Source organism: Poecilia reticulata, chromosome 14, assembly GCF_904066995.2.
Source record: "Poecilia reticulata chromosome 14, P_reticulata-male-v2, whole genome shotgun sequence".
Taxonomy (NCBI): domain Eukaryota; kingdom Metazoa; phylum Chordata; class Actinopteri; order Cyprinodontiformes; family Poeciliidae; genus Poecilia; species Poecilia reticulata.
Window position 1 is genome coordinate 19,302,733 of NC_088843.1, and position 66,017 is coordinate 19,368,749.

Below are 66,017 nucleotides of genomic sequence, written 5' to 3' on the forward strand. Positions count from 1 at the left end.
CAATGGTAAATAATGATTTCACAACAGTTAACACCAATCCAGACAAGTAGGAAGCGTGTAGTTTTTGATTTTTGCATGCTTGAAGCTCCTACATAAGTTGGTAGATATCAGATAATTTTCACGTTGTCCTGCCACATGCAGCCCTACAACAGAAAGAGGGCGTACTTTCTTTTTTTTCCCCTTGACTGTACATGTATGAGGTAGCTATAAAAAGCATCCAGAGAGCTGTGTGTGTGTATGTGTGTTGCAGAAATGTACCACACTGCACTTTGTTAATGTGTTTCTGATCTGTTGTTTACAGCCTTTCTTCGACAAACTGATGAAGAGGAAATGGCTGAACAACACCGAAGCCTTTGAAGCCATTGAAGCCAGCATTAAACAGCACTTCAAAAAGTTCAAAAGGATGGACCCTCCTCCGTATCAGGTAAAAAAAACCTTCACCGACCTTGTTGTAAGGTGGGAACAAATATTTTAAAGGTTTTTTTTTTTTTTTTTAAAGAATTAGTTGAATGGTGTACGCAGCAGATCATTGCTTACCTTTTCTAAACCGGCAGACACTGGTGGGTGAGGTGCACAGACGGGTCCTGGTTGAGTATGTCCGGGCCATTATGCGAGGACGGATCATTTGCACCTCCTCCAAGATGAGAAAGAGGATGGCTTTTCGACTGCAAGACGAGGCCAAGCAGCTGAAAGGCCTCTTTAGAGATCTGGTAAGTTTGATGTGCACGCGCAAAATGACACGTGTTAGATGTGGAAGAAACACTTTAGGCACGGGAAAGCATCCACGACCGGCGTAAAGTTTACATCTTTAGAGACGAGAAATGTTGAGGTATTCCGGGTGGGGGGGATTCTTAAAAACTAAACAACAAGCTGGCGAGGGAGAAGGGTGACGGTGAGTGGAGACTGACCTCTGAACTGAGTGGAGACTGACCTCTGAACTCTGAACCAGGTCGGGAAAAAGTCAGACAGTGTTTACACAAGAAAAGAACATGTCTCGGTGATGGCAGCCCTGAAAAATGGCTGCCTTCACAAAGATGGAGATGGATGAGTCGGGCTTACGTTAGCACTTGTCAAAGGAGGGAAGAGAGAGTACAACGACTGGGCTTGACGCAGTGGCATTTGCCCCCGTTTTGGGTGCGGGTTCAAACAAGTGTCCATCACCTCGGCTGACAACAGGAAGTTGCTGTGTTTGGAAGGAACTTCCTGTTCCTGTCAGCTGGCCGGCTTTGATGTGCCTCTGGCTTGGCCTTGATGGCCTTGCTGGGCAAGGAGTGGGATGGAGTCTCTGTGGAGACTGGGAACATTTGGGCAGGGACAGGGGAAGAGGATGACTTTTTAATGGTTGTCTAAAAGGGATGCTGTTATTTTTTACTGAATGCCGAAGTAAGGAATTAATCTCTCTTTTCCTGAGCGTTTGAGGGGAAAACAAAAACTCGGAAGACGGAGGTGGAGATCTGTTATTCACCAGTGAATTAAGTGTTTGACCTCTGGCCTTAGGAGGCGTTAATCTGTTTTTCCTCTGAAGTTGCTCTCTTTGGACTGCTTTCCATGCTTCCTCTGAAAAGGAAATGTTTAAGCCGAAGAAGCATTGCGAAAACATGATTCAAATTTAGTCAAAAAACAAAAACAAAAAATGAGCTGATCGCTTTAATGAGTTTGTAAAGATGCACTTTTCTGTGCTCCAGGAGTCAAATGCGTCCTGGTTGGACAGCACCATCTCCCACCTCGCTGACATCATCCTCCTGGAAGACACTCCCTCCATCCAGATGGAGGTGGCTGTCCTGGTGAAGGAGTTCCCCGATATAAGGTGAGGTCACAACCCGGATTTGAACTCCCTTTATTATTTCGTGCTTAAAAAACACACTCTCACCGTGGCTTTGCTGACACTAAAACTACAAAAGCAAAACATGTATGATTTCTTTTTGTTCTCCTTTGGATCAAAACAATGGATCAAAACAAGGAAAAGCGCTGTGGAAACTTTTCTATATTAACACAAACTATTTTCGGCGATCAGCAAGGGTCTGGTTTAAAAATGGATGAGACAAGAGAGCCCCCCCCCCAGGGGCTCGGGAGAAGTCCCCGCTTGTTTGCACAGATTATGACTCAGGTGACCGTTGGCAACCTCTATCAGCATGTGACATACAAGTCTCCGAGGAATAGACAGGAAGCTGCTGCCGAGTACTTCCTGTTCCTGCCACCCAGCAGGAGACAGACTGGTGCCACAATTAGAATTAAAAAAAGAAGGAGGTGTGGAAGAGGATAAGACATGGCACTTCAGACATAAACTCCTCATTCAGCCGTCACTTCCTTCTGTGTTTATTATAAACTACCACATAGCAGAACTCTGATACATCAAAGAGGCCAGACGTTCCTTTGGTATTGTGTGCTTCATCCTACTTGGACCACTGTCCAATCAGCTGGCATAACCCTGGTTGGATATTTTTGCAGTTCATTCAGACTGGTTGCTTCCCTGGCAGTGACCCAGCTGTTAACCATAGTCTGCATGGGTTTTTTTTATTAGAGTAGTGTTCAAAGCCATTGCAAAAGCTTAATGTTTAGATTGATTTTAGAATAAGTTTGGATGTGGGTTTGGGATTGTTGTCCTGTTGTAACACCAAGCTGTTGCTACATTTCAACCAGCTGTTGATTTGAAGTGAAGATGACCTTAGAGGTAGTCATCCTTTTTCATCCACTCTAGGAGTCTATTATCTAGCTATGGTGGGTCTACAAATATTGTTCTTGACCTTGTGGACAAAAAAACTCAATCACTGCCTTGTTTGATCGCCAAACTTTTCACTAAAAACTATACAATTTGTATTTTTGTGGAAGCAAGACATTTCCATCAAACTTGATGGTGTTGATTTTGGAGCAGCAGCTTCTTACTTGGTCCATGGCATTGTAAAACCTGGGTCTCCTGGGTAAGTTCACTCCAGTTGACTTGATCTATGGTGGTTCCTGGATTGCTCTAGGACATCCTGCTCAATTGCATAACACCTGAGCGTGATAGGTAGGGCCAGATGGTTGAAATTAGGAGTTGCACCAACTAGTCACCTTGTCAATTCTTTACTCAACAGGGTAAAGAATTTACGTAGCAAATTGCGTAGCAAGTCGTCTAGTTGCAATCATGTGACAAGACTGATTCTTCCAAGAAGATGAAAGATGAGGGACTAGGTGAATTTGTCAGGCAGTTTGAATTGTAAAAAAAAAAAAAGTAATTTACCAAAGGTACTGCAAACTCTGGCAAAAGCTACCGGAATAGGGGTATAGAAGCTGTAGACTGCGGCAGTCCTGATTTTGACTCCCATTTTTGATCCCCTTGTCGCATGTCTTCTTTCTGCACTTTTCCTGTCAGATTACTGTCAAATAAATAGGACTAGTGCCAAAAAAATTCTTAAAAAAAAAAAAAAAGACTAACTAAATAATGTGCGGTGCGATATCAGGCTCTTTTTCATCCAACTGATCAGCATCACCTTCTTGACAGTGTTGACAACACTGGTGTTCCAACAGCAAAAAGTTCCTAAGCTTGCTTCCGAGCAGGAAAAGCATAATGACAAGCTTCTGAAATGACTCTAAGCTCAATTTTGGAAAAAACTGACAGGCGACAATGCTAAAAAGCACAGGAGACAATCATTGTTGGTTTACTGGAATCCACCATCCTTTTCCCATCCAAATACATTATCAAAGTCCAAAATAAACATGACATTAATGGTAATAATGAAAGTTCCTGACCGTAACTGAATGAGTCCAAATTAAATGTGGCATGTTTTCCTGGTGCTTCTTCCCAGAAACAGATGCCTTGAGTCAGGGAGCTTTGACTGTTACTCACACTTATGATAGTCATTGACGACACCAGACAATGATGGTTTCACACTAACGTCAGCCTGCTGGCTAACTTCCTCAATGCCTCTTTCCGCCTGACAGGAAGAAGCACGTCTCCACCCTGCTGAATGTGCGAGGGATGACACGGCAGGCGGAGCGGCAGGAGATCCTTAACGTTGTCAAAGACTTTGAATGCAGCAGCGCCCTCATCTCGCGGGAACGTGCTCTCTTTGCCGACATCCCCATCACGTCGGAGGTGCACTGCATCAGCCTGGGTCTCCTGCGTCTTGCCATGACTGTGTCCAACTGGTTCTCGGAGCACCGGCCACGGCGCAGGACAAGCGCCCGGCACGCCACGCCTCAAGCAGCTGAGGTGGAGGAAAACGCAAGCAAGCTTCACAGAGAAGAGTAGGAGCTTGATGACATGTACATGCACCTTTGATACCAAACAGTGTTACCAGTCTCCTAAAGAAAACTTGACCTCAGGTACTGCTGGTATTGTACATGCTCGCTGACACATCTCCACATCTCCATCTTCACCTTAGAAAATCTGAAAGAGATTTTAGTGTTTGTGAAATCACCGTGTTTTATGTTCTTGGTGTTGATCTTTACATATAGAGAAGAAGACAAAGAAAAACAATCTGTGTTGTACTTTTTTTGTTGCTTTTTATTCCTCTGTAACTCTGGAAAATTCATTAGAATATATCGTACAGTATAACGTACATATTGCAGTGTATTAACCTAGTCATATTCAGATATCTACAAGTCACCATCATCTGCTATATAATGGGACCTAAATTCACTCTGCATAATGCAGCTAAACTGTAGAGTTCTCTTCTGTGACGTAAAGTATTAAGATTCCTGGACGGATGGGCTGGCCCCCACAGAGCCCTGATCTCTGCATCACAGAGACACTCTGAGCTTTCTCGAGATGAAGCTTGCAAGTGTAGTGGTAGGTGTGTGTAAGTGGACCAAGAAGACTGTGCCGTTTCAAAGGTTTTTTTTCCCTCCCCCCTTTATGGCACTTTTCTGGAACGTAATAGAACTAAAAACGGTTATTTGCTTTAATTTGGAGAGAATGCTCTCTTTAACTTGGAGGATTGATTTTGTTGTTGTAAAGCAAGATGGTGTGAAAATGTGTTGAACTCTGACTGTGAATGAAATGGATTAATTTCTGGAAACATAATAAAGGCCCATTGACTGGGCAGAATAAACACGTCTGGGTTGTTTTTGGTTCAAATACACCTGTCGCAGTTACCGTCGGAAAGTATTCACACCCCTCCTCTTTTTCCACAATTTGCCAGACTTATTCAGATCTCGACTTTTAAGGATAGTTTTAAACAATTTACACAAAACAGCTCACAATGACATGAATAAAACAAGTTTTCTAAATGTTAGAAAATGCAAATATTTACAAATAAAGGGGACAGTGGGCTAAAATCCATGAATACTTGAGATCCCCTCTAAAAATGCCAATTTTTATAATTCAAACACTGAAATACCTTAATAATGCTGTGGTAAACACAGTGGAAACTGTCTCAGCACTTCCACAGAAACTAACATCTAGTCTCTGTTATCTCTGCTCTTGCAGATGCAGCCAATCGGAACCAAGGGGGGGGGAGGGTGTGTGGGGGGGAATGGCGGTCCTGGATTGATTGCTTTGAAAATGCCAAGAGCAAGTCACTTTCTTTTGAATATTTCAGACATGGTCAATGAAATAATCTGTGATTAGGTAGATGTTCTATGGATAATTATAGAGATATGATCCACATAAATTTAGAACAATATGCGAACGCTGAATCACAAAAAAGGCAGGGGTCCACTGTAAAAACATAAATATATCAATTGTTTAAGGTTTTATTGAGATAGTTTTGACCCTGTTTAGAGTCAAAACCCAGGTCTCTCTATAGGCTTTTGTATATCTGCATCTTGGTTCTTTCTTGAAGAGTCCCTCTCTCCCCTTCATGCAGTCGTTTCAATTGGTTCCAACTGCAAAGAAGCATCTCCTGAACACTAGGCTGCCATTACAATGCTTGACAATATGGACAGTGTCAACCAGGTAAAAAGTCTTGGCTGATTTTCTCAAGATATGCCACTCAGATTTTAAGCCATCACATAAGAAAATTTTGTTTCTATTGGTTTGACCAGCAAAACTTCAAACCCATCACATTTTCCCATTGACATTAGGCTACTCTATCATAAAGGCTGGATTGTGGGAGTGCTTTAACTATGGTTGGCATTTTGAAAGGTTCTCCTGTTTCCAGAAGATAACAGTACAGCTGTCCTTCAATCACTGCTGGGTTCTTGTTCGCCAAGGATCTTGAACTGGGATTGATTGCTTTGGTTGAACAAGATGATTTGGGCAGGGTCATCATTCCTCCATCTCTTTCAGTACATCTCGTAATGTTTGTTGGATGCTGGCAAATGTATTTATATTTGGTAACTTTCCATCGCATTACTTGCCATAATCCGGTGATGGAAGTGGGGGTCCATGACCTCAGTTTTATTCCGACTTCCTCACACAGTGCATGTTAGGTTAATTAGTCACACAAAATTGTCACTAGGATTCATATATAGCTACTTTTGTTTGTCTCCACGCTGCACTTTGATGACTGGTGATCTGTCCAGGATGTAACCGCTAATTCTGAGTTTCAAAAAATATGTTTGCATTTTTCTTAAGTTTAAGAGATGTTTAAAAATTAGTTTTCAGTTTGTGATTATGGGTTGTTTTTTGCCCATAATCTTTGTTTGTTTTTGTTTTCAAGAAAACCAATGAAATGGATTTTGGAATAAGAATATAAAACAGCAAAAGAAAGAAAGGAGTGTGAATACTTTCTAATGGAATTGTATGTATTGTGTTTTCCTGAACAATAAATAGATATGTTATCCTTCAATTACAGCTTCAATCTTTAATTGGAGAGTTTGCAGTCTGAGACCCCTCGTATGTGAAACAATACATATCAAGAGGCACTTTGACAGAAAGATAAATGCCGGACGGACTGACGCACAATCTGTGCAATGCCTATATATACACGCATACTTTATCTCTTTGTTGTTTATCTTAAGGGCCTGACTTTTTTTCAGTAAACAGATCCTAAATTAAGGGGCTCTGCCACAACAAAAGGGGTCATAGACCCCGAGGCCAACAACGGGATAGTTTTTGATAAACAAAGATTTCCTGTTGTCCACTGAGGTGCCAGCGGATGCTTTTATTGGAGCCAAGTTTACATTTGGCACCAGGAGGAAACTTCCCCTCTGGTTCAGCCGGGGAGCTTTTTCATGTCTGAGCTGCTCGTGGCCTGTTCAGAACAAAGCTGGCCTGCCTCACCAGGGTTCATTCTGCACACTGACCTCTCCAAGTCAGCACTTCGAATCTGAATTCAAATGACAAACTGAAAGGTAAAGGGGCCAAACACAAGGACTCATCCTCTTTGAAATGCTTCAACAGTTTTCACATCCTGACCACGAAGTTGATAATTTTTTTATTGGGTTTCTATGTGATAAACCAACTTTTAGTGGAAGACAAAAAGGTCAAAATCTGAAGAGTTTCATGCATACAGTATGTATTGACCACCATTTACTTTAATACCCCTTAAAAAATCTAAGAGTCTACCTGTATGTAACTTAATCTTGGTAATGTGAAGGCCTAAGAGGTCTGTCAGAGAATGTTAGTGAACAGACAACATAATAAAGGCTTTGCATTGCACATATCAATGAAAGATGTTAGTGGCAGCATCGCACATGATGTAGCCAACCCTACTTTGCTTTGGTCAGCCTTTTCATTGATCTTCCAGACTGAGGCCAGTTACTGAAACGCATTTTAGGGTGACATAGGATGGTTGTAAAGAGTTTAAAACTTGTGTGGCAGGACCAGAAAGGTTAGGGTTATGCAATGTTTGGAACACAATAGCCCAGTCATCGTCTGTCTTAGGCAGAATACTCATGATCTAACACAGCCGCTGGCTCTGACATCAGACCACAATGATATTCGTGCAGGACATCAGACAATTGCATGATAAAATCAATTCCCATCAACTGGTGGCAATGCTGTCTTTAGTGTTTACAAGGCATCCTCTGTGTCTCGTCCCCTAGACTATGTTTCTGTTTCTTCAAAACATAGAAATGACAAAATCTATTTATGTTTAAGCAGTGAAAATATGGCTTAAAAATAGGTAGATGAAAAGACATCTTGACAAAGTTGTTTATAGTTGTCTGGATACGGTTAAAAACTGGCTGGGTTTGATCAAACGGATCGGCCAAGTCTGTCTTTCAATGCTTTTGTATAACTGCCTTGGGGCTTAAAGAGTCGAACCCACTTTTGTAGGCCAAACTGAAACAAGTACTAGCCCACCTGCCACACCCTTCAGAATAACTTCATGAACCCTTACAGTAGATGGATGTCAACAGCTTAGAAGTGTAAGTTACACCCAGTATTTAACAGGTTGCTCTGAAAACTGTCTACAATGGTGTCGCACCACTTGTGACGTTACTTCTTATGTCCTTTGTTGGTTGCTGTAGAAGTAACAGTTCCTAGCAAACTGAACCATTTTCATATAGATCTCAATTCTACATGAGTGATACATTACACGAGAAGTAATCCATTCTTGCTCACTCTGCTTGTTTACAGCATTGTCGTCATACAGCAGGAATGTGTCTGGTGACTACAAGCTCTGTACGCTCTATTCATGTGGAATTATAATGTTCTCTATATTTATGTTGCTGTTCTGCTGCAGTTGCCTCTCAGTTTCAATCTGTGCCCAATAAAGCCTGGTTCAGCAGATAAACTTTCTCCCTACTGTCACCTCATCCTTGGAATAAATTGAATAGAATTCGATGAATTTCTATTGATTTGTTTGTACTGCAAAGTACCTGGGAGATTGCTTTTGATATGAATTTTGCATGATGTAAATAAAACTGAACTGGTTCTATCAGGATCCATAGCAGCCAGGTAGAGGAAGGTGCACCACCGTTTAGATAACAATGGGTTTCATTTGACACATCAAGTCTTGTCCCTTAAGCTTTTTCCTGTAATCACCAGCAGATCTTACATCTCTCTGACCTCTGACTGCTCTCTGCACTTGTTTTTATTTTGATGTGTTCCAAGAATTTGTGGAATAGAACAGGAAGCACATTCAGTAAAGTTGGCATAGGTTAAATGTTAAGTTTGGCAGGCTGGCTTTTCAGTCAGAACTATATGTAAAGGCATTATCAAACATCCTTTCTTATAGCAGGCAGTTAGCGGATGCTGGATGGCAGTTTTCCAAATGTCCCAAGCGGGGATTTACCATCCCTGACTGAGAAGGACAGATTGGCCAAACTCTTGGAGGTTTCCCTCGATCAAGCTGCTGAAGGTGAAACAGTGCACGATATCACAATGCAATCCCTGGGAAGCACTCCCCTGCTTCCTCTCATTAACACTGCTCTGCAATGGAAAATCCATCAGGCTGTATTCACTGTTTGTTTTCGGAAGCAAGCCGTGCCCTGCTTTGTTCACACTGTCATGCACTTTTCATGCTTCCACTCTTTTCTGTTTGTTTTTCATACAGCTTTCAGTGTGTTATTAAGTACTCAAAAGGTTGCGCAGTTCTAAGCAAGAGGGCTTGTTTAGTCTAGACTGGTGATCCCGACTACTTTGACTTATGTAGCTTCTGTAGATCACTTGCTTATCCAGTTTGTAGAAAATGTACAGTACTGAAGTGCTATACAGTGTGATGGACGACCATTAGTTGCCCATTACTGTTCTGACAGCTTGTATGTGGAAGTCCCACAGGATCTTAGTTTGGTTGTTTTCCACCGCGTTAGGAAGTGATTTCCACTTTGACCTAGGGTTCTCCACTTCGTACTTCCACTTAATTTCTGTGCACTACTGTATACCAGCTACTTGGTATACGTATACCAGCTACTTGGTATACAGTAGTACATTTCTTTCCTTCTAGTCTGGATCCTCTTTTCCTGCACCTGGGATCTTGCCTGGTGTGCTCGATCTGGACCTGCTGTCCTGTCATGATCAGTGCTTAGGGACAGTCTTTTAGGTATGCTCTTTCAATTATTTGGTAGGATTTGGTCATAGGATATGGTACATCCCCTTCAATGTACCAAACAAAGGGGATGTACCAAGCCCCTTTGTTTGGTACATCAAACGAAGGTTTTTTTATTCCCAGGTCTCTTCCAGTTTCCATCATCTGAGAGATTCTCTGAGTGGTTCGTCCTTGTGGCCATCTTCCTGATGTGTTCTTGGACCTGTCCTTGAATGTCTCATCTTGGATACTGATCCTGATGCTCACTAGTTCTCTTCCTCCTTCTGTGCACTTGGATTTTGAATGGAATCCACCCCATATATATATATATATATATATATATATATATATATATATATATATATATATATATATATTTTTTTTTTCCCAGTGTTTTTTATGTTTTAACACCAGTCCTCTGAATTTCCTCCTTTGGGCATCTCGTAAGGCCGTTGATTACCCAGATCTCGTCCTTGCCATTAAACTGACTTCTCAAAACTGGCCTTACTTATTGCAGGTGTTTGGAGGTTGCTATTTTCCTTGAGGCCTGCTCCTGGTTGTCATCTGCTGCAAATCAACGACTCAAAGCAATCTGCTGGGTTTGTTTCGATAGAAACCCTTTTTAACCAGTTTGAATACTAACTGAGCGAGTGAGCATCGCTCCTTCAACCTGACGTTCCTTCCCGGGGGGCGAGGGCGCCGATTTATCTTTTCGCATCCACCTAAATAATGTGTAGTTGCGCCACTGGTTCTGACAGTGGGATGGCTGTACCAATATAATATGAATATTTATATGAATAGGAGTTTTGCAAAGTGCTATTCTGGTGAGTAAATGAGCAGATGAGAATCGACTGTGGGAGAACAGATAGCATAAAGCACTGAGGTGACGTACTAGAAAAACTGTAACAATGTAACTGTAACAAATATGACAAAAGCAAACTAAAGTCCAACAGACATTAACACTACCAGCTTCTAACATCTACTGACTGAAATTGATTACTTTTTTTTCCCCGCAAGATCAAGTTATCTCTCTCTGAATTGGGAGAACCTGTAGACAGCAAACAGCAGAACACAAATTTTAAAAAGTAGATTTTTGGCAGATTTGTAATGTATTTTTTTATATATTAAGGAAATATTGACTTAAAACAAGTTCCTATATCTTGTTGAAAAAACATGTGTAAGTCAGTTTTGTCTTATTTCAAGTGTGCACGGATATCTACACTAGAAACTCATCAAAAACACTTGGTAAGATTTTGTGTTTTTGCAGTGTTGTTGTATCCTTAGAATGAATAAGTGCAATTAAGAAAATAGATTCAGCTTGAATCTCTGCCTCTTGAAAATGTCTAAATATTGAACGTACAAGTGGAACTGCAAAAAACAAACAAACAATTAAACAAAACTTGCAAACAAAAATATCACAATCTGGCAGCGAATCAATCCCGATGTCGGAAGAAGAGAATCACTTCGCATGTGAAACTTCCTCGTGGAAACGCCAAAGTGCCGTCTTGTTAGCTAACAACAATTGCATAACAATCCGAAAACAACCAGCTCTGACATGACCCATCGGGGAAAGCTTCCACAAGGAGAACCTCCTGTCCTCTCCCTGCGCTCAGAATGTGCTGTCTGTCAGGATGGCTGCCCACTTGAACCAAAACAATAGTGCACTTCGTCACTCCTGATGGGATATCCTGATTTATGTTATCCGAGTGTATCCATCAAGTGGATCTTTATTTAGCAGCGTGGAGCAGCAGGGCCCTGCCTCCCGTGTGCCCGCGCCGCTCCGGACACGTCAACATGTTTGCTTCGTTATCAGCAGTCACATTAAATGATCGTTTCTCAGGACCCTGGCCTCAGGCGGGCAGACTGGAGGAAGCTCACCTTTGTTAAAAGCCAACACTTTATCTTAAGTAAACTTTCTCCAAATCAGAAGGCCTTTGTACTAAAACACGAGTGAAACTCTGGCATGCATCAGATTTTTTTTTTTTACCTTATATGTCCCGCCATAAGAGTTGATTTATTTGATTTATATTTGGGTGGAGGGATCCAAATATTTTTCTCAAGTTTGATCTGGCCTAACGCCATGTATGCTATAAACATCCCAACCTGTGGAGTTATTTGTTTTCCTTTGTTTAAACTATTTTGACGTCTCTATAATAGTGAGAAAAAAACAGGAGGAGGCTTTTTTGGTACTGATTGTCTGTATTTATGTGAGCACATCCCTTGGCCTCGCAGTCCTGGCCTCGTGGCAGCGAGACGCAGACCGTCTCCGCCCACGAGCTGCGATACGGCAGGACATCGGAGGACAGGAGACCTCTGACCTTCAAGTGCGATCGGCAAAACAGAAGCAATGCAATACCCCTATGAACAATCTGAACCCATGTTGGCAAAACCTTGGTCGATCAGGTTTGTCCATCCAGCTCATTCAAATCGATTCAGTTCAGAAATACTTTATTTATCTCAAAGGGAAACTGAATGACATAACTCTTATCGTCCACGAATCTTCAAGGACACTAGAACGTCAAGGACTTCAAGGACACTAGCCGGTTAGTTACAGTGGTGGAGAAAGTACTCAAAAAAATTTACTTAAGTAAAAGTACACATACACAGACAAAAATGTACTCAAGTAAAAGTAAAACTACCACATTAACATTTGTACTTAAGTAAAAGTAAAAAAGTACTGGCTTTTAAAAATACTTAAGTATTAAAAGTAAAAGTACTTGCTGAATGGATTACCTAATCACTAATATCATTAAGTGTACCAATCGTATTTAATTTTAATACATCAGAAATGTGCCATTTTAATGAACAATACCACAGATAAAGCATGTTTTTATTGTGTTTACTCTGTAACATAGTTTAGACTTAGATATGTGATTCTATGCATCATAATTTCAGGAATGGAAACATCTTGTCTCCTGTCCTAACATAGCATGAACTTCACTTTTTTTGCCACTAGTGGCATTTATTTTTAAAGAAATCCAACAGAAAGGGGATGGAAAGAAGGTGGGGGAGGGCATGCAACCGAGGAGCCATGTAGCAGAGTTGTAAAGACCACCTACCCAAGACCAAGTCAAGACCAGCACCCTGCACTACGTGACACAAAAAAATTAAGTTTTACCTATCAAAATTGCTTCTCAAATTGATCTTAAAGACCCACATTCCCATAAACACCTAGATATTAAATACTTAGAGCTGAAATAAATTGAATCAGTAAAGAGCCGTCCAGAAGAATCGGATCATTCCTGAATGTCATATCAATGCAGACTTTGGTCACAACGTTGTCCCATATTTGCAACACCTCAGTCAACACCTCCACACAATAATTCTGCGCATGAGTGACAACTTTTTTTCATCGCAGATGCAAAATATGTGTCTCAGTCAGTACAGATAGCTTTGCTAGCAACACGTCCACGGATCTTACCTTTTTTTAAAGCTTTCCTTCGAAGTGACGCTAAAAGTTGGACGAAGTCCCCACCGTCTGTGAAAGCGAAGCGCTGCTGATTTTACATGTCGCCATATCTTATGATTTATGCAGCGCTATTATATTACTGATGATTATACAGACATCTTCTCCCGCTCAGAGGAAACCACTGCGCATGTCTGGAGCTCTGCGTGCGAGAAAAGGTGGAGGCGATGGGTGACAACAGACATGTAAGTCACGTTATTGCTCAGATTTTATGGCGCCACCTTAAATCCCTGAACTTCACATTTTAACGGACGAAAAGCGCAACGTGACTTGGATGTAGCGAGTAACGCGACAGTTTTGTAGAAATAGTGAAGTACAAAGTACAGATACTGTAAAATGTAGTGGAGTAAAAGTAGAAAGTATCCATTATTAAATCTACTTAAGTAAAGTACAGATACACGAACATTGTACTTAAGTACAGTAACGAAGTACTTGTACTTGTTCGTTACTTCCCATCACTGGTTAGTTATTAGTCAGACTTGTGAAGACGCTGTTGGCAGTAATCAATGCGGCTAAAGATAAATGCATGGATGAGTTTCTCTAGATCGTGCTGAGACATCAATCCTCTAATCCCGGAGATGTTCTTCAGGTGATAGAAGGCCGACTTTGTGACTGTCTTAATGTGGCTCTGAAGTTTCAGGTCATAGTCCATCACTACTCCCAGGTTTCGGGCCTGATCGCTGGTGGTTCCACCAGGTGTTTGCTAATTGCTGCCAGCTAGTCTGAAGGAGCTCTGCGAATCAGAAGCTCAAAAGCTTGGAAACTGTAGGTCAGAGGAGGAGCTGTGCCTTGAAGGCAGCGCTAGGTCCACCCAGGCGCTTTGCACAGCTGAGTGGTTGCCACGGGAGATTAAAGGATTTCTCAAACATGTATGGAAGAATCAAAGCAATGCTCCAGATATGTTTTTCATGAGGGGAGGTAAACCTCATAAAAGTTGATTTTACACAATACTGCCCATTTAAAATCTCATTTTGCCTGTAAAGTTAGCAAGCTAGGCAGAGGGATGCCGCCGTCAGGAATATGATCCTTGCTCTTTAGGATTGAGGGAAAAGATGGTTTGAACGTCTACCTTCTTGCTCTGCTTTTTGGACCTGCTCTGCATCCAAGGAACTTCCTTTTCAACTCCTTTGGGATTTAGGACCATAGCTCAGGTGTGACCTTGAAACTAAAGAAGTTTGGTCTGATTTAAAATTCATGCAGTGAGTGAAAAAAGGCGTGTCTTTTTAAATTTGGCGTATGTAGACATCTGGTTTCACCTGTGCATCCATATTTTCAACAACAAAAAGCAGTTGATTAAGGGTTCTCCTAACAGGACACATGTAGTAACACTCAACACACTATATGTGTGGGGTCTGTGTGTGGGTTCACACTGGAAACATCCTCACAATCTGATAGATTTTAGAAAACGTTTGCTAGACAGAGTTTGTAACCAAGTCAAAATGTGGGATGCTGATTGTCATCTAAAAAAAATCCTGAATACTCAAATTCAATCAAAATGTGCTTCAACAAATGTTATGCATAATTACGCGACCAGAGTACTGCAGTTTTGTTTCATTGAATTATACAGGGTACAAGTTACATTAAAGGAAGAAAACTTTTTTTTAAAACTTTTTTTCTGTAAAGTTTTTTTTTTTTTTACACCTGGTATTTTAAGAGAGTTGTGTGGACCATATTACTTTTTCATCAGGATGAAGGTGATGAGTAAAAACTCATCATGCAACCGTTTCATATCAAGAGCACAATTTCAAGTGTACCAAAAAAAAAAAACCCACATCCCTGACATTATCTACTTTAGCAAGTGAAAGAGTGCTTTGTGTCTTGTTGGGGCAGCAGCTCCTTCTAAAACTTGCACAAACATGAGTTTAAAAATAGATAAGAGGCAGGAGAAAGAGGAGAGAGTGGGGATGACAGTCAGAGACCAGACAGTCAGATCTTTTATTACAGAAAAAGAAGTCTGCTCAAACGGACATCCTTAAAGGCTGTATATTTGTGAGGGAAGTCCATGACCTGTCTGAGAGGCCTCACCTTCATTCTCTGGGAGGATCGGCTGTTGTTGTAAGACCCCAAAAACAAACATGCTTGTTCAAGCTTCTTTTAAAAAGTACAACGGCATATTAGGACCATTGTAGATAGAAAAAAAGGAGAGTAAATTTCTGCCATAAAACTCATAAAATTTTTAAATTGATCGCCGAAATTTTCTGGAAAAAAAAACTTAGTAAAGTTGAAAATGTGCTAGAAGAAGCTCAGTAATTTTGATGTAATTCTCAGAAATTCTCTAGAAGAAACAAGGAAATATCTGAGTTTGAAAAGATGAACATTTCAGAGGATTTTGGTGGAAATTCACTCTTTTTTTCTGTCTACAATAGTAAAAAATAATAATAATCTGATGTCTGAAATCCTCGGTTGGTCAGATTAAGCAATGAAACGAGAATCTGTGCAACATTCTATTTTTTCTTTTCTCTACAATTTAGGAATCATTTGAATTTCAAAATGTCCAAAAATGCTTCAGGGAAGTTCACACATTTCTGTCCGTCACAGTTTTTCTGCGTGAACAATAGCGAAACACACAAGTCTAACCGTTTTCTGAAGAAGCCTCCCCCGGCTTTGTTTCATTGCAATCCCTCTGTACCTGCCAGCAAGTTGTCTGTTCCTGCCGCTAACAACAAATTTATTGTCTCGGGCCATTTGCAAGAACGGAAACTGCTTTGCATTGCGAGAAATAAGTCTGGAACAAAACAATGGTTCTTCTTGTGAAATATGGCAGCAAGGTCTCACCTTTGGCTCGCTGTGCCTGCTCCCCCTGCTTATTTACGTAAGCACGACGCGTCCTGTACCCCATCAGGAAGAGGTGTTTCAGGAAAACCAATTCTGAGGTGAGATACAGAGTAAACTCTCAGCACCGACTGGACCCCAAAAGGCACCTTGCGTGATTTCAAAAAGGAGATGAAGGAAAGCGTAAACACGAGTGTGACCCTGCGCACCGGACTCCACAGGGAGCCTGGAATCTGCTTCGTGGAATTTGATTGCAGGCTGGCTTGTTTCCACATTGCTGGCAGGTTATGCTGACCAGCTACATAATCTGTTCATTGTATTTCTTTCCAGCATTACCGAATACCATCCAGCTGCCTTTGGTCCATATTCAATTCTAACCTGCAGAAGGTAAACAGAACAACAGGGTGCACTTACACTCTAAAAATAGTGGGAGACAGAACAATTCTAGTTATCTTGCAAGCCCAGTTTTGGAACAATGCAACACAACACTGCTGGGATAGAGAATTGGGTTGGATTCTCACCCAAACACTGGGTTTAACAAGTGACTACAGTGATTTATTGCCTATTTGTTGTTAGCTATTCTCTGATTCTCTCATTCGCTAACGTTTTTTTGTGGGACGAGACTCCAAATTATTCAGTGTTGAAATCTGTGCAAGGCCCGATATCGGGTACTGAGAGTTCCACATTGCTTCTCAGAACCTATTAGTGGTGTCATTTTGACCTTTTCGTTGGTCTAAATTGTAACGTTGGGCTCAAAAAGCATTCCATTCTAAGTAAATACTTACACATCACAATGAAACAGATTGAGCCGTTTTCTGGACTATTACAGTCGTGTGCATGTATGAGCTGCTGGTTTGGGATGGAGAATAAAATTCTTTAATGTGTGAGTGTTTCCTGGTTGAATCGAGATGGAATATCATCGACAACCATAAAGTGACAGCTGGCAAAGCTCTTGAAAGTTTTCAGTAATTGAAATAATTTTTTTGTAAAGTGCCTTGAGATGACTTTAGTTGTGAATTGGCATTATATAAATAAACTGAATTGAATTGATTATCCACTTTACTTAATGATCACTAAGTTAACTGTAAGTGAACTAGCTTTCTGACGACGTTCGTGTTAGGTTCTGATAATAAGTGGTAAAACCTCCATCCATTCAGCAGTCATTGGGCGAGAGGCTCTCGCCACGACAGGACAACACAGACATACAATCATTCACACTCACACCTAAGGACAGGAGAGAGAACCATAGTTAATCTAACAATCATGTTTTTCGGCTGTAAAAGAAAGATAGCAAGAAAGCAACCTCATATTGTAAATAAACTCCACCATAAAATAAATATCCATACACAATAAAAGTAACTTTTAAAAAGTAATGTTTAAGTTCAGTTCATACAAAAACTCTAAACATCACAAAGTTGCTCCTGTTGCCTTTCTGACCTACTCCTGGCCCCTAATCTGTCCACCCCCAGCATCGTCCTTCATCAGCAGAGAGATAACTGTTTGAGGCTAATGGCTCCACTTCCGCTCCAGCCACTTCTGCAAATTTGCCCTTTCATGTTTCATGGTTGGTCCATGTAGCCTCTGACACACGAACCGACTGATATCTGTATGTTTATCCAAGACGCTGAGGGAATGTTTTGCTTTCTTCTCCCTGGGTATGACTGCGGTCAGAAATACTGACTTTGTGCATGATGATAAACCATAGCTGAATCAAAGTTTAAAAAATTTTTTTAAAAAGAGATCAGTTTATCTTTTGAATAAGAGTGATTGTGTGAAGGGTAGTAAGCCCCGACAGCATTAGCACTAAGGTTTAGTAGAAGATGCAGTAATAAACTTTGGTGATGTTCGGTTGAAATTCTTACTTTAAATGAGTGAATGTGTGTTTCAACACTGCGTAGTTGCTCTTTACGCCGATCCAAATTGTCTGACGAGGCGCAGCATTATCTAGGATCTGTCTCCCTCTGGTGGCTTCCTGGAAGAATTACATAAAGCAGCCAACCTTCTTGTCGAAAGAAATTTATAATGCGATTCATAATTTATTTATCCTAGAACACATGATAAAGTATATTTAAAAGAAGACACCGAGTCTATTCTAAATATGAGAAATGCTTCACACCATCGTCATGCCAGCACTGACTGTGTCACATACGTAACTTAATCTGAAACTTCATCAATTATTGAACCTTTGAGACTCCATCACTGCTATGTTCTGTTTCACACCATTATCAATTAATTAGTAATGGCTGGCAGAATTTAACATGCTTAAAGGGTGGCAAAGAATCACAATGTGATCGTTGTTGTTATATTATTGCACGAATGAAGCTTTGACCACCAGTACACTCCAGACATTCCACAGAAATTCAAGACAAGACTATCTTGATGTCAAAATAGTTAAATCAATGACGTACAATGTCTAAAATTATTCACTGACATTAAAAAAGAAGAAACATTGTTCTTTTTGCAGATAAACCATCCATCTGTTGTCTTTGCAGCAGGTCAGGAATGGAGTGACGCTCCAATTCTTCTTGGGGTTTTACAAGAAGTTTCACTAAAGAAGGAATAAGAAGTCGCTAGTCTGGCAAATTCTGCTTTTGTCTTGGGGTCTCCTCTGAGGAAGATCTGAATGGATAACCTCCAAAAAAAAAAGACATAGAGGAGGCATCCTGACCAGATGCCAGTTCAGCTGAAAACATTCAAAAGACATTGTCTGACCTCCAACCAAATGATGGAGCTATTTGACATGTCATGAAGGCTGTCGCCAGACGTTCTACTGAAGAAGTAGGGCGTCCATCCAGAATTTGTTCTTTCAGTCATTATCCACATCTCAAGACTGTAGATAATGCCTAGAGTATAAATAGCTGTAAAATGAGGTCTTTGCCTTTTGGCTCGGCGCCTTCTCGACCAGAACAAACAAGGGCAACACCACCACTAACGCAGCTAAATATCTAATCTGGGTAACTCTGAGACCTCTAACTAATTTCATCACATTTTTGTGCAAAGAATACACGCTTCTGGCTTTATTGATACCAAACACTGTAAAAACAGTTCCAGCACTCCATGTTCAATACTCCCACAACAGGAACGGACACAGTCTTCAGCCTTCTTATGGTCCTCAAAACACATGTGGACCAGACAAATAAACTCCAGTATGTTAAGAACTCTGCAGTATCAACTCTCTGGTTTGTTGTTCCATGACCCATAAAAAAAATCTACACTACTTGTTCAACAATTTTCCACTCACTTTAAGCCTAAACCTAGAACAAATGTTCCCAGAGAGGCTGGAATGTTTTTCCCTTTGATGGGAAGCACATTTAGTTAGACGTGTTTATTTAATATGTGCATTGACATAGTTGGGCAGATATGACACATGCCATCTTTTTTTCATCCAGTATTTCAATTAAAAGTTAAACTTTAGGAAAGCAGTCTAAAAGACGCAACATAACATACACAAGGGATTGTGTATTTGAAGCAGAGAGCCTAGAGCCATCAACAGCTTCAACGATCTAATGGCAGCTAGAAGCCGATAAACATGTGGATAGAGCTTATTTTCTATCTTTGCACTGATTTGGTGTAGAAATGTAAATACATAAGTGTTAATTAGAGGTGTGCCGATCGATCGGTCACCGATCATAATCGGCCAATTTTCTGAAAAAGTGCATGATCGGTGATCGGCGATCATTGGCTCTTGTTGCCGATACCGATCACCTGCATCTCATTTCGCAGCCTGCCTGTGCAGCTGGTCTCCTCTTTCCTTCACACTGCGCAAACGCGCAGCAACAAATCCTAAGCGATGTGGAACTATAACGCACTGAGTGAATGGGGAAGTTTGTGTGTTGCGGCGGAAAATTGAAGCACGTGGGGTGAAGCAGGTCAAAATGCATCAACACGACGAATCTAATATGGCATAAAAACAATGCCATACTTGACGGAGTTTGGCTACATCGAGGCTCACTGCAGTAAAAAAGACATATGGAGGATCAGATACCAGGTAAAGCAGCGCACAGCTACAAACACTCACCCGGATTAGCATGACGGTCAGAAAGCTGAACAAATAACCCGCAAAATTATTTACGTTTTCGAGCTGCGATGTAAGACGCTGGTTCTGCTCTCGCTGTTGAACCGCTGCTACGAGCTACATAGTAATATTTCACAGACAGAGCGCCGCTTCTGCTCCACCTGGTAGTGACTCTCACACCGAACCTCTGTTTAAAGCCGCAGCATCTAACTTAAAAAATACATTTTACATACGTATTAAAACTTTTGCTGTCCTAACATGAGTCAGGTAATCTCTAAAAAAATAATAGATCTCCTCCCTGCTCTGCATAATTACTCCGCTCAGTCAGAAACAGCCACTCAGAACTAGCAGTAATCAGCTAGCCGCCATGCTAACAGGAAGTTTTCATTCAGTAACTCTGGATTGTTTATTGTAATGGATCCCGTATTAGTCTTTGAATGTTAAGTTTTATACTTAAATTTTTTTGGCAATGTTGAGAGGTTTTATTATGGCTCTTTGCATTATTTAGCCTCTTCAGAGGCTTCATATGTTATCAGTCTGTTAAAGATAGTATTACCGATAGCAGTACAATTTGCAGAATGCCTGTTTTGTTTAGTTTTCTTCTTGGAAAAAGTTATTAAAAACAAGTTTTTGTCTAAATTAAGGTGAATTCATGGTTCCTTTTTCCACATAATGTAACCGATAGTGTTTATGATAAAAAAAAATAAAAATAAATTATGTGATCGGTATCGGTGATCGGCCTTCATGGGTGATCGGTATCGGCAGGAAAAAACCTGATCGGCACATCTACAGTGTTAATGGTTGTGTCTCTGAAAGAGTCCATGATGAATCTTGCTCACTGGGTATGACAGAGGGGTTCTCCTTGCAAAAACAACAAAAATTAAATGTTCTGGTTCATCTCCAGGTTTCTGTTTTATGTGTGTCGTTTTAACACGAGTTGCTCTAACAGTGGGAAGAGCCTTGGCGCACACTAGCCCTCCTCACGCAGGCCAATGCCACGCCACCTGTCATCAACAGCAGGTCTTACAAAAACAGAGGATCCTGCAGAAATTACGGGGCCGGGCAGAGAAAACTCTCCACACGGGAAATTGTTTTTCAGAGACGTTGGATTTATTAAAATGAACAAATAAACGCTGGGGAAACTCGCAGTGGGTGTTGTTGTCCTGGCCCCGTCAGCCTCTGATGTGGCGCATCTCAGCTGCATCAAGTAAAGTATGATTAGCAGGTCGGAACAGGAAGTCAATGGATCTTAGTTTCCAACGGATCTTAGTTTCAAAATAAAGCGCCACATTTCTGTAATATTTATTTATTTATTTATTTATTTATTTATTTATTTATTTATTTATTTATTTATTTATTTATTTATTTATTCAGTAGAACCAATATGTCCTTTTCGGAGATCCCCAATCCCAGAGGCTTGTTTTTGCGAGACAGGTGTGAGTTAAGAACTAAGGTTTGAAAAATTGATAGCTGGCATAAATTATAAAATGAGCTAGTGAATATGTTTGAAAAATAATACAGCAGATTTATTTTTCAATGAAAAGAAAAGGAGAATGTTCGCCATCACCAGAGCAATTGATTAAGAATTTAGATTTATTTTAAAATGCAAATGTAAAATGTAACTCTCCATGGCTCTGTTGAATTTTTATAAATAACACATAACAATAATTTGCCCCAGACAACTTTATATTTTTGTCTGTCTGAATCATTTAAAATCAAATCTTACGATCATTTACTCAGAACCCAAGCAGGCTTTTCGTGGAATACCTTTTATTTTAACTTGAGCTGAAATATATTGATCAGCGATCAATATATTCTCACTTGAATACATTTTTTTTTTTTTTTTTTGGCCTATCTGCCCACCTCTGACACCATCACTGTCGGCACTATGGACTAGTAAACAACAAATGTTAATTGTATTCCTGTTCCGTGGGTTGGTCTTTTACTTCCAAACCACGGACCGGAAGTCCTGTGTGTCGCTTATTGCCGCTGCTTCGACGGATCTGTGCGCATCTGATCGAGCTGGAATAGGGAATTGGGAACATTTGGGCCCTCTCTCCCCCGCTGCACCGTAAGCCTCCGTGTTTCCGTCTCTGCAGCAGTCGCGCTGGCGTCGCGGGGACCGGGCGAAGCGTTCCTGTTATGACAGCGACGGGATGACAGCGGTCCAGTCGGAGACGTGTTTGTTTTGCGTGGCGAAATGAGGCAGGGGGTGGAGAGTCGCCACAGAGACGCTGGGCTCCGGCCAAACATCGCCGCATTTTAGCACCACTTCTTCTTCTCCTCCTCCTTTTTCTTCTTCTTCTCCTCCCTTGCATGCAAGGGCTTCTGCACTGAGTTGCGTCGCTGACCGACCGCTCGTTTTATTTCTTTCTTTTTTCTTTTTTCTTTTAAAGACATCTATCTTTGCAAGGTGCATGGTGGAAAATGCAGCTTGTTTGAGGACACCCCCCCTCCACCACCACCACCACCACCTCTCTCTCCCTCTCCTCCACATATCCATCGCTGCCATGACAGGCAGAGGTCTCCTCCGGAGCTCGGCTCGGTCGCTCGTTGAGCAAGCAGATTGACTCGGGACGGTGGGGCCTCGCATCCGCGGATGTCATTCTGTCTGTGGATCCTGTAAACACCGTCCGCGCAAATACACGGCGAACGTCGTTCGGGAGCTGGGGGGGTGGGGAGAGGAAAATTAAGAGGGGGCTGGGGGGGAGAGAGAAAGAGAAGGAAAACATGTCGTCTCGATCTGCATTACAGTCTGGAAACGACAGGAGCACCGGAGAACATGTAAGTGCAGCCGCTGTTTGTGCTTGTGTGCATGCAGAGGGATAGGATAGGTGGTGCATCCCCGAGCACAGATCTGCTATGTGTGGCCTTTGGCATTCTAGGCTTTTTTTTTTCTTTTTCTTTTTTTCCTTTTCCATGCGCATGGGGGGAGGGTGAGATGAGGAGGAGGAGGAGGGGGGAGCATGCACGGTGCTGTTTCTTCTCGTTCTGTACAGATCAAGGGGTCCAGGATGTGAGGCCACCGTGCTGCTCTTTGGGAAAGTGCTAACCTTGAGTGTGTGTGTGTGTGTGTGTGTGTGTGTGTGTGTGTGTGTGTGTGTGTGTGTGTGTGTGTGTGTGTCCACTGACAGACGAGTTGATGGCAACCTGAGTCGATATCTCTCAGCGAATATGCGCAGAAAGCATGAAAACCGGCCATCACATCTCTGTATATGTACCTCTGTGGAGAGATAGTGATGTCACATTATACCCCTTTCCTCTCCTCTCCTGTGTGTGTGTGTGTGTGTGTGTGTTCTCAAAATCGGATGGGTGGGACGAGTGCAGGAGGCCCAGATATAAACGCATAGAGGATATGTGGGCTTGTTGGTACGAAGTGGAGGGGATTACTGCGTAAAATGATGTGCAGTCCGTCGATGTGCAGTCCGTCGCTGCGCAGCCTACAAAGCACCCAGCCCTACAGCCAGTGGGTGTCAGACAGGCCATACATTCTACAGGGGAACAGAGGAGAGGCCTGCGGGAAAGACACAACACATCTATCTATCTATCTATCTATCTATCTATCTATCTATCTATCTATCTATCTATCTATCTATCTATCTATCTATCTATCTATCTATCTATCTATCTATCTATCTATCTAGCATTAATCTGTCTCTGAGTGCAGATCTTCTGTATAATTAGGTCTTTGTGTCAGATGAGTGAATTGAGCAGATATCAGTGGTGCCATGATGGCTGAGGTGAAAAGCCTGACAGGAACTTTGCTGCTCTCCATGTGTGCCCCACACTCCACCCCCCACACCACCCCACTTTGCCCCCCCCAGCTTCTCAAGCTGTGCTGTAGGTAGGGAGCTGGGAGCAGGAATAGAAGCACCATGTCTGAAGGTGGGGCACGGGGCTGTGGGCTTGTTATTGTTGTGTAACTGCAGCCTCTGGGATTGCACTGTTGGCCTGTTCGGCTGCAAACCTCTAAGCTTCCGTAAGCCACTCTTTCCTCCTGTTGGCCACTTTGCACCTGTTCCAGGGGTGATATTATCTTCTTGCCCTCTTTGGTTCTAGGTATGAGGGTTTATGTCTGCTGATGTTGCCCATTTTCCAATAATTCAGATGTGTTTACTGAAGTGAGGTTCTGTAGTTAATAGTAATCAGTATTTTACCCATGCTAGATTCTCATACAGGAGTGAGTTCACCAGCTGGTCCTAACCCATTTGTTAGATGGTTGTTTACTTTGTTGCCGTTTGTTCCGCTGGAAATTAGCGGAACAAACGATATATCGCCATTGACATTGGTATTGGCTGACATTAGTCATTTTTTAACTTATCGGCGTTGGTCCGATAAATAAAACTGGGATGATATTAACAAGCAGTCCTTTTTTTTTCCATCTTGTTGCCATTATGGAAGGAGAGGGAACGAGGTTGGGCGTGTGGTATTTGGTTGGTCATGTGACAGTGATAATGATGCAGCACAGCATTGTGGGAAAAGGTAGCGAAACGTCTGTAACAATCAGTGAGAGCAGAAGAAGAACAAAAAAATCACGCTTGCTCTTTTTGAAAAAAATATTTGCCAGGTCTGCTCTTCTGATAGAAATCCTTTCATTTTTTTATTTCTTTACTACTTGGAAGTCAGAATGTCATGGTTCCATGTCCAAAGAGACAAACCGAAACAACCTCTAATGTTAGGATTCAAATTTGGAAGGTCAGCGGTCTCTTGGTGGGTTTTATTTGTAATGGGCCAACAAAAAAATAATGGCAGCCATCTCTGCGGGTGGTGACGCATTTAGAACGCCTGAAGCTTGTTGCTAACCCTAAGAAGAAGCATTCAACTGCACGTGTTTTCATAATTCGAAGGAAACCTGCACAGGTTTGCTTTTACACAAGTGTTAACTGAAAAGTAAATCCTCCATGAACCTGGATGGGTTTTGAACGGAGAGACCTCAAAGAGGTGGTAAATCTGTAGCTATGTATTATCTATCCTGACACCAGAACCAATATGGCTGCCGTGCAAATGGACTTAAACTAAGTTTATAAACTTTTGGTTCTTCTGACTGTGTGTCATTAAATCAATGACGCACATCAGTAAATGTGGTAAAAAGATGAAATTGTGGAGAAATTTATTATTAGCTTGTGCTAATGGTAATAGTTAGCCTAGCCACAGAAGAGTTTCAAAATCCAATATGGCTGCCACGTGCGTAGACTTAATTCAAGCTATAGTTATAAACTGTTAGTTATTTTGTGGCACAAGCCAGTAAGTATAGTAAAAGGGGGTAACTGTTAGCCTAGCCACAGAGCAGTACAACAAGTGAATCTCACATGTTTTCTGTGTTGCAACCAACAGATTAGCCTTTACCAATGCAGAGCTAGTGATAACTACTTCACACCTCCGATATCCATTTTACTCCCGGTCGTCCCACATGCATCTCCATATTAAAAACAACGTGACTCAATCTTTTTATCATCAGTGTTACACAACTATTATTTTAGTCAACAATCAAGAAACAAAAGAACCGTGGAGACTTCTACGAACGCCAGCAAACAGCCGCGCCTCACTCCACAGAAACGGTGTGAACAAGTAGCAGGAGCCCAGAAGTAAGACCATTCTTACTTCTGACACAACATGCCCATGTGCTGGACAGCAGCTGTTTACCCAGAAACAAGGGGCATGTAGTCACATGAAGCTCAGTTCAGCTTCACTTGTTTTCGGAACATCTGGAGGAATGTACCCACCGACGTTTAGCTCTCCCCTATAGCCCTATACAGGCATCTGCTTAGCAAAAACAACAATTTCAGATGCTCCTATGTTGTTTTTTTCCTTTTCAGGGTGTTCAAACATCTGTAAATCAGTGCAGCTGTCTGGAAAGCAGTCTCGTCTTCTTTTCTTGAACCCTGTAATTCTGCCAACCTGCCCAGTGGGCCCTCAGCTGTTAGCTTGTCTGTGTGCACAAATGGCGTGTGTACGCACATATGCTTTGATAAGTGACTTTCCTCTAAATCAAAATATGCTCAGGGTTTTATGACACGGTAATCAGCCCGATGTGCTGGTCAGAAACGTAGAAATCTGTCTACTTTACTCTTATTTTCTTTACAGACATTGATGAGTGCTAGACACTTTTCAATGTAGACTCTGTTACTGAGGGAAGACTACTTTTAATTCACCTTTTTCCTCTTCTTTCAATTAGAGGGAGCACAGAAATTAAGTAGTAGGACCATGCTCAGTAAGTTTTTTGACATTTTGAGAATAAAGTCATAATTATACAAGAGTAAAAGTCATAATATTAGCAGAATAAAGTCGCAATATTAAAGTCGTACAATTTTTAGATATAAGTAGTTTTAATGAGAGCAAAGCTTTGATATTCTTACCCAGATCTGACATGACCAGCTCATCTAGTCCTTGGTTCTTTCATCAAAATAGACTTGTTTCTGCTGCAAATCGTAATCCGATGATGATGTGTTAAAAATGTTGTAGAAAGTAAGCATTTCCTCATTTGTAAAACCGAAAATACCCTCTGCTTACATTCGCTAGCTAAAGCTAACCATGCTAACCCTGCTAATCGATATTCTAGGAATATATTCTTAGAATAACGATTAGCATGGTTACTCTGTTCTTAAATGCTTCACTTTGTTTTTGTTTTAAGATGTTCAGCTTATATCGGTATTCGCAGGTGGTCAAAGGTTTACAGAAAAATGAAAACATGGCAATAACTATGTGTGTTTTGCACTTGGCTACATACAGACCCCTTCAATAAATTAGAATAATATTGAAAAGCCCGTTTATTTTATGAACTTTGTCGCCCAGTGAAACACAACATATGGAGTAATTAAACAAGGGTGGATGTTTGAAAGCCTTTATTACTTTTAATTAGGATATTTCTCCACTTACAGCTAATACAGACACATCATTTGAAGTTGGAATATTAAATGAGACCAATAAAATAATATATTTTCAAAAACAGAAACATGGGCCTTGTGAAAAGTCGGTTTAATACCTGCTCAAAGGTTGTTATTTCCAAAAGCTACTTTTAATCTGGACGAATATTCTAATTTATTGAGATAGACTGAAAAGTATAGTTGAAACCAGAGTTCAGAAAATGTCAGCATTTATCCTACAAATCCTCCTGGTAATTAAAGAAATAATATTATTCTAACAAAACAGGTTTTGTCAGTTGAGTTCAGTGTACGTTTAAGGGTACTTTTCCCCCCAAAAAAACGATTTTTGGGGAAAGATTTGAAAGTGCTAGACTTCAAACGGTGCTGCTGCTGCTGCAGCGTGTCATGCTGGTGCCGACCTTCTCTCCACTCCCTGACGCTCCCCTCTTTTCTTGCAGCATGTGCCGCTCGGTGCCAGCCGCGCAGACAAGGCCACGAGCCAGTCCAGCCGCTCTCTGGGCGCCCGGTGCAGGAACTCCATCGCCTCCTGCTCAGACGAGCAGCCGCACATCGGCAACTACCGTCTGCTCAAGACCATCGGCAAGGGAAACTTTGCCAAAGTCAAGCTGGCGCGCCACGTCTTGACAGGCAGGGAGGTGAGCCATGGGGCAGCAGAGACCCCCGGGGGCAGCAGGAAGAGGATGAGTGGGCTGAATAAGTTGTTGATGGAAATGTTTCCTGGGCGAGGGAAGGCGGTAACTTCACAGTGCTGCTGGGGCTCTTCCTGTTTTCCTGTGGGCAATAATTTCAGAGAACACAGTGTTGATTAATTCCAAACATTCTGGTCAGTATGGAATAAACGCATTCAAATATAACTGATACATTGTTTTTGCTTTGCTACATGTCAGGTAGTTATCTTAAAGAGTATTACATAAAATCAACATTTTTGAGCTTTACATAATGTTCTAATGTTATTCCCTCATCACCTGGAGTGTTGCTTTGATTCTTTTATGCATGTTTGAGAAATCCTTTAATCTCCCCTGGCAACCATTCAGCTGTGCAAAACACCTGGGTGGACCTAGCTCTGCCTTTTGAAACACAGCTTTTCCTTAGAGCTGCAGTTTCCACATTTCTGTCTCACACAGCAGCCCTCTCCCCCACTCGGCTCCTTCAGACTAGCCAGCAGCAATTAGCAGACACCTGTTGGAACTGCACATCTTTTGAGCTTCTTATGCAAGCTACTTCTCAGTGCAATGCTAGTGAAATTGTTGTTAAAGGGTTAATTGAGGATTAATGTTGTGATGACTTCCTGAAGGCGGAGATTCAGAAAGAGCAGGAGTTTTTAAGGAGACATTTTCAAGGTGTTAAATTATGAAGTCAAATTTTCTTTAAGTTATTTCATATATATTGCATTTTCATAACCATGAAAGTTAACGTAGTTACTATATTGTGCTATAAAATGGTGCTATGTGCCAAGAAAACGCATAATAATGCCCCTTTAATGCAAAATTAATGTAAAAAAAAAAGACAAGAATAAAATAAATAAAGTAATAAAATAAATACAATGACCCAAATGTTAAAATGCACAAATAATAAAAGCTTTAATGTAACGGACCGAAGAAAAAGATATTTAGTTTTAACTTGGATCCCTCTATATTCAACATTATCAATGTTTTGTAGACTGTTTACATATGTTTTTGAAGAGTAATTTCTTTAAAGACGGCTTATTTTTCCAGTCTTCTATTTTCAGTTCTGTCTTTCAAAAGACATCTGCTTTTTCTCCATGACCGTTAAAGGAGTTGCCTTGAACTGTTTCAGTCGATCCTGGGTCAGCCTGTATGTTCAGGAACTAGTGATCCACCAGCCCAGGCTTTGCGTTCGCATGAGTTGGCAAATCTTTTTTGGGGGGGGTTAGATTTTCTTGGTTTAAATGGTGTTTTCAGGTCAAATTAGAGTCCATCGCTTTGCAGTGGGAGAGATTTGTCCCGAAGTGGAAAACACTCAAGACAGTTGCCAATCTTCTTAGGAGGGAATGTTCCAGCAAATTTACCCAGAAGTCACTCCACTTGACGGTGCAGAGAAGCTGTAAACCCCAAGAGCTTAAATTCCCACTTTTACGTTTCTCAGTTAGCATGTTGTATGTTAAGCAGGAGCATTAGAGAAAGACCATGAATGAGTTGTTTGGAGGGTAGAAGGCGATTGAATTTTCACTGTGAAAATAAAATGGAGACATGATTTAAAAAAAAATAAAAAATTTTCTATTGAGATATAAACACGCTCAGATTAAGTGAACATACACAGAAACAAAATGACATGCGTGAAAAAATATCTGGGCTTTATGTTTGCTGTTCAGGATAATTCTGTTGTACAAGAATTTGTTTGCCTTTCCTCATCAGAACTTCTTCCTCGTCTCTTACAGGTCGCAATAAAAATCATTGACAAAACCCAGTTGAACCCAACCAGCCTGCAAAAGGTCAGTTTTCTTCTCTGTATTTCTGAGTTGCGCCTGTAGCGATATGTGCCATGTTTTCAGGAGCAAGGAAAGAAAACGCAGGCTGCCCTGACTGACTGATGTTGTGCTTCCGCTGTGTTTTATGCTCTAATCGGTGAAGAGAACGGCGTTCTAGCTGCGTTTCCGTTACAAATGTGCACAAAACGTTAGTCAGTAGCTGCTTTTCTATTGACCTTAAAATCGTGCAAATTGGAATTAAAAAAATAGATCTCTTAATGGAAACACGGCAATTTAAAAAAACAAATTTTTTAAAATTTTTAAATTTTTTGTAAAACGTTTTTGCGCAAGCAGGAGGTGGTTTTCCGGATGCATCGAAATTGGTGTGTTCAGCAAAACTGCGGTGGAAATGCTTTTTTTTGCCATCACATGAGTCACACAATCAACAACCGGATGTTGCTACTGGCACAAAAGACGAAGAAGACAAAAGGAAATGGAAAGAGGTCTCATGGTTGTTTTTTTTGGGGATTTGATTTATTGATTCTAATTTTATTATAACTCTGAGTTCCTCAGTTCCCTTTTTGATTTGACCAGTCTGGTTTGTGTTTTAATATAGTTCAGTCCTTTCTTAGTGATTCTACTTTATTATAGTTCATTATTTATTACTTGTTAGTTTAGTTATGTTTATGTCTAGTTATTCTTTAATGTTGGATTCATTTCCTAGTCCCCAGTGTCCTCTCCCTCGCCCCCTGTGTGTCTCTCTCTCTTCCCTCACACCTGCAACCCATTAGCTAATCAGTCCAGGTCCTTTGTTCCAGCATTCGTCCTCCCAGTGCTTACACACCTCACCTCCCCTCACTCTTGACTGGTTCCTCCCGTTATTTTCCTGTTTCTTCTCCACCAACACCCTTGTGTAGTTTTCCCTAGATTTCTGCTTTTGTTCAGCTCTGGCTCTCTGCATTCCCATGTTTTTTTTTTCTTGTCAGTTTGTTTTATTTTTATTTTTTTTTAACTTTTAATTAAAGAAAAGATTTTTCATCGGATTCTCCCAGACTCCAGCTTGGGCTTTGGTCCACGACGGCTTGTTTTCTTAGTGGCTCACTTCATGAACAAACTTATTCGCGTGCGATTTCAATTGCGTTCCACATTTAGTGGAAATACTGCGATTACGAAATTGTCTCTTTTTGACATTAGTAGAAAAGCAACAAAATTTTACACGCATTTGTAATGGAGCTACTATTCCTCACAATTTTACAACTGTGGTGTTTTCATTAAATGAGAAACTCAATCAAAATCACATGTGGATACGTTTGTTCACGTGTTGTCATTAAGAAAGACGCCGCGCAAAGATGCTCCTATTGCTTTCTGTCGTCTTTGTGTGGTAACATAGTTATTGATCACCAATGTGATATTTAAATTTTTTTGCCATTTCAGCTTTGTGAAATAAACCACCTCATTGTAGCTCCTAAACGTTTTTAATCAAAAAATTTTTTTTATTTTTTTTCAAAATCCTTATGTGTCCATGTGGCAAATTTATTTTCGAAATGTCAAATTGCGCAATTACACTGGTTAACGGAAACGCAACTCGTGATCGGAGAGGGCTGTGAGAGGTTCAGGCTCCTCCTCCACCGTCTCCCCCTGCAGAAAGCAGCAGGAAGGGAGAGCAGCTGATGCTGATGCAGAGGGGGATCATGGGATGTGATGCTGTGTGGCAGGTGCTAGGGTTTGGACGGGAGCAAGAGGAGACCTCTGCTCCACATATCATCTCTTGTCTCTCTCTTGGCTAATCGCTGCCCTGAGAGAGACGGGGGGGGGGGCTGACTCATCCCGGAGGCCGCGGTCACCCGGCTCACACTCCCCTCTGTTTGTGTGCATGTCTTCCTACCGCGTCTTCCTCAAACACGCGCGTTTGCGGGTAACGGCAAAGGACGTGTTGTAGAGTTGTTCGTGTCGGGATCTGTCACCGTTTTCGTAGAAAGGGGAGAAGTGTCGCGGCAGGAATGGGGTGACTCAAGCTTCGCCGTTGCAGCCTGACTCACGGAGATGTCGAGCAGGAGAACCTGTGCTGGACGTCCAGGCACACGGAAACCAGTGGACGGGATTCCTTAAGTCTGGAAGGGGCTGGGATAAAACAAAATGAAAGCATGGAAAGAAATCTGCGTAGTTCCAGACTATATTCCCCATTCTGTTTACTAAAAGTCGTGTTCTTCCTTCTTAGTGTTGTTTTTTTTTCTTCTGTACTTTCTCCTTCTTTGTGCCTTTCCTCATATTCTCATAATATCACTTCATTTCTTTACTTTCCCCATCTTTTTCTTTCTCCTCTTTTCTTTAATACTGTTTGTCTATCTGTGTTGTGTCCTTCCTGCCTTAAAAGTGTTGTATTTTCACTTGAAGATGCTTAACAATCCTAAGATATTTACTTCCTATTTCCCAGATATCTCAGCATCACCTCACGCAGCTGCATGTAACACAGTTGGGTGAAAGTTGAAGGGGAAATGTAAGAGACTTAAGAATGCAGACGTTCTGCAGAGCTGATTGTGTTCTTGTATGGCCGTCACCAACATTTAGCCATAAGGGGCTCCGAGGATTTCTGTCTTTTTCACCTCCTTTCTGAGAAGAAGAATCTTGTGAACTAAAAGATTTCCACCTTTAAACATGTTCACAGATCCTCTTAAAATTGCAGTTTTTGAGACTTTAAAGTTTGAGATTATAATTAATTGTTTTCCACCTTTGACATTACAAAATATTGGAAGCAACTCAACGTTTCTGTTTATTGTTCTTGAAAAGCAAGAAGGAGTTCTGTGGATTTTTGGCAAAGCAAAGCAGGGCGTAGTTTTAGTGATCGGAAGAATTACATCTTTAGTGGAAAAATGAAAACTAAGTCTGGGACATTATCGCATAAATTTTGATAATTAATTACTTGTATTTCAATGTAATTAATCACATTTTTTTTTTACATACAAAAGTGACCAAGTGGAACCTTTGTGTTTGTGCGTTTCTGCTATGCCCATAACTCTAACGCACAAGCGACATCAGCAAACAATGAAGCCACTTCTCTTGGTCCACTGGGATTAATTTACCGTATTTTCAGCACTATAAGGCGCACCTTCAATGATTGACCTATTTTAAAACTTTTTTCATATATACACGGCGCACCGCATTATAAGGCGCATAATAGAGAACGGGACAAATTGGCAACAGTTTTGTTCCGTTCTCTATTATTACACATCCACATTTGTAAAGAAGTGGTCCCTGAGTACTTTATATAGTAGTCTGCCCCAGTCGTTGTTTCACTCACGGTGTTGCAATATTGTGCCCAACTGCTTTCTGGGTAACACAGACCAACCGACACGCTGCCGCTGCAGTCTAGGTCTCTCTTTCCCCGCCCCTCCGCCCCCCTGGCTTTAAATGTATTATCAAACTTTATTAACAAACCAGCTTTCTGACAACTATTCCCAGCATGCACTGCGTACTTCTTCTTCTACAGGGGAAAATGAAGTCGGCGGCTGCTTACCGTAATTGCTAGACCTGTTGTGGCTCAATATTGGTCCATACATAAGGCGCACTGTCGGCTTTTGAGGAAATTGAAGGTTTTTAGGTGCGCCTTATAGTGCGGAAAATACGGTATGCTTCAAAAACCGATCTGATTGGACACTGGAAAATACTGCTGTTGTGTTCAAGTTGGGCTAAAAGCAGTTACCCTATCAGTGAAGCTACTCGCGTCTAAAATAGCATGTTGGTGTTAAACATGCTGGAGCAGCAAAGTCAACCCCAACACTAATGTTAGCATCAACAGTCCATCAACTCTGAACTAACCTGATGGTTGAGTAACTTAAATAAGATAAAAAACTATAAATATCTCTGCTGCTGCACTCATAAGTATATTAATTCAGTAATTCAAGAACAATCCAAATACCTAATTATTAGTGTAATTGTTGGTGGTTATTATTTTTTTAATTATAATGGTCGATTTGTTGCAAATAACTGAATTGTGATCTGCTTTTGCACAAAGCTTTTGCTTCAACACTGCTGCCCTGTATCCTGATAGATTTTGTTGAATAACTCAAAAATCATTGAGAAATTAAATATATGTAGGAAACTGGTGGCATAAATCAAAATGGTAAAAAGCACAGCCAGAGAGTGGACTGTATTTGTCCCATAGTCTCTACTAAGAGACGTCCTCATTCGGCCATTTTAATATCTAAACACTGCACTATATATCACAATTTTAACATGATGGCAATATCACTATATTCAATAATAATATTGCAAATAACTGGTTGAACAGCAATCAATTTATGCTTTTGGTGGCAGTAATTTATTTATTGATGGTTACAGCAAATTTTGAAGAGGGTTGTGAAAGATTTAAAGAAACACAACTTGGATGTTTTATTGCAAAAGCATCAGATGTAGTCGATGCAACTTTTTCACAGAAACAGTGTTAAGACGGAAGAAAATGTATCGTTTTCAGCGACTTGCCATCTGTTAGTGCTTGCATTGAAGCCAAAGTAAAAAGACACCAACACTGGTTATTTTTTGTGCCGCAAGTCATTTTTCTACTGGAACATTGCATGGTTTCTAATCTCGTATTTGTATCGTAAAGTGAATGCTTAAGTTGGTTTAAAATGTCAACTTTGAAACAATTTTGTCTGTTTTAAAGAATTAAAATCTAATTTATAAGACGTGCGCAGAAGATGGATTGAAAATACCCATTTTATGTTCCAACGTAAAATGATGCATGTGAAGAGTAAAGAGTCTGGATTACAAAACAACAAAAAGCTCTTGTATTTACTGCATGCGCTAAACCCTGGATAATACTCTAACTGCACAAGGTCACTGGTATCACAGAGGCTATGAGGAGGAAAAGATTAGTTTTGATAAAAAAATAAAAAAAAGTCAAAAGCAAAACAAATCTAATCTTTAGCTTTTATGCTTTGTTTGACCAAATCCACCTAATATTTTTACAATTCTCCAACTAATAAAGTAGAGCTTCATCTTCATGTACGGTGGCTCTGATAATTCCAATTTGACAGAAACAAACAAACAAAAAGAGATCTATTATATGATAGGAGAAAAAACATGTACACAGCTTTAAACTTTTAACCAAATGTCATAGTTCAGTCTTCTTCAGCTGGAGTCTGTCAGAATTTCATGTTGAATATTAACAGATTAATATTCACATGAACTGATTTCCTGTTGAGTTTATTGCTACACTGTCATTGGGCTAGTTTTCAGCTGTGTTTCTACATACCAGATTAATAATAATAATTATAATAATAATAGTGGACTTTAACTTTAACGTGTTTAGGCTGGGAAATATTCTGTGGGCCTAAGACATGAAAGAGCCCACATTAAAATAATCTGGGTGCTAATATATGTAGAGAGGAGAAAGAAAGAGGGATGGTTGTATCATTCGTAGAACAATGAAGAAAGAAGTGAAATTGCAAATGGAGAAAATGTAATCTTATCGTCCATAAGGCAGCTTTTAAATCTCATAAGATTTCCGCGTTGTTCTCCTAAAACTCTGGATAGAACACACTAGAAATCAAATCAAACCATTTCTTTTTATTGCTATTATTTCGTGTTTTTAAGTCAAAACACATCGGCGCAACGACTCCCTTTTTAATGCAGTTTGTCACCATCTGTTTGATTTGAACTCCAGCCAGGATTTGCAGGAGGGGCCTCGTCGCCACAGAGCTTTGCACATCCGCTGCCATTGCGGGGCCGCTATTTAATCAGCAGCAACGAGGGTCAAACGTCTCGCTGGAGGAGCCGTTAAAGCCGTGATTCCTTTTGACGGATCCGATCCCGCCCGCCCGCCGCTTCTGAGCGGGGAGAGCCGACGGGATGGGTCGGGATGAGGGTTTCAAGTACTACGTATCCCAAGATTCCTCTCCAGTGCAGCTGGGGAAGAGCTTAATACCTGGGTTGCTATGGCAACAGTGACATCACTAGCAAAGGCTGCTAGAAGAACTGAATGGAGGAGGGGGAAAACACAGAGAAATGACGGGGAGTAGAATAGCTTATCAGGCATCATTTTCCTCCCTTTTCCCTCCTTGTTATCGCGGATTAGGGCTGTCTGTTTTCAGCCGTGCTCTTTGGTCCAGCAAACATGCAGCTATTTACATAAAATCAGGGGGAGCTGCCTCGGTTTTAATCCCCCCGTGCCGCCCGTCGCCTCACGGCAGACCTCCAACACGGAGTAGAAACCGGTCGGGTTCTTGGCTGCACATTCACTTGCACATTTGTGCGTGGGCATCATGTTGTTGTTGCCGTGTTTAAACGACGAGGAGGACTTCGCAAATTCTAAATGTGATGCGGTTATTTTAGGTGTCGAGTTGTCTGTGTGAGCTGGTCATCCTGAGACTTTGACTGCTCACATGTCTGCGCAACGGAACCGTTGGTGGGATTCGTCTAGTTTCATCCACTTCCTGTCTGGTTAAAAAGAGATTAAAGACCGACTAGTTTGTTGAAACACAGACAAAATGACTGGAGCTCAAAGTTTGAAATGTTTATATCGTTTGGTATTTGCATTAGCTCTGTTAGCCGCCAATATTTCCAAACCCAATATGTTCCAAGACGCAAAAAGATCAGTGCTTAATTTAGTTTCATTGTCATCTGCTGAAAGCCGTGCTTTCTCTCACTTTTTTTTTTGCAGCCCCATAACTACTTTTTAACATCAAACTAGCTGTGTTTCCCTATTTGGGCAAATTGGAATTACAAAAATACATTTGCTTAATTTAAGGTTTTTACACTAGGATGAGGTGGTTCTTCTGCATTGAAATTAGTGTATTTCACAAAACTACACAAAAAAAATTCTCATCACACAAGTCATGTAAATAACGACTGGATGTTACTACTTCTGGAAACGACGAAAAAGATGACAGGAAGTTGCACGTGGATGAGACGTCTTGACATATTCTTTAAATATTGCATGAACTTAGTTGTTCTTACTTAATGGAATCACTGCATTTGCGATTTGTTTTTGCTTTGTTCATTAACAGTGGAATATCAACAAAGTTTTTTCACATTTGTAATGGAAAGGCAGCTAATGGTACTGAAAATAGCTAATTTTGACTCTTCACTCATTAACAGCTACTACAGCTGGTGTTTTCAGCACAACCCGATAATGCTTTGTGAAATGTTAACTCAAAGGCTCTTGAAAGATCAAATTGCTAATTCCACATTTACGGCCTTATAGTCTTTGACTGTTTTATAAGAGATCTCTGCAGAGGGAGAAATTAGTGCCAGCAAAATCTCTCATTTATTTACATGAGTTAACCCATAAATATAGCGGTAAAAACATTTGTCCCTCCCTTTCTCAAACGTGCGATTGGTTTACAATCTAGTAAGTAAATCGCAAACAGTTTCGTAAAAGTTCAGACACCATGACATGGCAGTCATGTTCCATTGACTTTCTAACGTAAGACACCTGTGGAATCGAACATGATGTCCGTCTGCAGCTCTACCATTTTGCTGGGGGCAATTTTATACAAAATTATAAAAAATAAAAAAAAAGATCTTTGACATGGCCAATGAAGGTGAGAGTCACAATGTACTGGTCACTACCCGATTTCTCAAAGCTACTTTTGTTATCAAAACTAGTAAGGGGTCCTATGTAGTTTTTTGTAAAGACACAGGTACACATGTGTAAGTAAGAGGTGACATGAATGTTATAAACTGAAGCTGGTTTTTACTCATCTTTTTTTATGAATGTGTGTGTTTTATGCCTGGTGCGGCATTCACTCTCGTCAAAGTCGACTTTGCTTTGAGAATTGCTCTCCTTGGATCTAACTTCCATGTGAAATGCTTTGAGATTACTTTTATTGTGAACTGGAATTTTATGCATATAAATTTGAATTATTTAGGTTATTGCTGTATAATTATCTTAAATTAAACACCAAAGGCCACTCTAGACAAATTAGGTCCCAGATTTTTGAAGTGAAACACCTTTGCGTCTGGTGGATTATAAACTATACCAATAGATGTATGTTGAACCTTTGGAGCCATTCAGCTTCACATCTTCACCTCATTCATCATCATAATCGTTTATTCCTCGTTTTGTCTTTCAGCTTTTTCGGGAGGTACGAATAATGAAAGGCTTAAATCACCCTAACATAGGTAGGACAACTTCCTCCCATCCATCTTATTGGTTTAATATGTGCAGCTGCTTTGTATGTGTGTGACCAGACAGCATTGTTAACATTGTGTTAAATTGTATTTTTTTGCTCTACAGTGAAGCTGTTTGAGGTGATAGAGACGGAGAAGACCCTTTACCTTGTTATGGAGTATGCCAGTGGAGGTGGGTAGTTTGGCATGGATGGTATTTCTACGGTTTTGACATGCGATCTGGTCTTCACCCAGTTCTAACGTCATTTAAATCTTATCAAACCACAGACTCTCCCAGGTTCTTGTTTATTTTTTAAAAAAAGATTAAACTAAATGAGATGTTTCAAAGATTTTGTGAAAAGCTAGATGTGGCCCAAAAACCTCAATGCATAAAAACTTATAGTTTCAAGATGGTGTTTTTTTGGGTTTTTGTATCAGGTGGTCAGATTTTGGAACTCTAGTGATCTTCTCATCAAAATCCTGGCGAGAAAATTCATTTAGTTAAAGGATCTTTTAGGTCTTTATGTTTTCCATGTGTTGCAGCTTGACTCCTTGTGGACAATAAAGCTGGTGGAAGCTGCCATTTATTAAATATTAATCAAGAAATTAAAGTGAATGAATTCCATTCTGTTTCTCCGCCATATTTAATCACGCCGTTAAATGACTGGACTCCCGCCGGCTGTGTCTGCTAACCCGGATGCTCTACCTCTCAGGTGAAGTGTTTGACTACCTCGTGTCACATGGGCGGATGAAGGAGGTCGAAGCCAGAGCCAAATTCCGACAGGTAGGAAAGGTCGTCCTCACCCGGGTTGTCATGGTTGTGTTTTTTTTTCGTTTTTTTTTTTTTATTTTATCGTGAATTTTTGTTTGTTTAATTCAGTTAATTTTGATCCGTTTTTAGAGTACGTTTGCTACTTTTCAAGAGTTATTAAGAGCTAAGTATTGTTTAGTTTTGTTTTTTATTAGTTATAGTAGTAGTTTTTGTTTTTTCACGTCTCGTTTTTAGATGCAGAATTCAAAAAGGTCAAACTATTGTATTGTGATTATGTATATGTAACCCTGTCCGTGTGAGATGAGTCCTCGCTGTTCCCTGGACTCTGCGTTGTGTCTTAAGGGTTTTTGTTGGAAGGAAACGAGACAGGAGTCTGACACACACGGCGGTCGAAATCGTGGTTGGGACCGTTTATTCGGACCACCCGACTGCACAGCGGCTTCTCCTTTAGAATTCAGAGCAAATACTGCGTGTGAACATGTTTCATTAACGCAGTTATTTTTGATTTACAGATACAGCATATATCAAAAAATAAGAAAAAGACAAAATGATACAAAACTAACTACTTGAACATTAAAAGTAACATTTGGCTACACTGAGGAGCTGGCGGTGCCTACCTTTAGAATTCAGAGCAAATACTGACCGTTGTACAACCAGCACACAGTAACGAACGCCAAGTACGGCGTTCTTCAAAGGACACACTTTACAACGTTCCACAACCCAAAGAGCTGATCCAACACTTTGGTGACATGCGCCACCACATTCAAGCACTGTCCTACATATATATAGTTTGGATAATGAATAATCAACTGAAGAAACTATTTTCAAAAGATTATTATTGTACAACCAACTGTCTCTGGTGTTTTATCCCAACTTTTGCTGTTGTCATTTTGCAGACTAGTAGATAAGTATGGAGTGCTGTGATTTAAAAAAATATTGATTCCACATCAGTTCGAAAGGCTAATGAATAGATTCATAAACACAAAAACAAACAATATTATGTCTGTAATTTCAGTATGTTTCAATTGGTTTTAATTCCATTTAGTTACAGCTTTCCCCCAGTAATTACTGTTTTTACTTATTCTAATTAACAAAAATGTTTTCTCCATTTCATTTTCCATTGTTTTGTTTGTTTTAATGAACTTCAATAACTTCGGCCCTTACAGCACAGCTGCCTTTAACTGTTACTGCTCTGTATTTCAGCCCCGTCTGTTTTTGTTGTTGTTGTTTCTCTCCCCACAGATTGTCTCTGCCGTCCACTACTGCCACACCAAGAACATCGTCCACAGAGATTTGAAGGTGAGGAAGAGCAAATGAATGGAATTAATAATGGTCCTGGAGAAGAACTCCAAGTGTTGAATGATTTCGTTTCCTCTCAGAATTTGGAAGTCAAGCATGTGGGAGTGATCTTGACCCGTGTCTCTAAAAGCAGTGCTTTAGCATCCTAATTGCAGTGCTGAGTAAAGAGGTCGGATTCAGAGCCTAAACACGCTTTGACATACATGTAGCATGAGTCATGTCCGGGATGCAACCCTCCCCCCCTCCAACCTACCAATCTGTCCAGTGTGTTTCCTCTCTCTCTCTCCTTTTTTTCGTCATCTCTACTCATTTATTCTTCTGTCCTCTTGTTTCCCATTCCCCTCTTCGCGCCCCTGACCCACTAGCTCTCGACACTGATCCATATTTTCTTCCTGAGTGTGTTGCTGCTGTGTGCATAACGTGTCCCTTTTCTGCTCCTGTCCAACCGCTCCGCTCCGCTCGCTCTGAATTGCCTCAGGCGGAGAACCTTCTGCTGGACGCAGACGCCAACATCAAGATCGCTGATTTCGGCTTCAGCAACGAGTTCACGCTGGGGAACAAGCTGGACACATTCTGTGGCTCCCCGCCCTACGCCGCACCTGAGCTCTTCCAGGGAAAGAAGTACGACGGGCCTGAAGTGGACGTCTGGAGCCTGGGAGTCATCCTTTACACGCTGGTCAGCGGATCTCTGCCGTTCGACGGCCAGAATCTAAAGGTACGTTTTCCCCCTGGGGGCATCGAAAATATGAGCAGTGTTTAACTTCGTGGTTGTCAAACGCTGTAAGAATGCACACGTTCTTCAACAAAAAAATAAAAGAAGTCTAGCTGTGATTAAAAAATGTGTTGGAGGTGGATATAAACAGGATAAATGTTTTCAATAAATGCAGAAACATTTGATAGGAAACGCATCCACAAAATACAAAATCTATGAGGAGACCTGACAGGAATCCCACCAGTCATGTTTTTATCCGTTTTATTTTTTTCTCCTGCGCATTTTGAAATATCGTATTAGAAATGGTTGATGGAAATGTTTCAAAATAATTTTGTTCACTAGCTTGAAGTGGCTTTTGACTTTTCTACAACAACAAAAATAAATAAATTAATGCACTAAAGGGGAGATGAAAACACATTTGCTGAATGTGTTCTGATGTGGAGAACGTTCCCAGTCCAAACTGGGAACTATCAGGAGTGACTGGCAGGAATCACTCTTGTCTTGGCTGGGATGGAAGGGTTTAAATACTCCCACCCTCTGGTGAATCTGTGCTTTTCAGAGGCACTTTAGTTGAGCCAGAAATTAACGTATCTTAACTACAAATGGCTCACTCAATGAACAAAATCAGCAAAGATTTATTTTGTTAGTCGATATTTCCATCGCTTGTTTGTTCTGTAAACCAGTTGCTATAGTAACATGACAACCGAATGCAGCATCTTAGGGTTTTTCTGAAGAGTTTTGCAGTTATCAGTAGTCATTGCCATAAATCTCTTAAGTCAGAAATATTCCATAACAAGACCAAAAGTTAAAAAGTGGCTGTGTTAAACATGTGACACCTGTGGCCTTTAGGAGCTGAGAGAGCGCGTGCTGAGGGGAAAGTATCGCGTGCCCTTTTACATGTCAACCGACTGCGAGGGCATCCTTCGCCGATTTCTGGTGCTGAACCCCGCCAAGCGCTGCACGCTCGAGGTAAGAGGAACGACTCACATGCAAGGGCAGCGGCAGTAGAAATGCTCTCCAGACTGAAGTGTGTCAATGCTTCTGTCCACGCAGCAAGTCATGAAGGACAAATGGATAAATACAGGGTACGAGGGGGACGACCTGAAGCCCCACATAGAGCCCGTGGAGGACTACAGCGACCCGACTCGCATAGGTCAGCCGGCTCGGTTTGTCTCCCCCGCCTGATTGTCGTCACTGTGATCTCCTGTCTGATCTGTTGGCTTTGCTTGCTTGTGTGTGTGGCTCAGAGGTGATGGTCGGGATGGGCTTCACCCCTGAAGAAATCAAAGACGCTCTCCTGAATCAGAAGTACAACGAGGTCACCGCCACCTACCTGCTGCTGGGTCGGAAAGGCGACGTGAGTCGGCTGTTTGCTTCCTGCCTCTTTTTACTGATCATGCTGCAGAACTTACCCGGAAGGACTTGCTACAAAATGTAGTTTCTTCACTCTGCTTCCTCTCACTTTGTCTTAAATCCATCAGTGTTGCTAAAAATAGCTAACAGTGAAACTTCTTCCTGCAAGAACAACTTCCACACCAAAGAGTGTTGTTGCCAGCACAATCTGGCAGCATGCACCGTGTTGCATTCACTAATCTGAAAAAAGATTTACTTTATTTTTTTTGGTTTTCAACCAGTCAGTCCCCAGTCAATTTTCTTTCTTTAGAGTATTTTTGTTTTCATTAAATTGCTTCAGAAAGGGCCTTTTGGGTCAGAGACGGGTTATTCTGAAAACTGGTTCATAGTTTTAAACTGCCATCTTAAATTTCTAATCTGACCAAATACCAAATATTTTCTAAAGAACTAGCACTGCTTATTGATTTCTTTATTTTGGTGATATCCGTTTTAAAAACATGACTGTTCATGATTTGTTTCCTTTACTATTAACATTTTAGTTTGTTTTTACTGTACCTGTAATCAAAACACATTAGAAGAAAAAAAGAAAGTGCAGCTCAGCTTGCCGCGTTGTTAAACCAAGCATTGATTTTATTTTAACTACACTGTGTAATTAAGTGGAGAATTCCTTCTGTGAACGCATTAATTATTCATCTGCAGCAGAAGCGGCACCCTGTTGTGTGTATGTGAAAGAGGGGAGTCACTGCACTAAATGAAGGTCTACAAAAAGATTCTATTATTGCATTAAAGCTGCAACAGAATGAGAATGGGAGGGATGTTTTTAAACTATTTTTATCATATTTTGCTGTAGAATCGCTGTGGGTGCTTTCTGGAGCCAACTTTGGCTCAACGTTTTCTCACCAGCTGCAAACAGTTTTCAGTCTAAGTGTATTCAGCAACATCCAGTGGTTTGAATTCCCAACTCCATCTGCCTTTCTGTTTCCTGCTATGGCTTCTGGTAAAAACAAAAGCTCCTTATTCTGCGCTTTGCTTCGTCCAGAGGGTCTGGACCGTCTGGGTTCTGAGGAACGACTGCTCGTTTTAGGAACGTTGACGTTTTAAGCGATTGGATCTGATTTTAACCAATCGATAACAGTTGGCTGTGGCGTATGCAATGCACCACGAGGGAAGCTACTTGTCTTCTTTTTGTCCTGTTTTTATTTATAGTCTAAAAACTGCGTTAGCGACATATTAATGATGTGTGGACCGACGTAAGAACAGTGGTGCAGCTAGTTGTGGATCCTAAACAGACTAATGAACTAACTGTTGTTCCTTCTGTCTGGATGTTCGCCTTTCTGTCGTCTACCTGGCGTCACAGGAAAGCAGTGATGCTCGCAGTGCTAGTACGCTGTCTCTGGCGAGGGTCCGACCCAGCCCCATAACCAACGGGACAAACAAGCACTCATCAGCCACTGGCTCCTCTTCCTCCTCCACCTCTTCCTCCCACAGCAAGTCGCAGCGCAGTGCCTCCACCTACCACCGACAACGGCGACACAGTGATTTCTGTGAGTCTCTTCTCTGCTGTAGTTTCATCCTGAGGCTTAAACTTGCCACGATTCCATATTCTAACCAATCGCTTTAAACGACAGCAGCCAGTGGGGGGGGGTAAGAATTTCTAACAGGGTCTGTGTTGCTAATTCAATCTTCAGCAAACCACAAGCACATTTGCAAAACATTCACATTATTCGGGATCCGTCTCAACACCGTGCCCACAGAATATTCCTTATGCGAGTCTCTGTGTGTGTCTGCTCTGCTGTCCTCCACAACAAAGGCGGGCCTTCCATGCCCGTCATGCACCCCAAGCGGAGCCCAACCAGCACTGGGGACCGGGAGCTGCGGGAGGGCCGGATGCCTTCGCGTAAAGCCAGCTGCAGCGTCATGGGGAGCCACAGCCTTCCTCCCTCCAGCCCGATGGTCAGCAGTGCCAACAACCCCAATAAGTCTGAAATCCCAGACCGCCGCAAAGACATGACTGCCACCACGGTCAGTGAGCCAATCGTCAACACAAGGCAGACACTGCTTTGGTTGGTCAGACATGCTGTCTTCCACTTTCTCCACCAATATGGAAATCGGTGTATCAATGTGTGTGTGTGTGTGTGTGTGTGTAGTTGTATTCGATACACTGTAAGGACCATTTTCCTAACTCATAGTTTTCCAGGATTTTATTTAATGAAAACACAGCAATTGCAAAATTGCGGTGTTTTGACATTAGCAGAATATTGACAGTTTTGTGCACACTTTTAAGGAAAGGCAGCCAATGAGACCGGTCATTCATGTAAAGAGTATTGGTGCAACAACAGACACATATCATGGTCTAAGCTAATCAGAGACAGTGAAGGGTGGGTGGAAAATATAGAAACGTTAAAGCCTGAACATCACAGGTCATGCAAACTATGGATGTTGCAGATGTGGGTGCTGGAGTCTTTGTGTCTTTGAGTTTTTTCATGTTGTATGTGTACACAGAAGTTGTACGTGGTTAAATTGTGGGAGGAGCCACAGAGGGGTCATGGCTGCAGGTCATTGTTGTTGTCTTTTGTGCAAACCAGTTCTCTTCCCAACAGCTGCAGATTGGATCATGGCCGTAGTTTTGGGATTTTGTAGTAGCTGTACAGCTTTTAGCATCTGAGGAATCCTAACGTCAGTCTCTTGAACTATAGAATAACATCCCGGGAAGCACCATGACACGCCGGAATACATACGTGTGCACAGACCGCTCAGGTGCTGACAGACACTCTCTTCTGCAGAATGGCAAAGAAAACAGGTAAGTTGGACTGAGCACCATCTGCTCAAACTGTAAAAAACAAAAACCTGGAAAGTTAGAAATATATGTTGACTATATAACGGATACGCTTAACATCTGTTTCTGTCACATTTCCTGAGAATGAATGAAATGTCAACCATAACTGCAACAAAACCTATCTTTTAGACAGATTTTATTGAAGACTCCAAGTCCAGTTTACATAAAAGAACAATCAATAATATTAAAAAGAAAGAATTAGAGCACATGAAAATACGTAAATACCCGTAACCTTTTAGGATGCAGTCATATCAGTGTTTCCAAAGTACAGATGTATATCTTACTGCACTGTATTTAACCTTAGTCAGCATTATGATGCAGGCCTTGTACACACACAGGGGAGTCTTTAAACGAATACCTCCGCCACATCTATTAGAAAATAGCACTGTACACATGGGGTCGGTTTTAGATGAGTTTTTATCCATGTGAACCCGCACAAAGACACCCGTCGAGCTTCTTTTAACACATGCCAAACCCATAGGGGGCAGTGTAGCGTTAAGCTAAAGCCTCTGTCAGCCAATCAGATTTCTTCACAACAACAAGGACTTCCTGTCAGAAATTAGGCATGGCGCTAGGAGGTCCATTTGTGTTGTAAAATATGTAAGTTGAACTACTTTTAAATAACGTATTAGAATATAACGTTAATTGAGCACAACACAATATTGTTTAGGAATCATATCAAAAGAAGCGTGTGGATATAGTGACGCGTTATTTGTCAGTCTGTGATGCACAGGATCCTAAATCTCCATTTCCCCATCTAGGCACAAACATAAATATGGGTTTTTATAAATAATCGTTTTTAGTGATGCTAAACTTGTTTTTGTGTGGATGAATGGCCAAAATGCATAAAAATGTATTTGTTTTCCAAGCTGTCTGGCTGCGTGTGGACCAAACCTCAATATCCAGTGTGGAATACAGAAATATGAAAATAAGATGGACTCTGCCACACCAATCCCTGGGTGATGTGACACAGTTTCTTCTTCTTCTTCTTTTTTTTCCCTTCAGCTCTCTGGGCCACCGCATGCCCACAGCGTCCCCCTCCACGCTCAGCATGGCCGGAGCCGGCGCAGCTTCCTCCTCTTCCTCATCGGACAGATGCCGCCTGACACGAGGATCCACAATCCGCAGCACCTTCCACGGGGGTCAGCTGAGGGACCGCGGCCCACCAGTCTACTCCGCCCCGCCCACATCGCCCACCCTGTCCCACCACGATGCCAGCCCGCTGCCCCATGCACGCACCAGAGCGACCTCCAACCTCTTCACCAAGCTGACCTCCAAACTCACTCGCAGGTGAATATGTACTGCGTAACATGTAGCTCAGAGGGGAAACTTCTGCTTTTCTGAATACTAATGGGAAGAGTTTGCGATATGAGGTGAGATGGAGCCAAAGCCATCGTCTTCTTTTACATCCTTACTAGCTGACTTTGAGCTTCTTCATGAAACAGTTTCTGCAGTTTGACAGAAAAGCAAATCAACCACCAGAGCTGTCTAACAATGGGTTCTCTTCACACCTCCTCACCAGCTCGGTTCTGCGGCTGCGTTTCTCTTACATGAGAGAGAGGCAGCCGAATACATTTTAGCGACAGTATCCATACTGTTGCTAGTATGGATACTGTTCCTCCAAGAGCTTTACATTTTTCACTTCAGCCTGTAAATAGCAGCAGGCAAACTAAGGAGCAGGGCATTCTGGGTAAATACAGCCAAAACAAATGCGTGAGTCTGGCGCTAGCAAGAGAAATGGCTCGTGGTCTTTTGTCAAGAACAAAAGAGAAATCCTACAACTGCTAAAATTTGATGCCACTTTATTTTTGTTTACATTTCGTAAAGATGGAAGCTGTGCTCTGTGTCTTCTTCAGAGATTTCTGCATTCAATAGTTCTTGGTACAGCGCCACCACAGGCGAGGGGAGGGAGCAGCTCTTTCAAACGGGTTTGGTTTGTTTGACAGTGCAGTGTGAAAGCGAACCACACCAGCTGACGAATGTAACAAACGTTACAGTTTTGGTTCCCAGTCCAATGGAATCAGGTGGGAAAACACCTGAATAAAATTCCAGTAAAAGATATGAACATTTGTGGCATTCGAGGGATTTTTCTGCTTTATACAGCATTACACTTTGTTGTTGCAGGTAGATTAAAATCTGAACCGGGGGAATAAAAATGTTGGATATTATCTTACAGCATTGACTTCCTGAAACCTTTCCTTTCAGCTTGAGCGCAGTCTGAGTATGGCTTCATGTTTATCCAAACATTTGATCCACTCTGGCCTTTTGGCAAGCCCTCCTGTGGCCGTGGATTATCCAGCGCTCCTGATAGGTATTTTCCTAGAACCTACATAAAAGAACCACAGACAACGTATATGAATTTATGACAAACTTCTGCAAGCAAAAGGAGAAGACTCTGTCAACTGCTTCTCAGAGCTGTTCACAGAGCGTTCTGCCAATCTTTGGATACAGCTTGTCTTTTATTCTCAAACTTCAAAGAGGGAGGATAGGCGAGATAGACAGCAGAGGAAAAACAGCAAAGGTCGTAAAACAATTTACCTAAACAACTAGCAACCCAGTTCCAGATGCGATATCTGATTTACGGCCTGAGCCCGGTTCAAAACTCGGTCAAACTGTTTCACCTGAAGATGAACAGGCAACTGTGACCCCCAGGTCAGTTAATACATACAGTTTAAAGAGAAGAACACTTTAACCTGAAACAAAATGATAATACCAAAAAATCTCTAACATTCCCCCCTTTTTATCATTTTACCATGTGTGTAAACCCTATTCAAAAGCCAAGCATAGAAAAGAAAAGAAATAAAATAGAACCAATAAATGCAAAAACGTTTTTTTTTTTTTTTCCTAGTCTAAACATAAAAGTTACACAATGACTAAATTAATATAATGAATAAATGAAATGAACAAAAACAAAAGAAAGAAGAAACAGCAAAATAAATCAAATGCAGGTTTCTCATCTCTAACACCACTTGTTTTCACATTTCGGTGTAGGAATCACTCAGCAAATGAATTAATCTGTTTATTGATTACAGAACATCATCATTGTTCAGAAAATCGTCAGAACCTCGAAACAAGTCATCTTCATTTGTCTCATAGGATGCCCTTGCAAGCTGATAACTGACAACAGTTGTGTTAAGTGTTTTAAACAACATACTTCGTAGGCAAGGAATAATGCAACCCGTAAAAAGACAGAACAGAACCAAAACAATCAAAATAGGTGTCACGAGCTTTAACAGTAAAGTCCACCATGGACCAGACATGAGCCATGAAAACAAATCAAAAAGGATGAGCCGTGTGTTCCACTCTCCACATATTTTTTTTTTTTTTTTAAGATCCTCCAGCTCATATAGAGCATCAGAAATGGTTCCTCCAGTTCCTGTTTCGTCAGGAACACGCTGGGCCAATAATTTTACAAACACCTCCCTGAGAGGCTGTGAGCAGGTCCAGCACAACACGATTTTGCAAAACCATGTTTCTCAGTTCAGTCAGCCCTCTCATGGAGCCGTTTGCCAGCCAGTGTGTGCTGTTGATGAGTTGCAGTAATCCATATCTGTTGATTTCAACGTGGTCCTGAACCTCTCCTAATCCAACTCCTGGGAACATGCTCTGCATGAACTTTTCTCCTCTGGTCCAAATCCTGAATTCCCATGGAACTCCAGTGTCTGTTGTGAGGTCTCCCTAGCGTTTGACCTCAGGCATAACTTCACGCTTGGAGCGGGCAGCCAGAATGTGTCGTCCTTTCCTGATGAATGCAATCGGGTACAGGAAGTACCAGTCTGCCATAGTCTCCTGGCACTATGGTACTGCACAGCGTTGTCTCCTGTCGTCCAATGTCCGATCTGTGATGTTGAAACTCCTCTCCTGAAGCATGTTGTCACAGTCTGGGTTGTCCTTCCAGACTTTGCAGTGTGGAGTCATCCTTGACCCCTGCAGGCGATGCAGTTGATGTAATCCGGTGTCGTTTCGCAGTAGGTGTAAACTTTGTTACACAAGTTCCAAGGTAACATCCCAAGAGAAACATGTCCGTTGTTGAACATGCAGCTCCTCAGAGACCCGGGTTTAGCTCCTGCTAAAGAAATGGTCTCTGGTATTTTCCATGCGGTTAGTGGAAATGGAAATACGTCAGCATTAAAGGAACAGTTCATAGATCCAAAAGTTCCTTCACGGCATCTCCTATCTGAAGTAGAACAGAATAGTCGTTTTTTCACCGTTTGCATCCCTTTGGCATAGGGACGCTGAGTCGTGGTTGTGTGCTCAGGCCATAGAGACACATCTATTTGTCATCCGTGATGTGTCCTACACGCAGACCTGAGTTGTGTGTGGCGATTGGCAGCTGCGCACACACATAGCAGTTCACAGCATGTCCCTCGTACGCGGTTCTATTCATTAGTTTCCACCACAGGTTGATGCTGCAGTCACAGCGCAGTAGAAGATCCATCTGGCATATGGAGTCCCCATTGCTGCTCGGCGCACAGAGATGTCAGAACCCCCAAACTAAAGACGGGGGAATCTTAAGCGTTTCTTCACCGGGTTTGAGACGAGCTACCCTAAAAAATAGCCCCCCTTTGAAGTCCGGCCTTCCTCCCTCCGCCTACTTAGGGGTTCAAACACTCTCTGCAGCTTGCAGTGACTTAGATGTATCCAGCTGGGTCTTTACGACTGTTGGTGTGGTCATCAGCACCTGGAAGGGTTCTTTTATGACCTTTATGTAGACCCAGTTTCCTGGCTGGATGGGGGTGGTTTTATTTAATTCCTGTAGAGGAGAACAGTCAGACGGCAGTAAATTTGCATTTAACACCTCTTTCTGTTTCAGGATCCTGATCATATAATCTACCAATGTTTGTTCTTCATCAGCTTTCTGTAAGTCTGGAGCAAACAGAGGCAATATGTAAGCTCTCCCATAAATTATTTCAAAAGCAGGCTTTGCTGGAACTACTTCAACTCTTTTAGAAAAAGCATCAATCATCACCAAACAATATTTATGTGGTCCACTTTGTGTGAGTTCAATAAAGTCCATATGCATTGTTTGAAATGGATGAGGGTTTTGGGAAACTTCCTCTTCGTGGTCTAATGTTTCCTTGAGGATTGTTTCTGACACAAACTGGACATGCAGTACAAAAATTTTTTAAGTAAGAATTTAATCCATATGTGGTAAAATGCTGTTGTAGCATAGAGACCATCCCCCCTGTTGACACATGACAATGTCCATGTGTCAAAATTGCTGCCGCTCTAAATAGAGATTTTGGAAGGACCGACTTCTATTTACTGAAAAAATGTTATCATCATTCAGTGTCGCCCCTTTAATTATCCACATTTGTTTTTCTGCGTTTGGAGCATTATCTTGCATGTCTTTTAACACAGCTTTGTCTATTACTTGAGGATCTTCTATCTGTATTGAGAAATTGTCTCCGCCATGCTTCCCAGCTGCAGCTTCCTTTGCTACTTTATCAGCTAATCTATTGCCACTTGAAACCTCATCCTGTCCCGTGGTGTGCGCTGCACACTTACAAACTGCTAGTTCAGCTGGTAAATACATGGCCTGCAAAAGATTCTTAAGCAAGGATGCATGGGTGACTGGTTTCCCTGTAGATGTTATCAAATTCATCAAAGCATAACTCTTCCTAAATAAAAATGACCATCCTGAAATTAAACCAAAACCTCAAATCCTCTAATTTTCCATTTCTTTTTGAATTTATTGACTATCAATCAAATCTGGATTAAAATGTTCTAGACTGAAATCTAGAAAATGTGGCTTTTAATCACAATCATCAGTTTTTAGTAGCTGTTTACAAGGTTGCTTAAAGTCTCAGATTTTCTCTTAACCTCGCATTTCAGACAAGGTAACAATGTAAGTTTTTATATAAAAAATTAAATGGTCAATAATTTTATCCGTTACTCAATTTAGCAGTAAAATTTCTCTCTTCTCAAAACAATTGTCATTCATCCCAATATAAAACACACAAACACAATCCCAATCAATTTATAGATTCTTTATACAATTAAACTCTAAGTTAAGCGTTTCAGTTAAATGCAAAGAAATACTCCATAGTATTTCAACACTGCAATATCAATTAAGTTCAACACTTAGAGATGTTTAATTTAGTTCCAAACTTGTATATATATTTCAAAGAAAATAAAACATTTGCAAATCATTATTAGTTTTGAATCTAATAATTTTAGTTGGTGTAATTTAGCCGTATCACACTCAGTTTTTTTTTCTTTCTTAACTTTTAACCATTACAGTTTTTTCCTTCACAGTTTCCCAATCTATGGCTCGTGGGCCCTAAGAGGATCACTGGTCCTTCTGTTAAGGACTGAGTTAATGGGTACAAAATGGACGATTTTGTTTAACATTGTACCTAAAAACCTTCAATATGTCCTTTTCTAGCTAGATAATTCCTTCCTGCTAGTAAGTAAGCAAGCAAGTCCTCATTACAGTAGCAGTGTGTGTCACAGCAGTGTGTGTGTATAACTTATCTGCATTTCTCCTTTCTGTCTTGCTTCTCGCTTCCCCCTCCTGCTGCTAGCGTCACTGCAGCTGGTCCTCCCTCTGCCCCTCCTCCAGCTCCCTGTCAGTCCAACTGGCTCTGGTGTTGGATTATTTATAAGTTGTCCAGACCGTCCCTTTGTCCACCAATGAAACAAGCGGCAAACAGTTCAGTTTGCTTTCTTTTTCCAAACGTCTAGCAGGACTCCATACAGTAGTTTTGCTGCATGGCAGTTCCCAGATGTCAAGGAATTAGGACCAGTGGACACTTTATTGCCTTCAGTGTCCAGTTGGTAGAAATCGTCCTGTCCTTTTTCGCTTCTTTATCAACTAGCTGGTGATAAAGGAGGGAGTCATCTGATTGGCAGGACAGATCTGAGCTGAGGTCAGAGGTCAGACGCAGCGCAGCGAGGCTCAGACAGAGGAAAAGGAAAGAAGCAAATAAGAGTCAATTATAACTTTCTTTTCTTTTCATCGTATAGCTTTTAGCCACTTATTATCCAACTTTTTAAGAAGTCATAAACCATTTCCTTATTCAAACACATATAAACATGAAACATGTTAAAAGCTGTAGTCTCTTTCATCATGTTCACCATTAACTTGTAAAATGTAGAATGTACGTTTAAGTTAACTTCATCTAAGACACGTCTCACCAGAGAACAATGGATTTCTCTAAATTTGTTGATCTCAGTGCTGCAGACTGTGAAGTCAGCGGGCAGCCCTCCTCTCAAGGCCTAAGAGAGTTTACGAGGCTGGTTAATGTCCAGGTCGGTACCTTACTCTGACCGCTGACCCCTCCAGATAGACAGCTAAGAATCATTTCACCAATTTGGTGTTATAATATTACACAATACATTAAACATTGTTCTCTGAGGACAATTTTATTATTTAGTTTTATTTTTCCTGCTTCTCCTCCTTCATGATTCCACTTTTAGCATACAAAGAAGTTGTTCCCATGCTTTATGTCAGTGAGACCTCTCTTTACTGGTTTTTCTTCAAAGGTGTAGGAATGCTCAAAAAAGAAAAACAAAACAAACACCAGTATTTCTTAAAACAAATTATTTCTCACTTGTGAGGTTTAAACCAAATTTTGTAGTAACATTAAAAATTATTTTGCATACACTGATTTCTTGCAGGAATTCAATTTCTTTTATGGTTTTACTTAACGTCTTAAACTGCATGCACATGTCTGTAGCATTTCATCAATTTGGACTGGGGGTTTGTGTTTTTGGGGTGTGGTAAAGTCTGATTATGCTGAAAATTTCTCCTATTTGTGGTCTCCTCACTCCACCACTCCTCTTGTCGCCCCGTGCAACATTCTTTGAAGGGCAGTTTCTTGCCCAGTGACCAATATTGCCACAAATCCAGCAGCCTTTTGAATACCGTGGTTTTTGTGGGGTGTTATTTTGGGGTCGTCGCCTATCGTGACCTCCTCTGCCTCTATCTCTTCCACGGCCTTTTGTCCGGTCGTTGGAAAAGGCAGAGGTATATAAACCTCCAAATTTCTCCAGGTGAAAAACATCTGATCCTTTCACAGCTTTCCTGACCTCTTCTAAGGTACAGGGTCTAAAGATATATAAATTTTGTGTCCCTTCCTCTAGGGAGGGATACAGTCGTGTTGCTGGAACAGCAGCGGCTGATACTGGAGCAGACGGAGCTGCTGAAGCAGCAGGGGGAGAGGTGGCTGCAGGAGCTTGCTCTCCCTGCACCGCTACAGCATTCCGTGTGCTTGGAATTACTTTATTTTCTTCCTTCTCTATAATTAAGTTTTTAGATTCATTTAACCATAATTTAGCACACCTCAGCTCATTCTCCTTTTTAGATTTTTTTTTATTCCCATTTTTCTTTCTACACTACTCTCCAAAATTCCCACAATTGTTTGCCATTGATCAATTTTTAGCTTTCCATCTATTTTATATTTCTTTCTCCATTTTTTCATGTGTACAGTGCTACCAGGAAACCTGGACAGCATGTACTTTTCATCCCCATCGGGGCCCTCAATAAGTGAGGAATTACAAGAATGTTTAATTCCCATATTAAAAACACTTGCAATTTCAGCTTGAAAATATTATTTATTTGAATTTATTTAAATTTGGTCCAGGTTCGTTGACTCCTAGGGAGTCCTATGAACTGGAGCTCTTTTCAGTGGGCCAGCAATTAAAATACCTTGTTGTGGTATTCCCCGCTTCGACTCTTTCGAGTGGGAGAATCTTGCCTATTGCATCCACAAGAGGTTTGCTGCTTAAATCCACTGTTTTATATGAGGTAAAATACAGAGCGGTATTTAAACCTCCAATCACTCTCACACACACAAAGCAGCAGTAGCAAACCAGCAATATAAGCACAGTAATGACTCTATGATTTAGCGCAACATTATCTGTTTTTGTCTTGTCAGATAACTCAGCACCAGTGATATTTTACCCATCAAAAAATCAAAACCACACAGCAATGACAAGCTTCCTATCCGCCTGAGGACTTGCCCTTATGGGGTCTCCTCGAACAGAGTTTTAGCAGAGCGACATCATACAAGGATTCTCAAACCACAGAGTTTTAGCAGAGCGACATCATACAAGGGAACTCAAACCACAGAGTTTTAGCAGAGCGAACATCATACAAGGGAACTCAAACCACTAAAATAGCCATTTTAAAATTCACCTACGTTTCTGTAGTTTTCGGGTTGTCCAGTCGGATCTCGTCATTCCGCCGTTGGCAGACAAAGTCGGACATGTGTCGCTGGCCCAGCGAAGAATTCTACTTCCTGGGTCTTTCTTTCCAGGTCCAAATGACTTCTGGCCATGCATGGATTCAGCGCGTCTTCCTCTGCCTGACAGCGGTCGGTATGAGAGATCCCGGGTTTCGGCACCAAAATGATAGGTATTTTCCTAGAACCTACATAAAAGAACCACAGACAACGTATATGAATTTATGACAAACTTCTGCAAGCAAAAGGAGAAGACTCTGTCAACTGCTTCTCAGAGCTGTTCACAGAGCGTTCTGCCAATCTTTGGATACAGCTTGTCTTTTATTCTCAAACTTCAAAGAGGGAGGATAGGCGAGATAGACAGCAGAGGAAAAACAGCAAAGGTCGTAAAACAATTTACCTAAACAACTAGCAACCCAGTTCCAGATGCGATATCTGATTTACGGCCTGAGCCCGGTTCAAAACTCGGTCAAACTGTTTCACCTGAAGATGAACAGGCAACTGTGACCCCCAGGTCAGTTAATACATACAGTTTAAAGAGAAGAACACTTTAACCTGAAACAAAATGATAATACCAAAAAATCTCTAACAGCTCCCCTCTCCCTCCTGGTCGTCATAATCACACATGTCTAATCTTATCAAACCTCAGCTTTGCCCCTGCCAATCAGCTCCTGCGCTGCGCTCTTTTTCGCCACTTGCTCGCCTGTGACTCGGATACACTCTCTTCTATGCCCCTCCCCCTAGCCCCCTGCTCTTAACCCTCTTTTTTTTCTCCATCTTTATCTTCTTCTGCTTCCTCCCTCCCACCCCGTTATGACATCAGGGTCAACCTTGACCCATCCAAGCGCCAGGGCTCAAACAAATCAGTCTCGGGTTGTACTCTTCCACAAGGATCAAAAACAGTTAGTAAGTTCCCATGTCTCTCGCTTCTTTCTTGTCTGCCTGTGCTGCCCCCATCCGTTTAGCTCCTCTCACTGAAGTTTACGCAGTTCTTTCCACCGGCACCTGACTTCACGTGCTGCTTGTTGTGTGCATGGCTTGTGAATATTTTCTTCTTTCTGTCACTAGGTGCCTGCTTGATTTATTTTTATTTTTTTTAAAAGCATGAGTGCAGAGAATGATTATTTAAATTTTTCGTGGTCCAACTGGTTCTAGGATATCATCTCATGCATCAACCGTAGCGTTGTTGTGTTATGATTTCATTTTGTGGAACAAAATGATCGATATGTGTACGTTGCACAGAGGTAGCATAAATCGCTGAGTTTGTATCTGCATGCTGTATGAAGTGTGACTTCCACGGTGAAGATACATGTTTATGTAGGACAAGGATAGCTGGTCTTTACGTCACTCGCTTGTTTTGAAGCTCATTTGGTTTCACTGTACAGTATCCACTGCTGAATGCCATCTCATCTGACAACCGAGGATTATTTAAAAGGCTTATTGTTCTCTGGTGGATTTAGTTCTTAACTCTGTCTGTCTGCCCTTCAGGGTCACAAATGAATCTGAGGGAATCAGGAGATTTGCGGTCACAAGGTGAGCTCAGTCTGCTTTGAGACACGATACTTGGAACAAAAATTACACACGTTTGTGGTTGCTTCATTATGTCTTTGTTCTGAATTTGCCTTTTGTATAAATATACTTTTTTAAAATGTGGGTTTTTTTTTGTTCCTTGTACAGAAAATGCATCTGTGGTTTTAGCATTTCTTGTTGTAAAGCACGGTTGCATCAGAGACTATATCATCCACGCACAAACTTCCTCGCTTGTATGTGCAAAATTTAGTCGCATTAATCCCTAACACTTGAACTGTCCTCCCCTAGTTGCCATCTACCTGGGTATCAAAAAGCGTCCGAGCCCCGGGCCGTCGGACGTGGCTGGAATCTGAGAGGCGGTGGGCGGCGGGACCCTGCGGAGGTGGTACTGGCTCTGCGGGAGGCAGCGCTCGGATGTGGCTGCCAGGTCCACCATTCCGGCCCCTTTCTGCTCTCCTGCACCCACGGCGTGGCAGGGGGCCGCGTGGCTTTTGAGGCCGAGGTGTGCCATCTATCCACTGGCACCTCCGAGACTTCTAACGGGGTACGCTACACGCGACTCTGGGGGGCACCGCTAGCTTTTCGGGACATCGCTACCCAAATCTCGAAGGACCTTGAACTTTGAGCCAGAGGGAGTGTTTGCATCGAGAGTGTGTTTTTGTGCGTTTATGTGTGTGCGCCAAGTGAATTGAAGCAGGGGCATGGAGACCGGGGGGGGAGGTGGGGGGGGGTCAGAGATGGGGGCAAGGGGCTGGACCCTTTCAGGAATACCCCCTCTGCACACACACATAGACTCGCACACACCTGAGCAGTAAGGTAACGCTGACCGACGCTCCCCACCGTCCACCCAATCACCGCACCCAGCTCAGCCAATTTCTTCACTGAGCTACTGCAACCACTGGATCTGGATCAGATGGAACCTAGTTGAATATTTTTTATTGCTACTCTTAGCCATAATGACTCTTTATTTTGTTATGCTCTGATCCTTGTTTTTACCCACTGTCACTCTCATCTCCACAGAAAGAAACATCCCTACGCTATCAGATGTCACTGACCACCAAGTCCTTTTTTAAGCTCTTTTTATATGACAGTCACACGTACTGTTTCATTCTACTTTGATCACTTACGGACAGTCACCATACATGATAACATGTCCAACTCCGTGGTCATATGGGCGAAGGGTTGCATTGCATTGACTCATGGGAACAATCTGGCATTGACTGCATCAGATTAAGGTCACTGGGAGTTGATGAGTCTGTCACGGCCAATCAGAGGCTAATGTGGAGTAACAATAGCCAATCAGAGAGGTATTCTAAGTCCAAAAAGCCAATGAGATTTCCAAGTTCATGAACTTGTGGAGCAAAGCTTTCCAGTTGGCATTGTTTGGTCTGAGATTCTCACAGCGTAGTAACTTTTTGTAATCATCACTGTTATACAGCTGACTTAATTAATACAAAAATTCATAACATGGTGAAATTACTTTTATTAAAAGAAAATAACATCAATACTTTCTTCGTGAGTGGAAATTTAAAAAGGAAAGAAATTATTTTTGGTCAAATTGGTTCCCATGCAGTTCCCACAAAAGCCATGAGCAAAATACTTTTGTTTTACAGTGTGACAGTATTTACACAAAAATGTATTAGCCCAATGTAATTGCTTTAAAAAGAGAGAAATAAGATTATCAGTGCTGCTAAAATAATATCAAAATGCTATATTACTATTATAGCTACAATAACATTTAGTTCCCTTCCCTGACAAATGGAAAGTGTTGGTGTTAAATCATTGTTGCAAAATCTGTCCTAAGCTATTTAATGTACTTGAGGAACTAATAAAAACAAAAATATTCCAGCCACAAGCATCATAAAATCTAAAATCAGTGTCAAATAAACCATCAGAGAGCCAGAAGGCTGTATTAAAAGATTATGTAAACATATAAAATTGTGTCATACCTAAGCTAAATATGAAATAGCCTTCTTCTGCTTACTAGTACTTCATAAGTAAACAATCCATCCAAGTCTAACAATCTGTTAGCAGCTGATTAATTAGCCTCAGTAGCAATGTGTCAGGAGGCTTTTCTTTTACTGACAGGCAAGGTAACTCTCAAAACTTGTTGCTATGATCTGTTTGCAAACACAGCTACCTTATTAGAAGCGATGATTGAGTGGAAATATCTTTCAACACAAGCTTTGTGTTTGTTGATGAGAATTGCCTTCCTTTAGCCAACTAGCTAGCAGCACCCGGCAAAGGTTGGGAAGTGCCACGAGAAAATTCCAGTCGCTCCAGGACTCCTCCTGGAATCCTCCTGGAATTATATGAAACTGAAGACACAAAAGACTACGATGTAAAACGTTTGTAGTAATGAGACAGTGACTTGAAAACTGTTTGAAGTTGTGCCTAGAGATGAGGCTTTGTCCCACTTTTCAACTTTGCTCAACTAAAATAATGGTTTGTAGCTCGTTCTTAAACTGAATTTGTCTGCTTAAACAAATATCACAGTGTTTTACTAAATTGTGGGAACAGATACATCTAGGTTTAGGGTTATGAATACAGACACTATAAAGTTGCTCAAAATACTCAGGTAACAGAACAACATTTTACCTGTTTGAATACCGTTGAAATGACGGAGTCCGAATACAGTTGAAATTGGTTTCTTTTGTAGCGTGAAGGCTCTCCATTATAAATAGGTTGAAGACCTCTGTCATCCAGGGGGAGCTGAGAATAGAGGCTTAAGTGGTGAGGGTATTTGATCAGGCTGCCTCTGTTTGAAGGTCTTCCAGTAACATCCCACTGGGAGGAGACCCAGAAGGAACTGGAGGGACTATGTTTCCCTCTGACCCGGGGATTGCCCAGAATGAGCTGATGAGTGTCTCTGGTGAGCGGGGTGTCTGGGTTTCCCCTCTGGATCTGTTAAACCCACGGTCCGATTTCAGATACGAGGGAGACGATGGTTGGTTCACATGGATGTTTGGGATCTCTTGACCAAAACCGTGTCACCAACTTAAGCAGTCTTTCAGTGCTCTGCAGAATAACGAACAACACTGCAACTCTAGTGTACTATCAATGCAATGCAACTCTTGTGTTGACTCTATTCTGTGCCATGTGATCTCACCTTGCTCATCATCTCTTGTTGATGGGAAACACCAAAACACGGACCAGCCAAGCAGCAGCACCTCTCATCCCACCTCACCCTTACATGCTGAGGTCATGTACTCCCCAAATGTGCACCTCTTTATCCCTGTTGCCCCTGTATAAGAACTGCTCAGTCCATTATCGGTGACTGCAGAGATCAGGGGGAGGTGCTGTACCTGGACAGGCACAATGGAGGCAATGTGGATACTGTTTTCTTCTTGTTAGTCCAGTTGCCTTTAAAGTGAACACCCCCCAGCGCCTTCATACAGTACTTATTTAATGTAAAAAATGAAAACGAAAAAAAAAAAAACTGAGAAAGCTTTCTATGCTCCCTCCCTGTTTTTAGTGAACAATGTACTGTGATATTTGCGTAGACTACAGAGGTCATATTGTTTGGCTGCTGATTTACTGTTAAAACTTTCTCTCAGTTGTGGTTTTACTCATGGTAACCCAAACTAAACCAACCCCATCCCACCTCCACCCCCACATGTCCACACCCATCAGGACTCCACCAACTTCCTCGACTCAAACCCATCGGTCCTTCGCCTTCATACACACCGAGAACTTTTTTGTATGAGTCACAGTGAGTGTTTTGGCTTCATCCCCCCCTTCACCGCCCCCCACAGGGAAACAATCAGCCGTATTTCACTCTGTCATGTCGTGTGGAATCTTCTCGGTTCTGTTTGGTGTGTGCTGCTTCTGGGAGTCCAACAGGGGGACCAGCTGTCCCCCCCCAACCTCTCAGGTTGAGAAGCACGCTGAGAAGCACGCACCAACATGGACGCCAGGAGTCTGTCCTTGTCCTCTCCCTGGACGGTTTTCATTGTGGTGTATATTAGCATTAGGTAATATAGACCTCAATGCACTTTGCTTTGACTTGAATCAGCTCCCTCCAGTGTACCTGTGTAGGTCATGCCCAGCACTAGTCACTGGAGGGCGCCAATGTCTTAAATGTGAAACACTTCAATTTGTGGATATTTGCACAGGTACTTTATTTATTTTTTAGAATAATATCATTAAAAATAACAGGATTTATATCAGTCAGTCGATGGCTGTATATAAAATATATGAATATAGTATATATCTTAGAGCTCAAGGTTTATTTATAGTTAGAACAAGGGAAGTAATTCTAGATTAAAACTGTTTCTGTCAGTGATATGGGGGAGCAAAACCAACCTGCAATCCTGCATGACTTCAGAGTTTGGATTATGATGAACTGTGATGCACATCTTGGATTGGAGGCTTTATGAAATGCAGACGCCATCAGTTTGTACAAGCTAATTGTTCAATGAAGCTCCAGCTCCCCCCCGCCCTTAAACCTCCCCCCGTTTTGACAGAAACAAACAGAAGGGCTCCAGTGAGATACAGTGACTTTCTTCCACCTCGTTGTTTGACGATAAGAGATTTAACTTGAATTCACACAAATCCTGCTAATGCCATGACACGGTTAAAAAGCCCAGAGTTGCAAGCAAGCCATAGAAAAGCTATACTACTGGTGTGTGATCTTAAATGTGTGTGGGAAAAAAAGAAAAGATTATATCTTCGAGTCACACAACTCACTATTATTGTTTAAGACGGAGTGACGTTGTCTTGAAGTGTGAAGAATTACTGTGAAGAATTTTTAAAGGAGTATTTATTGGTGGGAGTTCAGAGGAAGAGAGTCCGGTCTGGTTGTTGGGAACAGAACAGTATTACAGGCCCAGTTGGCTCAGTGTTTTACACAGACTTCATTTCTAAAAGGATTTTCAGAACAGCTGATGTTATATGCAAAACAAACGTAGGAATAGTCACAGTCTGACTCTGTTCTGCTGTTAAATTTCTTCCCACAGAAACAAAATTGTAAACCGAGACTGGGTGGTTGTGGTATCTGAAGAGAACATGGAGCTGAAGTTGAATAAAATTCACTGATGTTGGCATTATTGTCGTTTTGTTTTTGTGTCTGATGCGAGTATTTTCCCTGGTTTTGGGTCATTTGTTCCTTTCCTTTCCCCCACGGCCGACTATTGGCTCCCATTTGGTGCTTCTCCACAGTCATTACACAACAGAGTCAGGATTCCGACGCAATCTGGAACCGCCTTGAATTAGATTTTTAGTAGTTTCTAGGTCAGAATAAATGTGGAAAAAGAAAATACTTCCTTTCATCTGTCTTCCCTTAACTCCGTTATATTTACATCCTTCGTTCCTTTCTTGTCCCCTTTCTTCTTTCCCTCTGTGTGCATTTCCTGTCTTCTGTCCCACCATCCTTTTGTCCCTCCTCTCATCTGTCATCATGATGTTCCAATCTTTTTGTGTCTTTTTCTTCTTTGTTTTCCTTTATTCCTTCCTTGTGTCAATTCTTCCATTTGTCTGCAAATGCTTCCTTCCTTTCACCACTGTTGTTTCTTCCCTTCGTATCATCTATTCTTTCCTCGTCATGTGCACCTTACATTATTCCTTACTTTCTTTCTATCTTTGCTTCCTTGTGTTTGTCCGTCCATCCTTATCTATCAACGTATGAACGTAAAACCTATCGGTTTAAGGTAACCTTCAGTGTTTTGCATTTCGAAATTGACGTAAAGTGCTGAGAAACTCTTACATTAAAAACATGTAGGAATCCTGGAAACATACTCAGAAGTTTTGTGATTCAGAATATAATAACGATGATCGAATTTTGAGGTCATAATAAAAGGATATTGGAGTCACCTCAAATGTACCAAAACATGCAACAGATTCCACTACTGCTTACACGAAACGAGCTAAACTGGATGAGCAAGATGTAAAAGAAAAGCTCCTTTGTTACTTCATTAAGCTTGTGTAGGAAAAGTTGGTTGCATTAATTGCCTCCTAAGTAAAGCATGTAATTAATGGGTCATTACTGAGTTTTACCGATTGCCTTCAAAGCCAAAGGTTTGAATAAATATTTATGTTAAATATAACGGCAACGACGATTGCTAAGGCAATTTCCAAACAATGTAAAGTCACAACATTAAACAGGGCAAGATAAGTCGAGCTGTAATGCTAAGAAATGACCCAAAAAAAGAGCACTACCATAAAAAAGTCTGATTAATAAGCAGTAGTGGGACTTTACGAGGACTATCCACATGAACTGAAGCAACGCCAGACCAAAATACATCAACATTTTAAAAGCCTGAAAAGTGATTAGGAGGATCAGAATGGTTGGAGGGAGAGCTGCTAAAGTCGGCACTGCAAACTTGCATATCGTCGCCTTCCTAAACTAACAGCCTATGTCATTTTTTTTGCCAAAGGGGATTTTGGAAATCACGTTTAGCAGAAAAAACGACAATATACTAACCAACTGAAGGAAACCAATCAGCAAACAAAAGTACTCTGAACATTTCATAATGGGGCACTTTTTATTGAACAGTATGAACAGGTTCATTAATCATCACTTTTTATTACAAAAAGTAGGTGATGCCACATCTGCCAGGAGAGCCCAGCTCAGTGGAGGTTGATCCCAGGATATGTAACCAACCGTCTGGGGAGAACGTGAAAAAAAAAGTTCAAAATGATCGAGAAAAGAAAAAAAGATGGAAGGAAGGAAAGAGTTTAGGAGAGGCCAAAGTCTCTAGGAGAGCAGCTGTTCTCTGCACGCCCATCAGCTGGCTCGATTGCACATGAATGGTCACAAGAAAACAGAAAGATTGTCCCTCTTTACTTCTGGGCGGGGATCATGCCGTCAATGGCCTCTCCCTTCTCGAGCTTCTTCTCCATCTCGACCATGAGCTTGACGCCGTCAACCACCAGCTGGACTTGCTCCACCTCGGAGGAGCCCAGACGGTCAGCATTGGAGATGTCAAACACGCCACCCACGGACGCAGTGTCCACACCGCCTAGAGCAGGACAGAAAGGGATGAGAGGCTGTAAACCAGATCTCTGCACTCTGTTAGGATCTTACTGCAGTGCTGATCTACAAATAGTCAAAGCAGTGCGGTCTGTTAGTACCTGTGCCACGCTTCTGCAGGCGCAGCCTTGTGAGGATCTCCTCAAATTTAGGATGTGTGCTCAGCTTGGGCAGCTTGACGTGGACGCCGCCACGCAGGCCGGTGCCCAGGTTGGAGGGGCAGGTCAGGATGTAGCCGAGATGCTCGTTCCACATGAAGCCATGGTTGTGTTTCTTGAAGATCTCCTCAATCTTTTGAATCATGGAAAGATAGTTGGGACAAAATTATTTCTTCGTTTTCAGAAAAAGACTTAAAAAAAATAAATAAATCCCCTCACCACCTACCTTCTGCAGGCCAACGCAGAAACGCCTGAAGACCTCCCTCATGTTGCCTGCCTTCTGCATGGAGATGACACGCAGGTGATCCTCCTCGTTCACCCAGACCAAGAAGGTCTTGTCGTCATTGTGCCTAAGAGGAGACGGGGGGGGGAAGACAGAAAAAAAATGGTAAAGCACTTTATCTAGTTCAGAGGACCCCAAAGTGCCTTGTACTACATTCAGTGATTCACCCACGGATAGTGGTAAGCTACTACTGGGGAAGTCTGATGGAGATGAGGCTGCCACCCAACCCTCTGACCACCAGCAGCAGGCTGGCTGGGTGAAGTGTCCAAGCAGACAACAACTAAAACAGACGGAGCAGGGCTTTAAACCAGCAACCCACCGGTTACAGGATGAAGCCCCACCTCATCACCCCTACTGAAGAAACGTAGAAGTGGTCATGGACGTTTTCGGTGAGTGTTTTGTGTAGTCTCAAGGTTATCTGGGTGCACTGACCAGATGCCTCTGCCGTCGGGCCAGTCGCGGGCCATTCCGGCGCAGGTCAGCAGGGGAGAGACGGGCTTGTCAAACAGGAAGTGATCATTGATCAGCTGCTCCTGCTCGGCGTCAGTCATGGACTTCAGGGGATAGTACTTTCCCTTGAACTCACCGTCCAGGCTGGTGAGAGCTGCAGGGGCAGACAGTGTGTCAGGGCAGCTTAAGCAAAGAGAGACGGTGCTAGTGTTTGGTCACCTGACAGCTAATTATTATTAAAAGAACAGAATATGTTTCTTCTGAGGTACCTATCTGGGTTCACCATTTGACACAACCCAAACAGTTGTGTCTAAGATTCCTCCTAGTTCTCTCAAACTAATTTTAGCTTACCCTCAACAGCCAGCTTCTCGATAGCTCTACGCTCGCCACGGCTGTTGTGGGGGGGCAGGGTGTATCCCTTGATGCTGCGACCAGTACGGACACGGCTGGACAGGACATAGTTGGGGTCCAGGTCATCACCACCCTAGTGAAAAAGTTGCAGTTTATAAGGTGAAGGCCTATGTAGATCGGTTTTAAGAGTCACTTTGCTGTAGAACTTCAGGCACCTTCAGGTTCTCAAAGTTGAGGTCAGTCTTGTGCTTGTCAGTGGGCTTGTATCCACCATGACGGTCGGAGATGACGGGGTCAAGAAGCTCCTTGAAAACCTCATAGGACTCCTCGTCACCAGCGACGCAGCCAACAGTCATGATGAAGGGGTGACCTGAAACGCAGGAGGAGAGCGTGAAGAAGATTGCATGGAACTGGTTCTGTTGAATCATATTTGACTACCAGCATCGCCGTCTCTCTCACCGGGGTTGTCGATACCAGTCTGGATCACATCATCCAAAGTGTAACCGCTTGGTGTCTGCTTGTCCCTCAACTTGCCATATATCTCCTTGGTCAGAACCTTGGCCATATGGTTGTTGTGCTTGGACAGGTCTGGGAACTCCTCATCAACTTTGTAGTTGAGTTTGAAGTTGTTGTGGGTGTTTCCGAAAGGCATGATTGCTTTCTAACACTACAGAGAGAGGAAAACTTTTTTTTTTACTTTAAAAAAAAAGAAGATAGAAACGCAAACCTTCATCTTGGGTCTATCATAAGTGAACACGTAATCTGTCTTGATGTGAACGGAATCATAATTTATGATTTAAGTATTCTCTGGAACAGCTGCAAAATTTAAATGGCGCCTGCTGTGGAATCCTGGTAACATGTGTCACTCAGGCTCAGGCTCAGGTGTCACGCTGAAATGGAGGGTTAGACGGAGCAGCGCCTGATCTTTGGGTATTTTTAGTCCGGGTGCATCTGACTGTATACCCTTTATGTACTCACGCTACACAGGCAGTACCTTAATAATCTATGGGCAAAAATACAAAGTTTTGAAAGCATATGTCACACCACTACACCAGATCAGATGACTGTGAGTGTATTACTCACAGGTGTCATTGAGGTGAGCCTAAGATAGAATTTTAACAAGTTAGAGACACGTTACTACTCCGAGACCCCGCCCACCAGAAATATTCACTTTACTTTGAATTTTACTTCTGATTTCTCTAGCTGTTGTTCACTGCAATACATTTTTACTCAACATAAAGACTGTTTAAGTTGTTATTTTATAAGATTAAAGCTCATAAAGAAAAGCTGCCAAAACAGCTTGTCGGTTTATAGGCTGCTTATTAAACATGCAAGTCCCCATTCATTGAGAGCGCACTCTCAATATTACTGAAATATCTGCAGAGTGAAGAGCTGCAGAACACCTTTACTAGGACCTAAATGACCTAAAGTATTATCTCAAGTCAGCTTCACTAAACACAGATAAGTGACAAAATTCAGTAAATTGGAGAACCTGGTACATTATTTTAGGAGACACATTCTGCACATCCGCAAAGACTAACTGCAACTTTTACCCTAGTGATTTTTGTAGCCATCTGGTTTCAAAGTCTTCTTTTGCTGTGGAAATTTTGGTCTGGTATTTTGAGCCACTAAAATGTTTGGCACGTGCAGTAACTAGATCTCTACCTCGTCTTGACCTTCTTTAACATCAAAACATTATTGGGTTATATATAGACATATATATATATATATATATATTTTTTACCTGTGCACAAGACAAGACAAGAGGCAACAGTCCTTGGGATCAGATCCTGTTCACCACAGCCAAAATAGGGGTCACCCAGCTCTGGAGGTCTCTGCTCCCTGTTTATATACCAGGCAGACGACTGCCATTCGTTTGGCCATTTTAGTGCCTGCTGGGCTTTCATTGGCTGGCTTCTGAACTGATACTCTGAACAGTTTGTGAAAGGGGCGCCTTTGCAACACTGTCATCCAAGAAGGTTACCACAGCTGGCCCTCCTCCCACAAGGACCCATACATAGCCCCAGTAGGATGGGTGCTGGAAGGGTAATGGAGTAATGCAGTTAGAGGTGCAGATAATACGACTGTTGGGGGGCAGGGAGTTGGGGCGGTCAGCGAGCAAAGATACAAGAAAAAGCTTGTGGTTTGCCAGGCGTGCCAGGAAGAACAGGGATCCTTGTGTTAGGTGTGAATATTAGACAGAGTTTGTCTTCTTCTCTCTTGGGCCTAGCAGATGTATTAAGTGATGCTGCCTGGCAACACTGTTTATTTATTAGGCAAAGTCTTCTCTGGATTTCAGGGATGAGTGGTGAGGACTTGTCGACGGTATTTGCCAAGTAACAGAACCTTTCTTTGTGACGTGTATAAGGTGTTTTCTCACACTTTAGGGTTTAAACGGTAAGTGGGTTGAATTTATTAAGTTTTCTAGTCGTTATGACGACTCAAAGCTCTATATTAGAGCCACATTCACCCAACTGGACTTATTTATCCAGATCGGTAGGTAACTTGGCGTTAAGTGCCTTGCACAAGGACACATCAAGACATTGCAGGAGGAAGCTGGAATTGAACCCACAATTTTCAGATTTTGAGGCAGCTGCTCCCTCTG

General features: G+C 41.7%; 3 protein-coding genes and 1 long non-coding RNA gene across 7 annotated transcripts in view; 3 read left to right on the forward strand and 1 right to left on the reverse strand.

Moving 5' to 3' along the window:
* Nucleotides 1-5,033, forward strand: part of exoc3l2a (exocyst complex component 3-like 2a) — a 12,144-nt gene extending 7,111 nt beyond the window's left edge. The window contains exons 10-13 of the mRNA XM_008428345.2: nt 302-424; nt 555-710; nt 1,686-1,807; nt 3,922-5,033. Of these exons, the coding sequence (XP_008426567.1) occupies nt 302-424; nt 555-710; nt 1,686-1,807; nt 3,922-4,231 (711 nt within the window). The 3' untranslated portion in view covers nt 4,232-5,033. The remainder of the gene's footprint in view (nt 1-301; nt 425-554; nt 711-1,685; nt 1,808-3,921) is intronic.
* Nucleotides 5,034-21,973: 16,940 nt separating this feature from the next.
* On the forward strand, nt 21,974-60,245 carry mark4a (MAP/microtubule affinity-regulating kinase 4a). Of its 3 annotated transcripts, XM_008428349.3 has the most exons (18): nt 21,977-22,873; nt 27,411-27,608; nt 29,372-29,425; nt 37,474-37,522; nt 37,638-37,703; nt 38,224-38,294; nt 39,525-39,581; nt 40,060-40,296; nt 41,143-41,262; nt 41,347-41,446; nt 41,541-41,650; nt 43,004-43,190; nt 43,457-43,668; nt 44,343-44,446; nt 45,488-45,772; nt 54,494-54,576; nt 55,159-55,203; nt 55,489-55,703. In XM_008428349.3, the coding sequence occupies exons 1-18, from the start codon at nt 22,820-22,822 to the stop codon at nt 55,551-55,553; spliced, it is 2,097 nt and encodes a 698-aa protein (XP_008426571.1). In that variant the 5' UTR covers nt 21,977-22,819; the 3' UTR covers nt 55,554-55,703. The 3 variants fall into 3 exon arrangements, with proteins under 3 accessions (XP_008426568.1, XP_008426569.1, XP_008426571.1); XM_008428346.3 differs by lacking the exon at nt 54,494-54,576 and having other exon boundaries at nt 21,974-22,873; nt 43,442-43,668; nt 55,489-60,245; XM_008428347.3 differs by lacking the exon at nt 54,494-54,576 and having other exon boundaries at nt 21,975-22,873; nt 55,489-60,245.
* Nucleotides 60,246-61,672: 1,427 nt separating this feature from the next.
* Nucleotides 61,673-65,233, reverse strand: ckma (creatine kinase, muscle a). The gene is given in 8 exon segments (NM_001297484.1): nt 61,673-62,159; nt 62,272-62,461; nt 62,555-62,678; nt 63,044-63,215; nt 63,413-63,545; nt 63,628-63,782; nt 63,872-64,079; nt 65,157-65,233. Coding segments are annotated over 7 exon segments (1,146 nt in total). The 5' UTR covers nt 64,065-64,079; nt 65,157-65,233; the 3' UTR covers nt 61,673-61,980.
* A 151-nt stretch (nt 65,234-65,384) lies between these two features.
* LOC145554895 (uncharacterized) overlaps nt 65,385-66,017 on the forward strand; it is a 1,271-nt gene continuing 638 nt past the window's right edge. For both annotated transcript variants that reach the window (XR_014090939.1, XR_014090938.1), the window contains exon 1: nt 65,385-66,017. This exon is cut by the window's right edge. This is a non-coding gene — a long non-coding RNA (uncharacterized LOC145554895).

What these genes read in the sequence shown, in the direction of transcription:
- mark4a (XM_008428346.3), top strand. Translation starts at nt 22,820, where the DNA reads ATGTCGTCTCGATCTGCATTACAGTCTGGAAACGACAGGAGCACCGGA. An exon ending in CCAGAGCCAAATTCCGACAG is followed by an intron (nt 38,295 to 39,524) that starts GTAGGAAAGGTC and finishes CTCTCCCCACAG; the next exon opens with ATTGTCTCTGCCGTCCACTA. An exon ending in CAGCGACCCGACTCGCATAG is followed by an intron (nt 41,447 to 41,540) that starts GTCAGCCGGCTC and finishes TGTGTGGCTCAG; the next exon opens with AGGTGATGGTCGGGATGGGC.